Source organism: Hordeum vulgare, chromosome 5H (assembly GCF_904849725.1).
Source record: "Hordeum vulgare subsp. vulgare chromosome 5H, MorexV3_pseudomolecules_assembly, whole genome shotgun sequence".
Classification (NCBI taxonomy): domain Eukaryota; kingdom Viridiplantae; phylum Streptophyta; class Magnoliopsida; order Poales; family Poaceae; genus Hordeum; species Hordeum vulgare.
Window position 1 is genome coordinate 544,915,468 of NC_058522.1, and position 71,865 is coordinate 544,987,332.

At 47.1% G+C, this 71,865-nt stretch overlaps 3 protein-coding genes across 4 annotated transcripts; 2 read left to right on the forward strand and 1 right to left on the reverse strand.

Moving 5' to 3' along the window:
- Positions 1 to 13,592: 13,592 nt before the first annotated feature.
- On the reverse strand, positions 13,593 to 16,833 carry LOC123398782. Its single transcript, XM_045093241.1, has 2 exons — positions 16,593 to 16,833; positions 13,593 to 14,791 (listed from the first exon to the last, which is right to left on the reverse strand). Exons 1-2 carry the CDS (start codon positions 16,627 to 16,629, stop codon positions 13,998 to 14,000), a joined length of 831 nt encoding a protein of 276 aa, XP_044949176.1. The 5' UTR covers positions 16,630 to 16,833; the 3' UTR covers positions 13,593 to 13,997.
- A 50-nt stretch (positions 16,834 to 16,883) lies between these two features.
- Positions 16,884 to 18,364, forward strand: LOC123398783. Its single transcript, XM_045093242.1, has one exon. It carries the CDS (start codon positions 17,046 to 17,048, stop codon positions 18,195 to 18,197), a length of 1,152 nt encoding a protein of 383 aa, XP_044949177.1. The 5' UTR covers positions 16,884 to 17,045; the 3' UTR covers positions 18,198 to 18,364.
- A 12,949-nt stretch (positions 18,365 to 31,313) lies between these two features.
- On the forward strand, positions 31,314 to 44,008 carry LOC123452647 (casein kinase 1-like protein HD16). Of its 2 annotated transcripts, none has more exons than XM_045129345.1 (18): positions 31,314 to 31,776; positions 32,014 to 32,313; positions 32,397 to 32,501; positions 32,769 to 32,897; positions 33,049 to 33,122; positions 33,203 to 33,272; positions 33,362 to 33,417; positions 33,498 to 33,569; positions 33,663 to 33,757; positions 34,048 to 34,120; positions 34,192 to 34,321; positions 34,439 to 34,654; positions 34,748 to 34,878; positions 41,948 to 42,122; positions 42,207 to 42,297; positions 42,819 to 42,976; positions 43,396 to 43,584; positions 43,728 to 44,008. In XM_045129345.1, exons 1-18 carry the CDS (start codon positions 31,576 to 31,578, stop codon positions 43,785 to 43,787), a joined length of 2,325 nt encoding a protein of 774 aa, XP_044985280.1. In that variant the 5' UTR covers positions 31,314 to 31,575; the 3' UTR covers positions 43,788 to 44,008. The 2 variants fall into 2 exon arrangements, with proteins under 2 accessions (XP_044985280.1, XP_044985281.1); XM_045129346.1 differs by having other exon boundaries at positions 32,029 to 32,313.
- Positions 44,009 to 71,865: the final 27,857 nt, after the last annotated feature.

The window sequence follows — 71,865 nt, forward strand, 5'->3', positions numbered from 1 at the left end:
TTCACAAGGAGGATATTATTGTTCTGTTTTCAAGTATTTATTTATTTCTGGAAGTATGCCAGAGGGGATAAATGATAGTAGTATTGTTCTTATTCCTAAAATAAAGAATCCTCAACCTATAAAGAATTTTTGACCAATTAACCTTTGCAATGTCATATACAAAATTATATCTAACTGCCTTGTTAACACGCTGAGACCTCTCCTGGATGGTATGATTTATCTACCCAAAGTCCTTTTATCCCTGGAAGATTAATTTTCGATAATGCTCTTATCGCTTTTGAATGTATGCACTCGTTGAATAAGTTGAAAGATTCTCATGGTGAATATTGTGCATATAAGGCGGATCTCGCTAAGGCATATGACCGTGTGGACTGGAATTTCTTGGAAAGTATGCTTAGAGCGTATGGTTTTGCTCCTATTTGTATTAAGTGGATTGTGACATGTGTGTTTCAATGGCTAGCTGCTAGAGTTTTTTCATCCTTCGTGTGGGCTTAGGCAGGGGGGGTCTATTATCGCTTTACTTATTCCTCTTTGTGGTTGAAGCCCTTTCGTTGTTACTAAATGATGCATTGACAAGATGGGTTATCCAAGATATCCAGCTGAACAGACATGCTCCAGGTATCTCCCATTTATTATTTGATGATGATAGTCTCTTATTTTTTAAGGGTTATGTGGAGCATGTTTTAGCCCTTAAAGGTAGTTTGACGGCTTATTTTGACATCATTTATCTTAATTTTACTTCATCCTTGTTGTCTAATTGTATGGCTAGGGTTTTCAAAGTTAAGGGTATTACATTTGGGGATTGAATTGTTGCGATTTGACAATTTCTTTGGGTGATTCACATCTATTTGAATTATTTATCGACCACGCTTGAAGCCAGTAAGATAGAACGATGAATAAGCTTAACTTGGTAACCGTACGGATTAATCAATATGCTTTTATTTAGTGTTTTGATTATTACAATGTAAGCATTATTACACAATATGTTGTTTTGTTTATTTTGTATGCAATCAAGATCTATTGTCTTATGTTCCGTTGCTGATCATATTTGTTTTATTGGTTCGAGTTTCTTATGCTTTATTGTTCAATTTTACATGATCAACTAGTATTGCAAGTGTCCCCACATAAAAAACTAGTATTTCAAGTGAAACACTTAATTTTGGTTAAATTTCTTAGCGACTTGTCATTAGCTTTGACAACTCTTGTTATTAGCTTTCCATCAAGCTTGATTTTGGTAAAATCAGAGTTCATTTGCAGGAGTTATGGCAGATTTGGTCTTACATGTTTTCCTCATCCGGTTGTACCGCTCGTGGGCGAGGTTGTATCGGAATGGCTAGTAATTCCGGTGCAACCACTTCCCGATGGGTGATTCCCTCAGGTGAATAGTGCTCTAGGTAGTGGTAAAGTGGTCATACCGCTGTCTCTCTCGATGTTGTAACCGCCACGGGCCTTGCCACTACACGAGTACTAGGCGGTGGTTGTACTAGGCCAAGTATCACCCCAACCACCGGAGCTGGGTGACTTCGTTCTGATGGGTGGGTGGTGGTTGGCGGTGGTGGCTCGGTTGTTACAGATGGCATGTCCACACCGGTACAACGGGTGGTCCTGGAGCGGTTCTATCGCCCATGACTTAACCATCGTACGGGATTTGGCCCGACGGTTGTACCGGCCCTAGTACCAACACTTGTACCACTAGCGGGTGACACTGTTCGGGTACCAGTGCGTTACTTGACGATGATTGTCCGGTTATCGCAGCTGAGATTCACTCAGTGGTACTACCGTCAGCTTCTATGGTTGTACCGCCTGGTATCCTGCAACTCGGAAACTGCAGAAAGCGGTTGTACCGGTCATTGGACCAGTTGCACCGCTCCTGTGTAAATCTGCAACATAACAGGGAGATTCGTCGGGGCCTATAAAAGGGGGTCTTCTTCCCCATTGCCTCCAATGTTTTTTTGGCAAGTTTTTCCTCACCATTCTTGACCTCCTCGAGCTTGCTTTATCTCTATTCCTTCCATAATCTAGATATATATTTTCGCCAATCCATCTCTCCTATAAACGAGGGGACCCTTTTGATCTAGATCTTGGAGTTCTTTTATGTTGGCCTTGTTCTTCCTCTCATATTCCTCCATAGCTTTTGTTGCTTTGGTAGAATTTGAAAGTGAGGGACTTGACCACTTCATATGTTCTTGCAATTGCATTAGTTGCATCGGTTTGAGTTCTCCACGGTGATACATGGAAGTGGAAGGTTGAGAAGCTTATTACTTTTTGGTGTTTGAGCACCCTAGAGCTTCTACCTCTTGGGTGCTTGGACACCCTAGACGGTTGGTGGTGTCGCGAAGCTCAATTATTGTGGCGTAAAGCTCTGTACAAGTTTTGGGGTCTCCGATTAAGTTATGGATATTGCCCGAGAAATTTGTACGAGTTCAATGACCGCCCCAAGCATTGCCAATTGTAAGGGTTCGGTGACCGCCCCAAGGGTCACTGTTTGTATGGGTCAGGTGACCGCCCTCAAGGCCTAATGGAATCACGACACCTTGCATTATGTGAGGGAGTGAGGAGAATATGGTGATACTAGTGGTATTTTCGGAAGCATTGTGTCTCTCACCACTCTAATGGAGATTAGCATCAGCAAGGATATAAACTTTGCGATACATCGTCGTCTTCACGTGGCTCGGTTATCTTTTACCCGATCCCTTTACTTATGCACTTACTTTGTGATAACTATAGTGATTCATGGTACATATCTTGGCCGGGGACGAATACGAGATCATTGAATTTCTTGACACCTACCAAAAGATTAAAAACAATGCTTCACACTATCAGATCCGTCATGATCTTGTTGAGCATCAGTGGCAACTCTATGGAAGATAGACTCTCATTTTAATTTGAACAATTTGTTGTTGTATTTGTGTCATATTTGAACAATTTGTTATTGTATTTTTGTGAGATTCAAACAATTTGTTATTGTAATAACTATTTGAATTTCAACATTTGTTGTAATAAAGATGATTGTTCTATTGTGAATTGCCCTTCGGATCATTTCATTATTTTATATTGTGATTCTATTCGGTTTGTATCGTCGAAAATCAAGAATTTGCAAATCTCTGAAAAATTTGTAGTATTGCGAGGCCTTTGATAGGGAACAGATCCTTTAAACTCGCCCCGTAGAAAATTAGCGGTACAAGTATACACGACCTATTCCGCCGAAGGTCTCACGGTTCCGTGATTTTTTTATAGGTCTCTCGTAAATGACTTTTGTGAGACGTAGCGTAACCAGATCTGCTAGGATGTGTTCAATTGTCATTCGTGAAGTTGCATGCACTGCATGTGTTGGTGAGTTGGGCATGGCTGAGTGGAAACACGGTAAAACCAATATGTGCACCTCGATTTGTTGTCCGCATTGTGCATTAGGGGATAGGTTTTGGAACGGTGTTTGGTGTCATGCATTGTATCGGCACATGTAATTACACGGTGTTTGGTTGTATAGACGTGATATGATTAAGAGTTAATAGTTACACATAACAAACACTGTTACACAGTGCCATGGCGATTGCGACGGACGATGGTGGCGATGAAGCGGTTCGGTGGTGTTGGGTTTGCGCTCGGCTGCGGCTGCAAGGACCCAAGGCCATGACGGCCACGACAACAGGGGCGGCCTCCTCGTCCCCGCGCTCTGGCACAAATACGTCAACAGTGACCACGACCACGTCATGCAGGGCGGGGACTCACCGGTCGGCATCGACGTCCATGGGCACGCTCACCATGCCCTTCGCCCCCTCCTCCTTCCTATGGGAGGATGACGACACCAACGAGGCAGCTGCACCTTCTCGTCGGCGTCGTACCCGAGCACCAATGTGCGGCCCAGCGAGATGCACACCGCCATCAGCTCGAACCGGGAGCTCCCGCTCATGTGCATCAAGCAGGGGCTGAGTGGCACCGAGGCGCAGATCCGACTTGCCATCTTCACGACCAACAAGCTGAAGGAGAAGACAGAGAGTAAGTTGCTCAAGTCTCTTGGCTTCATGTGAAACCCGTTGGAGCCGCTCCAGAACACGGAGACCGAGGAGGATAAATCAAAGAACAAAGAGGATGAGAAGCGCTCGTTGACACCACATCTGAAGCATTTAGGGTCGAAGAAACTACGAATCGGTCGGAACCATAACATCGCTGTGCATCTTTTCGTCTAGAGTTTATTTTGAACTGAAACATCGTTGTGTAGATTAGGAGGGACAAGGAAGAAAGGGGTTAGGAAGGAGCTTAATGAAGGTAGAAGAAGATAGCACGTACAGACTCTATACTAGCTCCGCGGAAATTGTTGATTTAAGCGTTTCCAATAGGCCTGACTGGAAGTTGCTTTAATGTTCGTGTCATGCGGGCCAAATAGTGAACACTACCAAACAATTCATTTCCACCCCCTGGAGATTTTTTTAACACTGTCCCTTAGGTCCCGATTCATTAAAAAGATTGAGGAGAATTGTTTGGTTAACTATTGGAAAACCGAAAGAAAACCGTCACAACATGCCAGCAAAAACATGGCACAAAGGGCGACCTCGCAACCCACACAGAAACGCACACAAACCGCTATGGAGAAAAGATCATCAAGGCTGCAACCCGATGTCATCGTCATCACGCCTCCACGAGGGCGACTCTGACTCCACCATCGACGACCACCGAAGAAGCCCTCACCGCGGACAAGCGTCGAGGCCCGCGTCGGTCAAAGCCAAACAGTCAGCCACACGCGCCGGCGACTAGGCAGCTCCGACTCTTTCGATGAGCATTGTCGGGGAAAACCGTTGGGCTTGCGCCGAGCCAGCGCCAAAGCCGACCACCCGTATCGTATCATCTTCATTGCAAGGGACCCTCCTCAACAGCTCTGACTTCATGAAGACAAAAGCGAGGCACAGCGATCCCTCGAACATGCTGGAAGAGACCGACTACCAAGAACCATCAGCAAGCCAGCTCTGCCTGAAGCCAAAATTCTTGCCACACAAGAAGCCGCGCAGAACAAACACATCGCCGGACGAGCACCTGCCGACTGCAATGCCGCGAGTGTCCAGACCATGGAGCGTGCAAACGGGATCCGGAGCTCTTCAAGACGATGCAACATAACAGGGAGATTCGTCGGGGCCTATAAAAGGGGGTCTTCTTCCCCATTGCCTCCAATGTTTTTTTGGCAAGTTTTTCCTCACCATTCTTGACCTCCTCGAGCTTGCTTTCTCTCCATTCCTTCTATAATCTAGATATATATTTTCGCCAATCCATCTCTCCTATAAATGAGGGGACCCTTTTGATCTAGATCTTAGAGTTCTTTTATGTTGGCCTTGTTCTTCCTCTCATATACCTCCATAGCTTTTGTTGCTTTGGTGGAATTTGAAAGTGAGGGACTTGACCACTTCATATATTCTTGCAATTGCATTTGTTGCACCGATTTGAGTTCTCCACGGTGATAATGGAAGTGGAAGGTTGAGAAGCTTATTACTTTTTGGTGTTTGAGCACCCTAGAGCTTCTGCCTCTTGGGTGCTTGGACACCCTAGACGGTTGGTGGTGTCGCGAAGCTCAATTATTGTGGCGTAAAGCTCCGTACAAGTTTTCGGGTCTTCGATTAAGTTATGGATATTGCCCGAGAAATTTGTACAAGTTCAATGACCGCCCCAAGCATTGCCAATTGTAAGGGTTCGGTGACCGCCCCAAGGGTAACTGTTTGTATGGGTCAGGTGACCGCCCTCAAGGCCTAATGGAATCACGACACCTTGCATTATGTGAGGGAGTGAGGAGAATATGGTGATACTAGGGGTATTTTCGGAAGCATTGTGTCTCTCACCACTCTAATGGAGATTAGCATCAGCAAGGATATAAACTTTGCGATACATCGTCGTCTTCGCGTGGCTCGGTTATCTTTTACCCGATCCCTTTACTTATGCACTTACTTTGTGATAACTATAGTGATTCATGGTACATATCTTGGTCGGGGACGAATACGAGATCATTGAATTTCTTGACACCTACCAAAAGATTGAAAACAATGCTTCACACTATCAAATCCGTCATGATCTTGTTGAGCATCAGTGGCAACTCTATGGAAGATAGACTCTCATTTTAATTTGAACAATTTGTTGTTGTATTTGTGTGATATTTGAACAATTTGTTATTGTATTTTTGTGAGATTCAAACAATTTGTTATTGTAATAACTATTTGAATTTGAACATTTGCTGTAATAAAGATGATTGTTCTATTGTGAATTGCCCTTCGGATCATTTGATTATTTGATATTGTGATTCTATTCGGTTTATATCGTCGAAAATCAAGAATTTGCAAATCTCTGAAAAATTGTAGTATTGCGACGCCTCTGATAGGGAACAGATCCTTTAAACTCGCCCCGTAGAAAATTAGCGGTACAAGTATACACGACCTATTCCGGCGAAGGTCTCATGGTTCTGTGATTTTTTTATAGGTCTCTCGTAAATGACTTTTGTGAGATGTAGCGTAACCAGATCTGCTAGGATGTGTTCAATTGTCATTCGTGAAGTTGCATGCACTGCATGTGTTGGTGAGTTGGGCATGGCTGAGTGGAAACACGGTAAAACCAATATGTGCACCTCGATTTGTTGTTCGCATTGTGCATTAGGGGATAGGTTTTGGAACGGTGTTTGGTGTCATGCATTGTATCGGCACATGTAATTACACGGTGTTTGGTTGTATACACGTGATATGATTAAGAGTTAATAGTTACACATAACAAACACTGTTACACAGTGCCATGGCGATTGCGATGGACGATGGTGGCGATGAAGCGGTTCGGTGGTGTTGGGTTTGCGCTCGGCTGTGGCTGCAAGGACCCAAGGCCATGACGGCCACGACAACAAGGGCGGCCTCCTCGTCCCCGCGCTCTGGCACAAATACGTCAACAGTGACCACGACCACGTCATGCAGGGCGGGGACTCACCGGTCGGCATCGACGTCCATGGGCACGCTCACCATGCCCTTCGCCCCCTTCTCCTTCCTATGGGAGGATGACGACACCAACAAGGCAGCTGCACCTTCTCGTCGGCGTCGTACCCGAGCACCAATGTGCGGCCCAGCGAGATGCACACCGCCATCAGCTCGAACCGGGAGCTCCCGCTCATGTGCATCAAGCAGGGGCTGAGTGGCACCGAGGCGCAGATCCGACTTGCCATCTTCACGACCAACAAGCTGGAGGAGAAGACAGAGAGTAAGTTGCTCAAGTCCCTCGGCTTCATGTGAAACCCGTTGGAGCCGCTCCAGAACACGAAGACCGAGGAGGATAAATCAAAGAACAAAGAGGATGAGAAGCGCTCGTTGACACCACATCTGAAGCATTTAGGGTCGAAGAAACTACGAATCGGTCGGAACCATAACATCGATGTGCATCTTTTCGTCTAGAGTTTATTTCGAACTGAAACATCGTTGTGTAGATTAGGAGGGACAAGGAAGAAAGGGGTTAGGGAGGAGCTTAATGAAGGTAGAAGAAGATAGCACGTACAGACTCTATACTAGCTCCGCGGAAATTGTCGATTTAAGCGTTTCCAATAGGCCTGACTGGAAGTTGCTTTAATGTTCATGTCATGCGGGCCAAATAGTGAACACTACCAAACAATTCATTTCCACCCCCGTGGAAAAAATTTTAACACCGTCCCTTAGGTCCCGATTCATTAAAAAGATTGAGGAGAATTGTTTGGTTAACTATTGGAAAACCGAAAGAAAACCGTCACAACATGCCAGCAAAAACATGGCACAAAGGGCGACCTCGCAACCCACACAGAAGCGCACACACACCGGTATGGAGAAAAGATCATCAAGGCTGCAACCCGATGTCATCGTCATCACGCCTCCACGAGGGCGACTCTGACTCCACCATCGACGACCATCGAAGAAGCCCTCACCGCGGACAAGCGTCGAGGCCCGCGTCGGTCAAAGCCAAACAATCAGCCACACGCGCCGCCGACTAGGCAGCTCCGACTCTTTCGATGAGCATTGTCGGGGAAAACCGTTGGGCTTGCGCCGAGCCAGCGCCAAAGCCGACCACCCGTATCGTATCATCTTCATCGCAAGGGACCCTCCTCAACAGCTCTGACTTCATGAAGACAAAAGCGAGGCACAACGATCCCTCGAACATGCTGGAAGAGACCGACTACCAAGAACCATCAGCAAGCCAGCTCTGCCTGAAGCCAAAATTCTTGCCACACAAGAAGCCGCGCAGAACAAACACATCGCCAGACGAGCACCTGCCTACTGCAATGCCGCGAGTGTCCAGACCATGGAGCGTGCAAACGGGATCCGGAGCTCTTCAAGACGATGCCCCAAGGAGGGAAGCGACGATGTCGACACCGTCGCTCGACCCTGACGGGCCTTAGGCTTTCACCCGAAGACGAGATCCGAGGGTGTGGAGGATACGGGGCTCCACAATGATGCCTGCAAGAAGGTTATTCGACGCCCACAGACGCTGACGCCGTCGGCCCGAGACCGGGCAAGCTTTCGCTGGGAGCAATCCAACACCAGAGCCACCCCCACGCACAACACCTCCGCTGACCCACCCCCTCTCGCAGAGCCACTACGTCGGAAGCACTGGAGAGCCACCGAGCTACACCCATCCCCGTCGACCATACATCGACGAGCCAGATCCGGCCAGATCTGGAATCCCACCACCGCAAGGCCAACGGGAGCCAACAAGGCTAGCGCGCAACCGGCCCGCGCGAGGACACGCCCACGGAGCAGTGAGGGGGCGAACCCGCCTCTACATGCTGAAGAAGAGCGGTTGGCCAGAAGACCAGAGCCCGCCGACGAAGATGCCACAGCTGCCACCCTCGAGAGCCACTGCTCGGAGCCGTCGCGCCGTAGAAAAACAACTGGGAAAAGCCCAGCTGGCCCCCGACAAAGTAAATGCATCGCCTGGATCCGGCACGCCACAGAAGGGATCGAGCCTCCCCACCCCGAGCTCCCGCGGTCGGACGGGATGTTCTAAGGTGGTAAAAAACTTCTATACTCAAGGCAAAGACTTCAATGTTATCCCTAACATGGCATGTAGTAGTAGCAAACACTATCTAGGTGATCGTTGTCCTATGCTCTCAAAGCTAGGCATTCTGAATATCAAACATCGTAAAATCATATTTGTAAATTGTGTGCTTGAGATCGATGATGAACGCGCCTTTGGCGCAACCACTTTGTTAAAAGAAAAAAGTAGTAGTACACAGTGTTCAAGAATTGATTCGATTAATCAGTTAATTGGTCGGTAAATTATTATTTCAGAGGTGGGCCGAATCGAACAACACATATTCATCGTGTTAACTTGTCAAGCTGATTACATGGCATGTCACACCGATTAAATGGTTTCTTAGACTGATTAATCGGTTTTTAGTCTGATTAATCGATGTTGGCTCGCTAACTCATGGGCAAACAAAGATAGGTTATTTGTCCTATAAACCCTCTAAGCCCCACCTGCTTCTAAAGAGCTAGGATTTACCCCTCCACTCGCCCCTCCCGCTCCTCCCATCTTTTCCCGACCGAGGTGGCGGTTGTCAGGGTCCTCGTCGGCGCGTCGCTGCTTCTCCTTCTCCCCTGTGTGTCACTGCTTTCTCTTCTTCCTCTGCATGCTACTATTTTCGCTCCTGCTTAGCGACCTACCACCTCCAGCAACCGACCCCTTTTAGAGCCATAAGTTTTCATCGTCACCTTTTCTTTGTCTGCCGCTGTCGCGTGGCCCCATCTCTTGGAGTTGCGGGCTAGGTGGAAACTAGCACAAAAGTGTTATTGTATACATGTGTGTTGATGATTTTTATGCCCACATGGATGATTATTATTGTACACATTTTTGTCATCGATTGAGAAAAAAAAGTGTCAACTACTTCATATTTGCAATGTTGATTCTTTTACCATACAAAATTTGCTTCTATTGAGTTTTAAATTACACTAATTAATGATCAACCAATTAATCCAGTTAAATAGACCGACTTAAGATTAATCTCTACTTCCAATCCGAGCGAACATCTATGAGATAACGATTTCCTCAACAACATTGGTAGTACGTACAGGTATCTGATAGATCCTACAGATCGACTAGGGTAGATGGGTCACGGTAGATCACATGTAATTACCTTGTCCGGAGCCGGATGAGCCCGGACCGTTCTCCATCGGTGTGGTGGTGACGGCGGTGATGGAGAAAGGGGGTTAGGCATGGGTGGAGCTTCCCATGAGCACCGCGCTTAACCTAGATCGGATAGGTGTGTCGGTAGGGGTGTGACGGCGGCGAATCTCGTAGTTCGTGCCCCGGCACCCCACCGTCCTTTATATAGCGCGGGTCACAGGGGCCCACCAACCATAATGGGTTGGGCGCCCCCGATCAGGGCACATAGATCAAGGCCCGGTGGGCCGTTGGGCCCACGCGATGAGAGATCAACCTAACATTCTCCCCCTTGATCTCGACTTTTACTTTTGACTTTATACTTGTCATTTGTCCCATCACATATAAGCATGTAGAGCATGTCTCATCGTCACAACTCAATTGCTGATAGAATCATACAGCTACAACACACTTTTGTTTTAAAACAAATTCATTTACTTTTGGGCCTCTTTTAATCCAGGAATCATAGGCTTTCCAACAAACCCATGTCGGCTAAGTGTTCCTTGAACACACTGGGTGGTAAGCCTTTCGTTAGCGGATCCGCAAGCATATACCATGTACTTATATGCTCGAGACTTATAGTTTGATCCTGGATTTTATCTTTCACAATGTAATACTTTATATCTATCGTCTTGGAAGCATTACTAGACTTGTTGTTGTGAGCATAGAATACTACGGGCTGGTTGTCACAGTATATCTTTACTGGCTTGTGAATACAATCCACCACTTTCAAATCGGGTATGAATTTCTTTAACCATATCACCTGCCCGGTGGCTTCAAAACATGCTATGAACTCTGCTTGCATCGTGGACGATGCAACTATGGTCTGTTTGGAGCTTTTCCATGAAATAGCCCCCCCTGCGAGAGTGAACACGTACCCACACGTGGATTTTCTATCATCTCTATCTCCCGCAAAATCTGCGTCTGAGTACCCTTTTATCTCTAGGGACTCAGATCTCGTGTATGTTAGCATGATTTCTTTTGTGCCTTGCACATAACGCAGAGCTTTCTTTGCCATCTTCCAGTGCTCTTGGCCTGGATTTGCTTGATATCTACCGAGTACCCCGGTGATAAATGCCAAGTCAGGGCGTGTGCACACTTGTGCATACTGTAAACTTCCAACAGCCGAAGTATACGGTATTGTTTTCATTTCATCGAGCTGGTACTTATTCTTGGGACATTAGTGATTCCCAAAACTATCACCCTTGACTATTGGAGCAGGCGTGGCTTTACATTTGTGCATATTATACTTTTGGAGAACTTTCTCTAAATATGCTTTCTGTGAAAGTCCTAAGACTCCATTTTTCCTGTCTCGGTGAATTTCAATGCCCAAAACATATGATGCATCGCCAAGGTCTTTCATGTCAAAGTTCGAGGATAAAAACTTATTTGTCTCTTGTAGTAAACTAATACCATTGCTTGCAAGCAAGATATCATCCACATACAAGATTAGGAAAATATATTTCCCATGTTTAAACTTTGCATAAATGCAATTATCCTCAACATTTTCTTGAAATCCAAACCTTTTAATAGTATCATTAAACTTTATGTACCACTGTCTAGAGGCTTGTCTTAGCCCATAAATGGATTTCTTTAGGCGGCATCCCATGTTTTCCTTGCCTTCCATGATAAAACCCTTGGGTTGTTTAATGTAGACATCTTCTTCTAAATCTCCGTTTAGAAATGTCGTCTTTACATCCATTTGATGCAGCTCTAAATCAAAATGAGCAACTAGTGCCATTATGATTCTGAAGGAATCCTTACAAGAGACTGGAGAAAAAGTCTCATTGTAATCTATTCCTTCTCTTTGCGTGAATCCTTTTGCCACAAGTCGGGATTTATACTTATCAACATTCCCATTAGAGTCATACTTCGTTTTGTATACCCATTTGCAGCCTACTGTCTTTGCTCCTTTAGGAATGATCTCTAAGTCCCAAACATTATTGGAACTCATCGATTTCATTCTCTAAGTCCCAAACATTATTGGAACTCATCGATTTCATCTCATCTTCCATTGCCTCTAGCCATTTTGGTGAGTGAGGGCTTTTAATGGCTTCTTCGTATGTGGTGGGATCACCATCCATATGAACCATTTCCGTGTTATAGACTTTATAATCAGTAGAAATAGCAGGTCTTCTTGTTCTATCAGACCTTCTAAGTGCCTCATTGTCTGGCACACTTTTTACTTTTTCTTGCTGCAATTCCCTTGTATGATCAACAACGGGTTCGGTCGGCTCCTGAAGGACAGGTTCTGGGTCTTCTTCCATAGTTGTCATCGTTGGAGTCATAGCTGGTAGCGAGAAAAATGGCTCTTGAATCATCGGAATGGGTGCATGCACCCTTTTCTCCTCAAGATCAATTTTTCGAGCTACCATGCTCCCCCTCATCATTTGTCTTCTAAGAAGACAGCATGTCTCGTTTCTACAAACTTTGTGAATCTGTCTGGACAGTAGAAACGAAAACCTTTTGATCTATCAGGGTAGCCAATGAAATGGCAACTCACTGTCTTTGGATCTAACTTTCCAATGTTTGGATTAAACATTTTGGCCTCAGCTGGACATCCCCACACTCTGAAGTGTTGCAGGGATGCCACTCTTCCTGTCCACAGCTCGTGCGGTGTTTTGGGCACCGACTTGCTTGGTACTCTGTTGAGAATGTGAATGGCGGTTTTAAGCGCTTCCATCCACAATCCCAATGGCATGTCGGAGTAGCTCATCATGTCGCGCACCATATCCATGAGGGTACGGTTGCGCCTTTCAGCTACTCCATTTTGCTGAGGCTCGCCCGACATTGAATACTGGGTGACAATGCCAGTCTCCTGCAAGAACTTTGCAAAAGGTCCAGGGACTTGGCCATATGGTGTGTGTCGACCGTAGTACTCCCCCCACGGTTGGACCTCACAATCTTAATCTTTTTGTCAAGCTGATTTTCAACTTCAGCTTTGAATATCTTGAATTTATCCAATGCCTCATTTCTTTCTTTGATTGGATAAATGTAACCGAAGCGGGAGTAATCGTCTGTGAATGTTATGAATGAATCATAACCATCCACACTTTTCATAGGAAACGGTCCACAAATATCAGTGTGGATTATTTCCAGTGTTCCCGTGCTTCGGTTTGCACCTTTCTTTATCTGTTTTACATATTTTCCTTTAATGCAATCTACGCATTGCTCTAAGTCAGAGTACTCCAATTTTGGAAGAATTTCGCTTTTGATTAACCTTTCTATTCTCCCCCTGGAAATATGGCCCAATCGACAGTGCCATAGTTTTGAGGAGTTGTGAGTTCTCTTTCTTTTCTTTTGCTCGTTGTTCGACGAAGAACTTGGCACATTCACATTATTTGCATAATTCACTTTATCATGAATTGATAACAAATAAAGCTTATCATGAAGAAAGGCATTGCCTACATAATCATTATTGTATCACACGGTACATTTACCATGTCCAAAAACACATTGATAATTGTCTTTGTCTAAGCACGACACACTTATTAAGTTCCTATTACATGAAGGCACAAAAAGAACATCACTAAGCAGAAGCGTGAATCCTTCGGTTAGCTCCAAGGAGACGTCACCTACAGCTTCAACTTCTGCTTGGACACCATTCGCGACTTCAATACTTCTTTCGTTTTGGCACATGATCCTCGTCGAACTGAAACCCTGTAAAGAGTTTGCAACATGAACAGTTGCACCTGAGTGAATCCACTAAGTAGATTTTGAAAACTTTACATACAGAGATTCATTTACTAAGGAAACAATAAAGTTACTTCTCTTTGCCATGAAGACCTTTAGCCAGGCAGCACAGTCCTTCTTGTAGTGCCCGGTTTTCTTGTAGTACATACAAGTGTCCTTGTCTACTGTTATTGGCTTTGGCTGATAATAGACGGGAGCCTTGCCTTGGAGCTTGTTCTGTGGTTGGAGGGAGAATTCAGATTAGGTGGGAAAACCTTTTTCTTTTCCTTCACATAGTTAAGGGAGACACCATGTGAAGCCTTAATCCTCTCCTCCTCTTGTGAGCACATTGCGATGACCTTTTCAATATCCCAAGTCTCGGGCTGCATGTTGTAGTTGACTACAAAGGTCTCGAACTCCTTAGGCAACGAAGCCATGACCAGGTGGACGAGGAGAGTTGGCTTAATCTCCAAGTCCGCGTCCATCGGCTTAAGCTTGGCTGCGGTGTTGCTCATCCTGAGGATGTGCTCCCTTATGCCATGCCCACCTCCATTATAGCTCTCTGTCACCAGTTGTTTGATCAAGTGGGTGGCATAGGTCTTAGAAGAGCCACTAAACTGACTCTTTATCTTGTTGAGCATCTCCTTTGCGGTAGGGCACTCTGCTACCGAGCCCAAGATAGTGGTCTCAATAGTGTTCTTAATAAACGCCAAACATTTCTTGTTGGCATTTATCCATAACCTATTACGTATAGAGTAGGACATGTCCTCTTTGCCACAATCCCATTGCTTTTTCTCCCAGCTTTCATCATCCTCGTCAGCATCTCTGACTGGTTCTGTTGGTGCAACTGGTTGTGGTTCCTCCAGAACCCAGTCCACCTCAGTAATGCACAAAGCCATATCAACCTTCTTTCTCCACTCAGAGTAATTATTCCCTCTAAGCGTGGGAACATCCTTGAGGCAGCTCATCAGATGAAAACCACCTACAATCACCAAATGAACGAAATCAGTATGACAATTATATGCATTAAATAACGTTGGTTAAAATAATCATACAATTGTCCATGCAAATAAATCCACATTACCATTGGGCAAATGATAGAAATAAAAGCATCCTTTGGCAATATGCAACATGACCATGTCATTAATCAACGTCGGTCAGAATAATAGCATGACCATATTCCATATTGCATATAGCAGCGGAAAGCGTGAAATAAAAAATCATATGCCATTTTAACTTTGCAGAAAATTAATTCTGTTATTTAAAATAAAATTCGTGAACTTTATAACTCAGTTAATAAAGATCACTTATTTTTCCTTCTCTGAAAAACTATTTTATTCTCAGAAATCTTTTTTACTTTTCTTTTCAGAAAAATAAAATAACAATTCTGTCATAATTGACAGAAATTTGAACATTTTCTAATCATGTTTTCATAGGAAATTTTTTTCCTAGAAAAAACTTTTTAAATATGCCTAAAGACAGAACCTGAAAATCCTTTAAATAAAGGAAAATGGCCGAGGCCTCTTTCTCCCTTGGGCCGGCTTCGGCCTGGCGCCTCCTCCCGCCGGCCCGCTCGGTTCGGCCTGGGGCCACCTGCCGCGGCACGACGCTGCTCACTGTAGGCGGGCCGGCCTTCAGCCATGGCCTGGCAGGCCCAACTGGCCCGACACTGCCTAGGGTTAGCACAAGGGGGGATCCCAGCCGTCCAGATGGATCCGACGGTCCCCCGTGCTCCTCGCTATGAACAAAAGGGGTGAACCCGGCTAGAGGGAGAAACCCTAAGGCATTTCCCCCCAGCCCGCCGCTCTCCCTCTCGGATATCTCGTCCCCGTCGCCCTGGCCTACCGAGCACGTCGCCCACCCCGCTCGCGAGATGAGCCGCAGCTCCGGTCGCCGGTGTCGGCAACGAGAGCGGCCGCGCATCTCGCGCTCGCCCTTCTTGCCTGCTCGCCTCGGCCTCTTTCTCTCCTGCGGAATCTCGCCCCACGCGCTCTCTCCTCTGGCCGTGGCGGTTGCGAGGTGGAGGTGGCCGCCGGCCGTGGCGACCATGGGTCCCGTGCCGCGCGTGCTTTGCACTCCACCCCCTTCCCATGGCGGTTCCTTGAGTGACGTGGTGGCCGAGGCCTTTCTTTCTCCTGAGTCCGCCCCCTATTACTGCTTGCCGGGGTCGTGGCCTTCCCCTCGTCGGCTGCGCACACACCTTGCGATGGGTGCGCCGCCGTCGAGCGGTCCGCTGCGGCCCCTTCGTTTTCCTTTTCTTGTCTCAAGAGAGAGAGTGACGGCATGACCGGGGCGGAAAGCATCTTTATTGCCACCCCCCTCGCCTGTGGCGCATCCGCCTTGCGGCGGACGCGCCGCCGTCGAGGGATTTGGTGATGAAGTCCTATGCCCCCGTGGGAATCCTTGTTTTTCTTTGCATGTTCCTCTCTCCCTTTCTTTTTTCTTTTCTTTTTCGGATTCGATCCGATTTCCTTCTTTTCGATTTCGTGTTGGATTTTGATCCGAACTTTGCCTCCGAGGAGGTAGGTATTTCCCCACACCTCGGCTTGCTGATGCGTGTGGGGATCGAGAGGAACAGGCGCGGCCTTGCGGCGGCGCTTCTTTCCTGACGAGGCCCAATACCATCTTCGGTGCTTGCCCATCTAGGGTTCATGTGGGGAGGGAAATTTTCCTCTTTGGTTTCTTTCACCGAAACACATCTTAACCTAGTGGCTCAAGATACCATTGATAGATCCTACGGATCGACTACGGTAGATGGGTCACGGTAGATCACATGTAATTACCTTGTCCGGAGCCGGATGAGCCCGCACCGTTCTTCATCGGTCTGGTGGCGACGACGGTGATGGAGAAAGGAGGTTAGGCGTGGGTGAAGCTTCCCGTAAACACCGTGCTTAACCTAGATCGGATAGGTATGTCGGTAGGGGTGTGACGACGACGAATCTTGTAGTTCGTGCCCGACACCTCCACCGTCATTTATATAACGCGGGTCACAGAGGCCCACCAACCATAATGGGTTGGGCGCCTCCGATCAAGACGCATAGATCAAGGCCCGGTGGACCGTTGAGCCCAGAGATCAAACCTAACAGTATCGACCTGGGACGAAGAAAAGTAGACCAAACCAGAAACCACATCGCATACGAACACGACTCTAAACCACCCCATACCCAGCCCGAAGCTACGTTTCCGCGACAATAAACGGCGGCAGTCCATCGATTGCTGGACTACCGAACCGAACCATGATCCCATCCATGCGCCGCGCAAAGCGGCCGCGGCCCCTTGGCGATCTCCCACGAAACTGGGCGGACCTCGGGGACGGGCCGGCCGGCCTGATCGCCGAGCTCGCCCTCGCCAACGACGTGGCCGACTACGTCCGCTTCCGGGCCGTGTGCCGGCCGTGGCGCCGGTGCTCGCCGGACCCGTGCGCCGGCGGCCTGAACTATCGCTTCCTCCCCCGCCGGTGGATAATGATCGACAAGGCTGTTGCCGGGCCTCGCCGCCATCGCTTCCTCAACGTATCCACCGGCGAGCGCATCCATATGGACATATTGGAGTTTGCCCAGCACAAGCTGCTCGCGCTCACCCCGGAAGGCCTCCTGCTGCTGCTCCACGAGCCCACCCTGGCCGCCCGCCTGCTCAACCCGCTCACGCGCCAGCTCACCGATCTCCCGCCGGCGACCGCGCTCTTCACACCAGAGCAGCATCGACATAGGGCCTTAGGTTTCAAGACGGAGCTTGATGTGACCGGCGTTGGCCTTTTTGTGGCGGCGGCAACGGCAGACGCGTCCACGGTGTCGGTGGCGATCAGCTTCTGCCGTCCCAGGGTGATCGCCGTCGCCAAGCCCGGCGACGAGAGCTGGACCGTCGTCGAGTACGACGAGCACATGGATTCGGCCCTGCCTTTTGCGGGCCGCTTCTACTGCGCCACCTGGAAGGGCGTCATGGTGCTGGACATGGGCTCAGATGAGCAGCCGCCACGGCTCCAGATGGTCGCCGACAGGAGGGAGGCCTTCTTCTTCGTCCATATGTCGGAGAGCCTCCACCTGGTGGACAACGGCGGGGAGCTGATGCTGGTGCACCGGAGGATGCGGCGCAACCACTACGTTGAGTTTCACAGGCAGTACGATGCCTACAAGGTGGATCTGGAAGCCGGGGCCCTGGTCCGGGCCAAGGGCTTCAACGGGCGCGCCGTGTTCATCGGCATGCACCGCGCGATTTCCGTGTCAGCTCAGGCCACCTTTCTCTCTGTCAAAGCCGATACGGTTTACAAATGTGGCGTGCGGACGGAGGCGTACAATATCGCAGATGGAAGCAGATGCGGCCGGATCACGGATGCCGAGGTCAACTTTCTAGCCCACTGCATCCAGGGCGTCGGCAAGCAACTTGCCTGAGCAAAGTCAACTTTTCTTTTCTACCAGATGTGTGATGTCCTTTCATCATACATAATAAAGTAGCAAAATAGTATGTTCTGTAATACCCCTTCCGTCGAGTGCGGACGTTTGGAGCTCGGCCTCCATGGAGGCCGAAATTTTTAAATAATTCAAAATTCAAATTTTTTGGTTTCAAAAAAATCTGAAAAAAATATGGAAGTAAAGAAGGATGTTATGCGTATGTGTGCAAAAATTTAGGATGAAATACCTTGAAATACGATCTGCACAAAAAAGACAAATTCATGACCTGAAATGATGAATAGTGTCATGTGTAAAAAAGCCTCAGATTTGTCTTTTTTGCACAGCCCTCATTTCAATGTATTTTTTTCTGAAAATTTACACACATGTGTGTTACGCCTTCACTTATCCCTGTATTTTTTTTCATAATTTTTTGAAATGTAAAAATATGAATTTTCATGAAATTTGAATTTCAAATTTAAAGGCCACCATGGAGCTCGGCCACCAAAAGCAATTTCCGCCCTTCCGTCCCATAATATAAAAGAGCATACATAAAGTGAGTATACATGTATATAAATTTAAGTCAATTACATCGATGGTTATAGAACTTGGCCTAAACGATCACTTTAGTGCTAGAGGCTTTCGTATATATGGAACTGGTAGAAAAGCTTGATTTTGGGTATGCAAATACGGTACTAAGCACGTTTGTTCGCGTAAACGCGACGGTTTGCATAGAATTGTCATGCATTATGTCTTTTAGCAGAACGTGCTCATGGCCTAAAACAGACTTTAGTTAGTGTGGCCCATTTTCAACCTGTTAGCCTTTTCAAAATTTTATTAAACATTTGAGTTATGATTTCAAGTAATATACATATAAATAAAGTAAATACATTATTAAAACTTTCATATAATTACATAAAATGTTGAGGCGTGCTATGGGTCCACCGGCTAATGCTTTTAAAAGATCAACCGGGTCGCAAGCAGTCAATTCTGCCGCATCGAGCGGCCAGACAGGTTTTATTGCAGAATTCTTTCTGCAATACACGCCTTGTTGCGGAACTATTGGTTGCAATTTTTTCCAACTAAGAACTTGTTGCAGAAATAATCTCCAACAGAAATTTTGTTGAAAAATATAGATCCGCCATAGACCATTGCAACATCGCATATATTTCAGAAGCATAGCCTATGTGCGTAAACATTTCCAATAAAGGATGATGTGTGCGGCCTCACTTTGACGCATGTCATGCAAAAAAAGGTGACGGATGCGTCCGTCGCGATCCGCCGGACAATGATAAGCATTTTCCTAAAATGTTCACCTATTAAATTAATAAAATGCAGAAATATATAAATTATGAATTATAATTTTTATCTAATTTTTAAAGTGTTTTCATATTAATTAAAACTCTTAAATGCATTTCTATATGTAATGATATTTAAATGAATTATCATATGAGTTTTTTCATGTTTTCAATAAAATATTCTTCCCTTGGGATGGGTATAGCATATAAAAGCGTCCATGCTATAAAAATGTTAAGTTGGTTTTAAAGTGTTCATGTGTTCTTAATAATGTTTTCTGTGTTTTCTAAGAAATAAATATACATTGTTAAATAAATATAAACATATGTATGAAAAAACAAATATGGACATAATGTACCATAAGACTGGAGTTCCTCCAATGAATACACATTTAAAATTATATATGTATATTACGTATAGTTATAATTTATCATTTTACAAACTTAACAAAATGATAAAAAACTAACATGTTCAAAATGGGGCGCACTAACTGATGTCGTTTTAACCCACAAGAACATTCTGTTGTAGTGACAATCTATTGGCATTTCCTGTTTGGCGTCAGTTAATGTACACTTTTGTTAACTGGTGCCTGTGGCGTTCGTAAATGGGCCTGCCCATCTAGGCGCCGGTTAACGAATAGTTTTTGTAAATTCTATGAACTTTTCTAAATATCAATGAACTTTTTAAAAAATTTAACGTATATCTTTTAAGATTGATGAACTTTTCTCTGAAAATCGGTGAACCATTTCTATAATATTAAATTTTATGAACTCGTCTGATTATGTATGAATTGTTTTGAAATTTGATCAACCTCTTTTTGAAAATGGATGAATTTTTTATCAAAATTGAAGAACTTTTCTAATATTTACGAACTTTTTATAAAAATACATGAACTTTTTCTGAATTTCTATGAACTTTTTTCAGATTTAATGAGTATTTTAAAATTTTAATGAACTTTTTCCAACTTGATTGAACTTTTTTTAAAATTAATGAACCTTTTTAAAGATATGAACTTTTTTTCAAATGAATGAACCTTTTTTTTATAACTGTAAAGTTTTTTGATTTCATATTTTTATTTTCGTAACAAATAGAAATTCTGGACGTTTTTTCCTACTAGATCAACAGAAAAAAATAGACAAAAAAAACTGGACAGCATGCCTCGTTTGGAAAGGCAGGCCTGTTTACCTTATGTTGCTGGTTCTATCCCCGCGACTGCATCTCTTTTGTTGAATTCAATTATTAATTTATGTGTTTTACCCAACGGATCTAATGTCTATGTATCCATTTGTGACAAGTGGTGAAATTCGGATCAAGCTCGATGTCCCATGTTTCAGGCCCGAGAAGATTCTTTTTTTCTCAATTGAAATAAAAACAATCAAGGTTATTTTTCGTCGGCTTTTCTATGAAACAATTGTGTGAGTGCATTATTATAAGAATTCATGTTTTGAAAATTGGTTGGAAACATAAAAAATGGTCCTGCTTTAAAAAAAATAATTATTTTTTAGTACGGTCATGTTTAAAAAATTCTTATTCTTTTTTTGCACATTTAGAAAAAAATTCTGGAATTTCAAAAATTCTTCCAGTTTTCAAAACATGGTTTGAATGTTTTAAAAAAATTGTTCATAATATTTTTGTTCAAATTTATCAGAAGTTTTCTAATAATGACCAGGATTTCAAAAGTGTTCCTATTTTCAGAACTTTGTTCACAAATTCAAAAAAGTGTTCTTGTTTTCAAATTTTAGTTCATGTATTGAGAAATTATTCGTTTTTCAAATTTGTTTGGGATTTTCAGAATTCTTCTCCATTCCGAATATATTTTCTAATAATTCAAAATATGTTCTTTATTTTTAAACTTTGTTCACAAATTCAAAATCTATTCATGTTTATTTCTTTTCTAAAATTTACGTTTTAGATTTTGTTCTGAAAACAAGAACATGCTTATGTCTTTGCTTCTCCTTTTCTGTTTCTTTTTTACTTTTCATTTATATTTTTATTGTTTTTATTGTTCATTCTTCCAAAATTGTTCAGTAACTGAAAACATGTTCATCCTTTCAAAAATGTTAATTTTTAAGAAAATAGTCGTGATTCCAAAAATTTGTTCCTAAATTCAGATATGTTTGCCAGGCATTTCAAAAATGCTCTTATTTTTCAAAATTGTCCGGGATTTAAAAATATATTTCTACTCTCGAAAATTGTTCACAAATTTCAATAAAAGTTCTTTATTTCAAAACATTTACCATATTTTGATACGGCTTTCTTTTTTTACGTTTTCTCACAAATTCATAAAATGTTCGCATTTTTTAAAAATGTTTGAAAGTTTAGAAAAAAGTTTCTGTTTCAATATTTTGTTCACCTAAATAAAAATGCTCGTATTTCCAAAAAAAATCAGAATTTTCCAATTGTTCTGCATCTAAAACGTGTTCCTGTTTTCAAATTTTCTCATCAAATCAAAAAATATTCACGTTTTCAAAGCATATTCAGGAATTTTAAAAAATGTTCACGTTTTCAAAATGTGCTAAAATTTTAAAAAAATGTTTGACTTTTTAATACATTCCTCTATTGTCTGTTCTTTCGTGGTAACCACCTATCTGGCAGCTTCAGCTCAAGTGGCTAGTTGCATGTGGTTAGAAGCGTGAGGTCGTGTCTTGAGTCATCCTAGCGTTGTCATTTTCTCTGAATTTTTGTGTCGTAAAATTTCACACTCAACTTAATTCGGTTGTACTGGACCCGTCTAGTTGGGGACCCTCTCTGTGGCGCGCACTCCATTTGCCGCAATAAGCGGCGTATAGGAGCTCCCCACTCGCGCGTCCTCGGAGAGCCCAGCCTGGATGACTCGGTGTCGAAGATGGGATAGACGCTAGCCCATAAATTGGTCTCATGACCCAGCCAGGATCGCCTAAGGCCAACTCCAGCGCATGACCCCATCTGGACGTTTATTTTGTCCGGAGTCTGTTTGTTTTGGACGGACGATGGGGCCGTGTCTGGGGCATTTCTGGGATGCGGTGGCCGTGCACCAGGCAGCACTATGCTGTACTCCAAGTACGCAGGCGGCGAGTTCAAGGGCGCTGATGGCACCAAGTACATTGTGTTGAGAGTGTCAGATGTGATGGCTGAGCTCTCTTAAGCGTGGGGTTTGTTACTTTGTTTCAGTTTTAAGTTCACAATGGAGGCGATCATCAGGGGTGAGATTGCTGTGGTAATCACATGCTACTTAGAGATGGTTATAGAATTGCACGGGCAAACCACTTGTCCGGGTTAAAAATATTTACGAATTTGTTTACAAAAGAAGTTTGATGCCTGTTTTCCCCTACTTCTACATTATGTATGTACATTAGTGCTTAGCTGATTGCTTGATTGTTGTGGCATTACTACTTCTGTGAAAGGTTCCTACACGTATCTTCCATCTGTGAGTGGGCTAGCTAAACAGTAAGCAAACCTGGTGGATCTGGCTTATCAGAATGATTGCTCATTCTTCAATGTTGCTTCTTCGTACAGCGACAATGTAAACCTTATTTCCCTAAGCGAACCAAATCTAGGCTGCCGGTTGCTCAGGATGGCTGGAGAATTTACCGTATAGGACAATGTGGTGTTGCTCAGCTGATGTTTACCGGTGAGATGAGGCAAAATTGGACCGTTTTTCAGCAGCACAGGAATAGGGTGCTGACCTTTTGAAGCGGCAGAGTAAGTGGATGAAGGGGGTTAGTGGTGTAAGATCTGGAGGCCGAGCACCATTGCGGCCAGAGAATGCATGTTCTAAATTAAACTATTCATGGATAATTCCTGGTGTCTTCTATGCCTATGCTATAAGATTCAAATCCTTGGTGAACAGAGAAGCAAAAAACAATACACTAAAATGTGATTCTAATACATGTAATGAGTTATTCCTAAAGGAAGCCTTACTCCTTCTAAAAGAGTTGTGTGGCAGATCTGCTCCTTATAAAGAGGAGTTGTGCGGTAGACGGCCGCGTAAGTCATCCGTCCTTTGGTAGGTCAATGGCTAAGAATCCTTTGGTTACTAGTAAGCTTGCACGTGCAATGCAGTCTTAACTTCATCAGATAATTATGAAAATAGTTGTGTGGTTTTACATAGTTTTCATCTGCACATGTTCACTAAAAAATAGTACTCACTATGTTCACCTTTGTAAGTCGTTTTCAACAACTAAGATTAAGCTAATTTGCATGTTGTCTGAAGTTTCTACAACGCCTTATAATAATGAACAGAGGGAGTATTTGTATGGGTGGAAGAGAAAATAAATCGCATGGACAAAAAGATAGGATGTAAATAATATGCTCACCGCTTGTGGAAGAAGACCATACTTTAAAGGGCAGAGATAACATAATCTGAAAAATCAATTGTATGAATTACCTAGTTTTGTATCTTTGATTTTTATGTCACTGCTTCTGTTCATGTTCTCTTCTCCCCAATTTAATTTATTGAATGTTGTTCTTAAGAGATTTACTTTCTATTCATACTCTAAAGGGCATAGATTCTTTTTTGTTGTCGTGTACCTACATATTCTTAGATATTCTGAGAACACTAACATTGGTATTCATTTTCAGAAATTATATATACCCTATCAACCCAAACTTTATTTTTCTCAAGTAGAAGAAGAATGATAGTGATATGTCATCAAACAATTTGATCAAAGTTCCTATGGAGCAATCTTCATAACACACTCCACAAGTACCTCGAGTTAAACTCCAAACAAGCATAAGAAGGATTCTTCGAAAAATACCTTCATCCATGCAAAGAGAAAACAATACAAAGATAGGATAACCGACCTTTATGAAATAGATTCTACACCCTGATACTTGACATAAGAACTTGTCCATCATATTTAATAAAATGCACCTGATTTCTACAATGTCCTCTTTTGAGAAAATAATTAATGAAGTGACAACAACAAAAGTACAGGGAGGGTGGTGACCATTTACAAACAATCATGCTAACCGAAACACGTCTCATCCTAATAAAACTGGAACGAATAATTGGACGAAAAGAAGGAGCAAAATTTGGCCTTGAATTCATAGTCAAAGAAAGTTTTGCCTTAGCAGTTTTACCAAGTTCTTTGTGTACTAATATATCTCCTTGCGCGACTGCTAATGAACCTTCTCGCCACATGTGGGCATGAATGAATGATTGTGCGAGACTCTGTGCTTAGTATTGTGCCACCCCTTGTCTGATGTGTGGAAAGTCGAACCAATGTTGGGTATTCACAGAGGCAAGACATACCGTTCTCCTATGTAGGCCTTCCCTGTGCGGATATAAATTTCCATTATCAGCACCAGTGAACCTGAACTTGATTCTATACCAACCCAGTTAAGATACAGAGCAACCACAAACTATTTTTTGCAAGCATTTCATCTTCTCTGTGTTTAGCTGACTTTTCCCATAGTGAATTATAAAACCATGCTCCCAGAAATACAAGTTATACAAACCACATGGCTCTCCTAATGAATCAAATGGATGAAAAGCTCAAGAACATGGTCACCCAACTTGTCTGTGTACCCTGATTGTCTCTTCTCAAGTGCATAACCCTCTCCGGACATGGGGTCCTATCCGGTGGATGACTCTCCCTACCCCAGTCCTGCACAATCAGTGACATGTAGAACAATTTACTTCACATCCCACAATGTTTGTCTTGGAATATAAATATACTAACACAGGAAAACAAAAGCTAAGGCACTCTGCCTCATTGAGTCCCTTGTGTTTGCTTCGTGAATCCAGTTTATTGTTAAATGTTCACGTATCTAATCACCTAATCCTAGCCGATGATAAGCATATGCACAAATTTGAACCATTTACATGTCTCATATGTCCTCCGGAAACTCATGGTCGAGTGGGAAGCCGTCCAGGTCCATGCCGACCTGATCACACATGAAGGCCGTCTGATCTTGATCAAAGGTGGATGGCGTGAATGCCCCTCGTCCGTCCTGACTTTGTGTCTCATCGGGATCGTAGCCAGCGGGATCGTCAGCCGGCGCACCACCCTCGAAGATCAAGTTTTGCATGTAGCCCTCGTCCCCGGCGGCCGGCATTCCGCCGAACAGGTTGCATGCGCCCGACAGCACGTCGGCTGGCATCTGGCGCACGCATTTCTTCGCACCTCCGGATGACGAGCCACCGGCAACCGGTGTGGTATTGAGCTCGATGGGCGCTGGCGTGGGCGTGGAATGTGCCACCACGCTCACCTCCGGCGAGCACTTCCGAGAGAGGCCGGAGGCCTGCGGGTAGACTTAGAAGCCCGGCATCGGGTTGCAAGCCGACGCGTGGGGCGAGTCGGGCATGTTGGAGCATATATTGAGCATATATCTCCATATGTGGTTTTGGTACTTGATGACAATTCCTATGGACTAATGGTTGCCTTAAGTTACACTTATAGGATTTGTCCATAGGCACTTCTTGAAGTCCATCTGTTGGGTTCAAGGAGTTTATATGATGACCAAGATGGTATTCAAGGTATTATCCAAAAAATGGTCATAGAGACGCATGGTTGATCAAGATCTCAGACAAAGAGTAAATCAAGATGATCAACACACAAAGCCTACAAGATGTACCGAGAGGGATCAAGTGATCCCATGGTATGGATTTGTCCATAGACACTTCTTGAAGTCCATCTGTTGGGTTCAAGGAGTTTATATGATGACCAAGATGGTATCCAAGGTATTATCCAAAGAATGGTCATAGAGAGACATGGTTGATCAAGATCTCAGACAAAGAGTAAATCAAGATGATCAACACACAAAGCGTACAAGATGTACCGAGAGGGATCAAGTGATCCCATGGTATGGTAAGCATTGTCCATTACGTGTTTGTGTACTAACCCATGGTCTTCGTGAGAGTTCTATGTGGGGGTTAGGTGTGTTTCCATGAGCTTGCGTCAAAGGGAAGATCTCATACAACCCATGGAGTATGACGTCAAGTTGTGATCGTCATCAAGATTGCGACGTGCAAGTTCAAGTGGATCAGCACGAAGATAGCATGCTTGAAGCTTGCCGTCCATTATGGTGGCAATGGACTTGTGAAGATATGCTGAAGAGTGGCTCACCCATAGTGAGTATGGGGGAGCAATCAACTAGTATTCATCAAGCCAACACAATCAAGAAAGGTGGTCCATCTTGAGGAAGCCAAGATCATCATCATCTAGCTCAAGAGGATGAGGTGCAAGGTATAGGTTTGCCCTTGATAGGTCTTCTGGTTAGGATAGATTGTTGTTCTATCAAGGGGGGCTCTCAAGTGAGTAGCTTGATCGTATCGTTCGTTGAGAGTTCAAACCATTTGCATCCTTGCATCATACTTCTTGGTTCTTAGTTGGTGTTTCTCTTTGTGAGTTTTAGAGCTTATGGTCATCTTCATGAAAAGCTCGAGTTCATCGAAAACGGAGTCCATATGCATCTACTATGATGTTTTCGATGTTGGAGTTTTTGCCGGTTCTTCATTCATAGAGATCTCACATCTCTATATCTTTGGCATATTCATAACCGCATGGTCTTAAGATTTCCAGTCGCTGTTTGGATAGCCCTTGTCGTCCTGAATCCAACAAGCTTGGGTTTGCTCGATTCGGAGCTCGTATGCGAAAGTTATGGCTGTTTCAGTGGCGAGCGGTAGTACCGCTGGACCTAGCGGTAGTACCGCTCGACCTAGCGGTAGTACCGCTAGAGTTGGCGGTAGTACCGCTGGCTCGCGGTAGTACCGCCCCTGGTCAGCGGTAGTACCGCCCCAGGAGCTTAGTACCGCCTGCCTAGCGGTTGTTCGTGGACGGACCTTTTTGCGAAGACTTTCGTGGCGGTGGTAGTGCCTTTGCACTACCAGGGGCCCAGCGGTAGTACCGCTTGCGCCAGCGGTAGTACCGCTGGAGTGCCAGCGGTAGTACCGCTACAGCCATCGGTAGTACCGCTAGCTGGCGGTAGTACCGCTGGAGTGACAGCGGTAGTACCGCTGGGGTGCCAGCGGTAGTACCGCTGCAGCCAGCGGTAGTACCGCTGGAGCTCGGGCAGAGAGTGGGGGTAACGGTCTGATTCTTCCCCCCACTATATAAAGGGGGTCTTCTTCCCCCTTGCCTTATCTATCCGTTGAGCTCTTGTTCTATCTCCATTGTTGACATTCTTAGAGCTTGATTACTCTCAATCCCTCCAATGATTCTTGCTTGCTCTTGAGGGAAAAGAGAGAGGAGATCTAGATCCACATCTCCACCAATCACTTTCTCCTCTATGTGAGGGGAACCCCTTGGATCTTGATCTTGGAGTTCTTTGTGAGCTCCTTGTTCTTCCTCTCATATTTCTTCATAGCTTTTGTTGTTGTGGAGGGATTTGAGTGTGAGGGACTTGACCACTTCGTGTGTTCTTGCCATTGCATTAGTTGCATCGGTTTGAGTTCTCCACGGTGATACGTGGAAGTGAGAAGTTGAGAAGCTTACTACCTTCGGTACTTAGTACCCTTGATATTGTTCTTCGTGGATGCTTTGGCGTCCTAGAAGCTTGGTGGTGTCTCGGAGCTCAATCATTGTGGTGTGAAGCTCCGGGAAGCGTCGGGGTCTCCAATAAGGTTGTGGAGATTGCCCCGAGCAATTTGTACGGGTACCGGTAACCGCCCCCAAGGGTTGCCACGTGTACGGGTTCGGTGACCGCCCCCAAGGGTTGCCATTTGTACGGGTTCGGTGACCGCCCCCAAGGGTTGCCATTTGTACGGGTTCGGTGACCGCCCTCAAGGGTCCCTTAGTGGAATCACGGCATCTTGCATTGTGCGAGGGCGTGAGGAGATTACGGTGGCCTTAGTGGCATCTTGGGGAGCATTGTGCCTCCACACCGCTCTAACGGAGATTAGCATCCGCAAGGGTGTGAACTTCGGGATACATCATCGTCTCCCCGTGCCTCGGTTATCTCTTACCCGAACCCTTTACTTATGCACTTTACTTTGTGATAGACATATTGTTTATTGTAATATATCTTGCTATCACTTAGTTGTTTATCTTGCTTAGCATAAGTTGTTGGTGCACATAGGTGAGCCTAGTTGTTTGTAGGTTTTGTGCTTGACATATTAAACGTTAGTTTTATTCCGCAGTTGTTCAAGCCTAAACCTTAACTATTTTAAAGCGCCTATTCACCCCCCCCCCTCTAGGCGACATCCACGTCCTTTTCAGGGCAGCACCATCCGAGGGAACGCGGATGAGCCCGTGTTGGTCGCGGCCACGGCGGCGTTGACGAGGCCGTGCTGGTTAGGGTTTAACTCTAGGATATAGAGCGCCTCCCTCGTTGCTGCCGCGACACGGGCGTTCGTGACCTCCTGTTGCGCGGCGGCGGCTACGGCGGCTGTCGCGATGGCTTCATCCCTCGCGCCCGCCGCGTGCCTGCGGCCCTTCCTCTTGGCCGACTCCCTTGCGCGCTGCTCGGGCGTCAGCGTCTTCTTCGGCTTGGGCGTGGCGGCGGTCTTGCGCTTGCCTTTGCCGGAGGGGGCGGTCGTCATGCCGGACGAGGCGAGGAAGGCGGCAGCGTCGAGGTCGTCGTCCATGACGGGGGTGGGACGGGAGCGCTCGGGTGGGAGGGTTTTTGGGGGAAATGGTGGAGGCTGCCACCAACCAGCGAGCCCGAGGAGAGGAAAAGGCGCGCGTCCGTCTCGTGTACGCGCCGACGACAAATCCGGTTTAAAAATGAACCGGGAATGGGTCGGCAGGCGGACGCCAAGCGGACGCGCGTCCGTTTGGGTTAGTAATATAGAGCCTATGTACATTCACAAATCCGGTTCAAAAATGGACCGAAAATGGGTCGGCAGGCGGACGTCAAACGGACGTGCGTTGGATCGATTTTTATGTCCACGGCGATCCAAACGGATGTGAGCGAACGAAATGGGTTGGCTCGTTGGAGTTGCTCTTAGAGGTTGACTGCTAATTGATACGTATGCACGTATTTCTTTTCCCAGCTTAATTCCTTATTTGAACTGATTTGTCCCAGTGTGCCGAATGAATTACTTCCTCCGTTCAAAAATACTTGTCCTAGAAATAGATGTATTAGACTTATTTTAATTATAGATACATCCATTTTATATATTTTTAGGACAAGTATTTTCGGACGGAGGGAGTATTTTGGGATCATGAGGCAGGAAACTACCTTTAAGGCTTTACCTGGCTACACCTACGCCCGTAGCCATGATAGCACTACAAGATAGTCTTTTTGACTTTTGGTCATGTACTGTAGCTATCAAGAAGCAACCGCTGCTGCTGGAAACAACGCCGGCAGAAGGAAGTACAGCAGACGTTGTCCGGTCGTGCTTCACAAGGTCATGTTTGTCGTACGATTTTTTTTAGTTTTAACTAAAAAGTCTCTAATACCTATGTATTTGATTCTAAAGATTAAACATATACTAAAAATTATTAAATGACATGCTAAAAGATTATGTTACCTCTACAAAATGGATTAAAAATAGAGGCACTGTTGAAAAAAGTCATAAAAAGTCACAAAAAGACTCTCATTTAGAGACTTCTTTATTTAGTTCCAAATGCTCACTTTTAGTTTCTAAAAGTCCCTCATGTTTGATTTAGATGGGACTAATTTTTTTTTTTTAGTTTCTACACCAAAAAATTCTTGTAAACAAACACCCCCAATAGAATTCTTCCAATTTGTGCGTTTCCAAGCTTTTTAAGACAATGCACGCATCCAAATTTTAAGTACTAGCAGATCTATAAACACTTAGAGCATCTACAATAACATCCCTCAAACTATTCTCAAATGTCCCGATAGGCCGTCCGGTCATTGATCGGTCACGGAAAAAAGATCCAAACGGACCCTTTAAACTGGCCTCAAACGTCTGGGCTAAACGACACCTCTCATTTCCAGCCCAAATATGGAGCAGATATGGAGAGCCCGGGAGGCTGAGTCACACTTTTCGTCGCTCCGTAGGATGCACAAGTGCAGGTGACGCAACCGCGCCGTGATGGACGTCAGCTCCTCCCGGGGAGGATCCATCATTGACTGGCACCGACCGGGTTACGGGCTCCAACGAGGAAGAGTGGGAGCATGGGAGACGGCGGGAGCTCGACTCCCGTGACCCGGCTAGTGTTCCATGTCCTACTCTACCTCGCCGACGAACGGACCGACATTGTGAGGGGCGCAACCAGCCGCCGGATATGAGCACGGTGGAGCCGAACGAGCTCCACTTAGTATTAGATTTATGTTGCATGTAATAATATGGATTTAAGATATCCGTCGTCGGATGAGGAATCGTGGGAGTCACACAGAACATTATGAAAAAAGAACTCGTCAGCGTAGTCCATTTGTACCTTAAGGCAAAATGTCGAACAACTTGCGGGCGTGGACGACCAAGCTGACCGGCGATGACGGATTGGGGTCGGAGAAGCTGCGGTGCACCGACGGTGATGCGACTGGCGGCGTGGGTAGGCGTTCGGGAGGTACGGGAGGAGGCCGTCGGAGCCGGGCGGCGTCGGCGAGGGGGCTGGGGGCGAGGCGAGGCGAGGGCTTGCTGTCGGCGCTGTCGGTAGGGGTGGAGAACGACCAACGTATCACCGACTGGCGGGTCAGGGAATGAAGGAAGCGTGCGTCGTCCGCGTCCGCTTTGTGTCCTTGCTGAGCCAAATCAGGCTCAAAATTGACCCGAAAATGGGTCGACAGACGAACGAAAAGCATACAAGTGTCCGTTTGAATCGGCGCGTTGGGTTTTTTTTTCTGTCTACGTGGATTGAAACGAAGGACCGCGAACGAAATGGATCACTACGTTGAGGTTGTTCTAGGATTTGTTTTGTTTTCGAGCATCTGTAAGGGAGGAAGAGCCGTGGAGTACAAAGGTCCGTGGGCCCATGGGCCATGGTTTTGCTCACGCACACGGCAGCAGATCCAAGCCTTGTCTCCACTCCACCCGACGCCATTGCTTCGTCCACAACTTCCGAGGCGCGCCGGTCATGTCACCCCCCTCTTTTGCCCCCTCGCCGCCGCCTGCTGCAGCTCCTGCTCCCTCCCCTCCTCCATCAATGCCGCCCTTCCACCGCCCACCACCCAGCAGCACCTGCTGCTATATCCCACCCTTCAGGCACGCATCATCCTCCGCCTCCCCGCTCATCAAACCCTCTCTGCTGCCATGGCGGAGGCGACCGCCATTCTTCTGTCCATGCGCGACCCTGGAGACGGCGACCGCGCCGCGCCGCCTCGCTCGGTTTCCGCCCGGCCCGACCTAGATTTGAACAAGCCAGCTGGTGACGACGAGGGCGGCGGCGGGGCTGCCGACGGAACTGCACAGGCTGCACATGGTGATGCCGCCACGACGCCGCTGCCTGAAAGGGTACGGACAGTTTCCCCTTTGTTGATCCCCCCCCCCGTCCCCCCCCCCCCCCCGTCCCCCCCCCCCCCCGTCAGCGACATTTGCAAGCTTCTCTTGCTGTTCATCGACGCTGCTGCTGCTGCAATGGCGTGAGCACAGTTGTTAGATGTGTTCGGTCGGTGCTACTCTCACTAATACAGTAGTACAGTACTTATTAAGTTCCCTCCTGGCATCCGATTGTTTACTTGGGTTTCTTAGCTATTGGACAATCAGATTGGCAATGCGGCTCCACGAGGGAGGGGTGGAAGGCGTGGTGCTGCTGCGGCGGCTCCACGGGGGAGACGTGGTGGCGCTGCCCAAGGAAGAGGAAGGCCAGCTTCCCATCATAGAGACAAGAGGTTCAGGGCTACTGATGATCTGCACACCGACCAGCCTCAACAGGACCTCCCTGAAGCTGTCGCTGGACAGACTACCGGTGCAGGCGACCATGGTTTGAACGGAGGTGCTGATATATTTGCAATTGCAAGTGAAGGCATGATAACGCCACTGCCTGAGAGAGTATGCTTGGTTTTCTTCTCCTTCCTGCATCTCCTTTTTTTTCACACTGATTGATCAACTAGAGTATTTGTTTCTATTTCTAGGCTGCTGCTTGTTGTGGTGCCAGTTTTACCGACGGCAGTCAAAGCCTGGCTTCGACTCCTAGAGGAAATGACCAAGCCAAGACGATGCCGCCAGTGCCAGACAGGGTATGCTTTCCTAATCTTCCTGTGGACCTACCTAGTTGTGTACAAATTTGATTGGAAACTGAATATGCAAGGAGTTTTGTACTCTCTTATGTGTGTCACCAAATCAGTTCTATGCTGCTCTTCCACATGTACTAGGATCGATCCCCTGTGATATTTTGTCAGAATACCCCCTGTTTTATTAATGTGTGAAATGGAGGAAGTAAAGTTTTACTGCCATGAATTGAGCTCCTAAATGAATTCTAAATCTTGTTTAACTATTGGATGCAGGTTGAAGTACGTAACTCCCCAGAATATATAACTGGTAGGAAGTTAAGTAAAGGTAACTCTGGCAAGGTCTATGTTGGCAGACGGATAGGTATGCCCAGTGGAGGATACAAGGGTCGAAATGCAATCGAGGTTTCATCTCTTATCTACTTGCCTTAGATGGACACCAAATCTGTTCTTGATTCATCAAAATCTTATCTGTATTTCACTTCAATATACATTGCTTTGTGCACGAGATCCTCCTTTATCTAAAAAAATTCTTACCTGCATCAATATCGTGTAGGTTGCGCTGAAATTTGTGCATCGGACAAGTAGAGAAGGTAGCTATGACCCCCCATATGAGTGGCAAGTCTATCAGTAAGAACTATACACAATCATCCATTTTTTTCATTTATATATTCTTGGTGGAGCATGGCATTTTATCCCTTTGTTAGCAGGGCTCTCAATGGTTGTCATGGCATACCATCGATACACTACAAGGGTTGCCAAGGAGACTACTACATTCTTGTGAGTTAACTTTCCAGGGAAAAATGCACTCAGAAAGACTTCTTAACTCTTTATAATCTTTTCACTGAATCATGATTCCGTAATTTCAGGTAATGGATCTGCTTGGTCCTAACCTCTGTGATGCTTGGCATTCACCAGGACAGGAGTAAGTATATCTTATCTATCTTCACTCCCTCTGCTTTTGTTCTCCTTACTCCTTGCTGAAAGTATCAATACCCGTAACAGGATGTCAATTCTAAAGGTTGCTTGTATTGCCGTTGACGCCATGTCAATACTTGCAAAGATTCACTCCAAAGGGTAGTTTAAAGACATTTGATATTTTTGAGATGCATTTCCCGTATTTTTTTATTCCTCGTTGTTAACATTTGCTGCTCCTCCTATTATTGCCAGCTTTATACATGGTGATGTAAAACCTGAAAACTTTTTGCTTGGTCAGCCTGGATCCGCTCAAGAAAAGAAGCTTTTTCTCATTAATTTTGGTTTAGGTATGCCATTACACATGGTAGTTTCATCTGTACATGAAGATATTCAATCTGATGATCACATCGCACTATGCCCTTAGCTCCGAGGAATTGATTACTTAATACTCTCTCCGTCCCGAATTACTTGTCTTAGATTTGTCTAGATACGGGTGTATCTAGACACGTTTTAGTGTTATACAATCTAAATGGAAATCTAAGACAAGTAATTTGGGATGGAGCTAATAGAATGTTGATTCATTTTATGCCTCACTAACCTTTTTTCACATGGTTCTTTTGATACTAATTTTTTTCAGCATCTAACTGGAAATGGAAAAGAGGATCATCCAGTATGCATGTTCAGTATGATCAGAGGCCAGACATATTTAGGTTTGTTCTTACCACTTTTCTGTACAAAATTACGGCACAAATTTAACTTTTTTACTTTTGACATTTCCCAGGGGAACAATTAGATATGCTAGCGTCCATGCTCATTTAGGTCGTACAGGCAGTAGGAGGGATGATTTGGAGTCACTAGCATATACCCTTATATTTTTATTACGAGGAAGCTTGCCATGGCAAGGCTGTCAGGTAGTCTTCAATGTTCTCGACAAGTCGACAGGGCTTTACTAATATTTTCTACTCGTTTTCTTAAACATACTTTTTTTTACGGGAACCTACTTTTGTGTTGATGGCTTATTGCTGCAGGGAGATAACAAGAGCTTTCTTGTTTGTAAGAAGAAAATGGAGACTTCTCCAGAGGTCCTGTGTAGCTTCTGTCCAGCCCCATTCAAACATTTTCTTGAGTTAGTTACTACTATGAAATTTGATGAAGAGCCAAAGTACCAAAAACTTGTCTCTCTCTTTGATGATTTGATTGTCGGACCTGCTTCAAGACCCATCAGGATCGCTGGAGATCTAGAGGTTTGTACTGCTTTATCCACAACATTTATCTATGCTCTGTACTTTAATTCGGTTGTATTATATTTCGCCATGCCTCTGCCGTGCAAATTATAGGCTGGACATAAACGTGGAGGAATTTCTGTAAATCTTAAAGACGATGAACAGCCCATGGAAAAAGTTCGGTTGGGGACCCCAGCAACTCAATGGATTTCAATTTATAGTGCTAGGCAGAACATGAAGCAGCGGTAATTGTTTTTAAACATGAAAATAGTGCAACAGCATTCATTTTTTATTTGTTTGTGTGCTCAGGCATATTCTTCATACCCGACATCAAGCATTAGATAGCTCGGAATAGCTAGATTATGTGAGTATATGATCTAGAGAAGCAGCACTGTAGAAATCTAATGTACGAGAGCTCTAGGATGGCTCCACTCCCCTCCCTCCCGTGCCCCTAGCCTGACCCAGCCCTCCACCAGCCTCGCCGCCGTCGAATCCACGCCGGTGGCCCTCCTCCCGAGCCCCCCCCCACCCTCCGCCGTGCGCCATGTCCAGGGACCGCGTCTCCTTCGGTGACGGCCGCTGGTCTGGCTCCGACAGCGACTCCTCTGCGCGCTCCTACAGCGAGGTAGCCCGCACGCCGCCAGCCAGCCGGTGCGCCGCCCCCGCGTCTACCTCCCGGAGCACCGCCCCCGCGCCCCCTGCCCCTGGCCCAGTGGTGGTGGCGCCGCGGCTTCCGGCTAAGGCCCGCATTGGCCCCCGCTTCGAGGTACACCGCGTTGCTGGTGGCGACGTGGTGGATGCTGACGGCTTCCAGCAGCCCCGCCGCAAGAACCGTCCCCGCCCCCGCCGTGCGCCCGAGCCGGAGCCCGCGCTGCAACGCCCGCGCAGCCCCTCCCCCGAGGCAATCGCTGGCCTCTGCTTCCGCTGCCTAGATCATCGCCACCGGGTCCGGGACTGCAAGAGCGACATCCGCTGTCGGAAGTGCCTCATCTCCGGCCATGACTCCCGCGGCTGCGAGAGCTTCCATCGGCGTATGGGTCGCGCTCCCCCAAGCTCTCGCAGTCAGGACGTCTCCGCGGCCGGCCCTGCCCCCGCCACCCCCCGCCACCGCCTCTGCTCCTAGCCTCGGCCGCCCAGGCGCCTGCCGCTGCCCCAGCGCGGGTCATCCTCGCGTGCACCGTTGAGATGGAAGAGGCAGAGGAAGTGCTGGCCAGGGCCATGGTGATCACCATCACGGGCACCAGGCCGAAAGTGTCCGCCGACGAGGTCGCCGACCTGCTCCACCGCACCTTCAGCTTCGAGGTCGGGGACTTCACCATCCACGCGCACCAGCCCGAGGACTTCATCGTCATCTTCGGCTCTAGAGCCTGCAAGGACCGCATGAACGGCGATCACCTCGTCTATGGCCCAAGGTTCACCCTGTCGTTGCGCCCGTGGTGCAAGCTCGTGCATGCCAGCTCGGGTGGGTTCGAACACCGTGTCGAGCTCGAGCTCCGCGGCATCCCTGCCCATGCCTGGAATGTTGCCACAGCTGAGCACATCCTCGGCACGACGGTTTGGATCGAGCGGCTCCATCATCGCACTCGGTCCCGTGCCGACCTCGACGTGTTCCGACTTGCTGGACGCACGCATGATCCTGATGCCATCCGGCGCGCCGCTACTCTGGAGGTCGTCGAGCTGCTCCCCGGCGCTGGCTCCTCCGCCCCGACCGTCCGCATCCTGTCGTACCCCATTACCATCTCCCTCGCGCGCTCTGAGATTGACCGCGCCCATGCCCGTGCTGCGATCGCCGCCAGGCGCGACAGGGATGGCAACGACACCGCCCCGGACGCCGGCCAAGACCCTGGCCGCTCCCGCCGCCGCGGCCGCAAGCGCCGTCGCGCCGACGCGCCACCCCCGGGCCGTGCCGATGGCACTGCCATCGATTCCCTAGGATGGCAGGCCAAGGATCGACCTTCGTGTGTGGATGGTGTCGCCATGGCTCCCTGGGGCTCCTGCACGGAGGCGGCGCCGCCGGTCGGCCGTTGTCCCCTCGTGTGCATGCTGCCATGGCCTGGCCGGGATGGGGCCCGCCACTTCTGCTGGGATGCCAAAAGAGGAAAGGCAAAAAGGAAAGTAAAGCAAGCTCCTGTAGACGGTCCTCCCCCCACGACTGCTGCGAACGGGGACGTAGGGCCAACAAGTACAAATTCGCCAGGATGCGGGCCAGCTGGCCGGACGGCATTGGCGGCGAGCGGAACGGAAGCCACCCCGAATTTGAATTCGGTGTCGCCTTCCGCCCGGGATGACGGCGCTGGAGGGCCCAACTCTGACCCATGCAGCCCCAGGCCTCGTCGGGATCTGGCCCCTGTCGGCTCGAACAGCGAGGTGCCAGACTCTCAGCTGGTGGGTCCATCCTCACCGGCCAACAGCACAGCCCGGTCGGGACAAAGTGGTGCTTTGGCCGCGTCACCGCCTGCCGCAGTTTTGGAGCCTTCTGAGGGTCGGTCCCCGGGGACCGCGACGACCAAGGAGGGGGAGGGCGCGCGAAGCGTTTCTCCCGCCGTTATTTTGCCGCCTCCCCAAGCCATGCAAGATTCTCCTCCCCACGTGTCGGCCCTGCAGCCCGCCACTTCACCGCCAAGGCCCATGCAAGCTACTGGACCGGTGCAAGACCAAATTCTGTCTTCACCCTCGTCGCCCCCTCCCCAGCTCACTGCTAGGGGGCCCATCGAGGACTGCGTTGCCATGCGCTCGGCCCCCAACCGCTTCGCCTCGCCGCCGGTTACCTTTCGTCGCCCCAGGGAACGTAATTCTGCCGACATGCACTGGACCCTCGGGGACTTCCTTGCTGCCGCCACGAAACAGATTGCTGCCTCCCTCCCCACGCCGGGGAAGAGGCACCCCCGACATCCACTGAGCTTCTTCCCTCGCCGCGGCCGCTCTGCCTCCACTGCCAAATCCCCTGGAGTGGCGCCGCCCACTGCCGAAAGGAGGGCACAGGTGCAGGTCTTGCGCACACTCGGGATCATTGGCATCGACCAGTGGATCACTTCCGCGGAGATGCGTGCATATGATGGCATCTTCGCCGTGCCCATTCCGCTCGACGTACTCGCGGCTATGGCCGCGCTGATTGATCGAAAGCTACCGGAGGGACTTTGCCGTCTGACGAGCACCCCTGCGACCGCTGCCGGCGCCGGTGGGACTTAGCCCCCGCGCTGCAATCTCCGACCGTCGATCCCGTTGTTTATCGATCATGGCCCTAAGATTGTAGTTTGGAACGTCCGCGGCTTAAACTCTCGCGTTCGACGTTACGCTGTTAGATCGCTGATCGAGACTACGGGCGCGACCATTGCCTGCTTCCAGGAAACAAAAATGGATTTGATCTGCTCGTTGGTGCTTCTCGATACGCTGGGGTCTGAGTTTGACGATTACGTATACCTGCCGGCATTAGGTACGCGCGGAGGCATCCTCCTCGCTTGGAAGAGCCGGTCTGTGAGCATCACAGACCCAACGTTCTCTACGAACGCGCTCACCGCTAAGGTTGCTCTCGGCACGGCCACGCCCTGGTGGTTGACGGTCGTATGTGGCCCGCAGGATGAGGCGGCAAAGGTCGCGTCGGCTGCCCTGGGCCATGGATGCTTTGCGGTGACTTTAATCTGATCTACCGCGACGAGGACAAAAATAACGGCAATCTCCATCGGCGCATGATGGGCAGATTCCGACGGGTGATCAATGAGCTCGCGCTGAAGGAAGTATATCTCAACGGGCGCCGCTACACTTGGTCGAATGAGCAGTCCCCCCCACCCTCGTGCACCTCGACAGAGTCTTATGCACCTCGGACTGGGAGGAAGCACATGCTGCGTGTCACCTTCGTTGCCTGGCTTCGGTCGTTTCCGATCACAGCCCGCTGTTGCTGGACTGTTCCCCCATGCCAGCCGCTCAACATCGCTTCTGCTTCGAGGATCTCTGGCTGCGGCTCGATGGCTTCAACGACACGGTCGACGTAGCCTGGAATTCGGTCACCCATGCTGACCCATTCCACCGTCTGATGCTGCGGCTCCAGGCAACGGCGCGGTCGCTGACTAGTTGGAGCTCTAGATCTGTCGGGAACATCAGAAGCAAGCTCGCCATCTCTCGTGAGCTCATCTCACGGTTCGACAAGGCGCAAGAGGATAGGCGGCTATCACACCATGAGGAGTGGCTCCGCAAGCAGCTCAAAATCTCCTACCTCGGACTCGCCTCTATGGAGCGCACGTTAGCACGCCAGCGTGCCCGTTTGGCATACCTGAAGGACGGCGATGCCAATACCGCCTTCTTCCACCGACAGTGCTCTTATCGCCGGCAGAAGTCCAGGATCCTTGGGCTCGCCGTGGAGGGCCACCTGATCACCGAGCAGGAAGGTCTCGCCCAGGCAGCCTACGAGCACTACGACGCCCTCCTGGGCACCGCCCTCGACCGCGAACACACGTTGGAACTGTCGGAGCTGATCGTGCCCACGGACCTGGAGGACCTAGACCTGCCTTTCAGCGCCGACGAGATCTGGGCGGCGATTAAGCGCCTGCCTGCGCATAAGGCGCCAGGGCCGGATGGCTTCACCGCAGAGTTCCTGCGGGCCTGTTGGAGCACGGTTAGACATGACTTCTTCGACGTCTTCCAGCAGTTGTATGAGCTACGAGGCAGGGGCTTTGCTAGCCTGAACCAAGCGCTGCTCTCCCGGCTGCCCAAGCGAGCCGGCGCCAACACGCTCAATGATTTCCGGCCCATTAGCCTGATCCATCTTGTGGCCAAGATCTTCGCCAAGGTCCTCTCGCTGCGCCTCGCCCCAAAACTTGATGGACTGGTCAGCAAGAGTCAGAATGCTTTCACCACTGGTCGAAGCCTCCACGACAATTTCATCCTGGTCAAGCATTCTGCGAGGCTGCTACACCAGCTCGGAGCCCCAAGGATCCTGCTCAAGCTGGACCTGGCGCGCGCGTTCGACTCCCTGTCCTGGCCCTTCCTATTCGAGGTCCTGCGGGGATACGACTTTGGCAGCAGATTCTTGGAGTGGATAGCCATCCTCCTCTCATCAGCAAGCACGCGAGTCCTGATGGACGGTGAGCCCGGCCCCCCTATACGGCACCGTCGAGGGCTCCGTCAAGGAGACCCCCTCTCTCCGTACCTGTTCGTGCTCGCCGTAGACACACTCGGACGACTAATCCGGAGGGCCATCGAAGTTGGTGTTCTGGCACGGCTGCACCCTGCGAGGTCAATCCCCGCGGTGTCGCTATATGCCGACGACGTTGTGCTCTTCTGCCACTGTTCCGCACACGACACAAGGGCTGTGCGTGAGATCCTGAAGCTGTTCGGATCAGCTTCTGGCCTGATGGTGAACTACACCAAAAGCATGGCAACTCTGCCGCACTGCGACGACGACACAGCCACTGCCGCCATCGCCAACCTGGGTTGCCCCATCACCCAGCTCCCGCTCACCTACCTCGGGATCCCCCTCACAATAAGGCGTCCCTCGGCCGCCCAGCTTCAGCCCCTGGTGGATAGGATCGCCGATCGCCTGCCAACTTGGAAGGCGGGGCTGATGAACAAGCCTGCCTTGCCCTGGTCAAATCCGTCCTGGGAGCCATCCCCGTGCACCAGCTCCTAGCGTACGCGCCGCCGCATAAGACGCTTCGTCAGATCGAAAAAATCGAGCGCGGATTTTTGTGGGCTGGTCGACGTGCAGCCAATGGCGGCCAATGCCACGTTAACTGGCGCCGCGTCTGCCGGCCCTTGCAGCACGGTGGCCTTGGCGTGCAAGACCTGGAACGCGCCGGCCTTGCCCTTCGCCTCCGCTGGCTCTGGTTCTCCCGCACAGACCCGGAGCGTGCCTGGCATGGTCTGGACTTGCAGTCCTCCTCCGAGGAACGCGCGCTCTTCTTCGCCTCTACCTTCATGACCGTCGGCAATGGCAACACTACCCGCTTCTGGGAGGACCGATGGCTTAATGGCAGATCCGTCTGGGAACTAATGCCCCAGCTGTACGCATGCATTCCGAAAAGACGGCGCAAGATCAGGACAGTGGCTGAGGGTCTCCTTGGCAACTCCTGGGCCCGAGACATTCTCGGAGTCCTAGGCGTCCACGAGATAGGCCAATACTTGCAGCTCTGGCAACTTGCCCAGCAAGTCACGCTCTCAACCGACCCCGACAGGCTTACTTGGAAGTGGACGTCCAACGCCATCTACACCGCGCATTCTGCCTACCTAGCAACATTCCAGGGCTCCACAACGTGCTCCTCTTGGAAGCTTATATGGAAGAATGGGGCTCCCCCAAAGGTCAAATTCTTCCATTGGCTGGCTTGCCAGGACAGATGCTGGACAGCGGAGCGCCTCGCGCGCCACGGAATGCAGCACCACCCCCGATGCCTGCTCTGCGATCAAGCCCCAGAAACGATGCGCCACCTGATGCTAGAATGCCCATTTGCTCGCCAAACTTGGCATGAGATCCTTGCCTGGCTCAGGACGACTGCCACCCCACCAGACCATGAAGCCTCACTCATGGACTGGTGGCTGCAGGCCAGGCAGAATACGCCGAAGTCGCTACACAAGGGCCTCGCGTCCACCACCCTCCTCGTGCCATGGATGATCTGGAAACACCTCAACGCTTGCGCCTTTGAAGGGGCCCAGCCTTCCTCGCTGCAGCTGCTCAATAACATCAAGGAGGAGGCCACTGCCTGGGCCAACGCGGGTGCCCGTGGACTTAGAGTAGTTCTCCCACAGACCTGGGATGTCCACTAAGTTCTATCGTTTTTGCTTTGTAACTGGTGCCTCCTAGGACGATATGTAACCCAAACTCTGCCTTTTCAATGATAAAAACGCAAATGTCATTTGCACTTTCTCGAAAAAAAAAGTATATGATCTATACCTCTATTTTTAAAAAAATATATGGAGTTCCAGTTAATGTCTTGCAGTGAATGTGGTGAAACAAAAAACTACATTGAGGTGATTGATGCTGCAAACTTGTGATATATCTTTTTTCGAAAAGGAGGATACCCCAATTAATTGGATTTGGTATCCCTGTAAGAGTAGCTGTCTAAAACTATACTATTATGCTTTTCTATAACCAAGCCACTCATGCTAGTTTTTTGTGTTGAAAGGGTTTAGTTTTGCTTATTATGTTTTAAGCTTAACTAGTTCCTATTTGCCTGGCTACACTCGCTTGTTCTCGAGTTCGAGAGATTTGAGATCTTCCTAGTGCCTATTTCAACAGTTATTGATCAATCTCTTATCTCCTTCGTAAATCAAATATGGTACTAGTAACTAATGTAACTGTAAACATATTTCTTCTGCCTTTGATAGATACCACTCTAATGTACCTGATTCAAGGCTGCATCAGCACATACAAAATGGCAATGAAGATGGCTTGTTCATTAGTTGTATAGCTTCTTCAAAAAATGTGTGGGCTATCATTATGGATGCTGGGACCGGCTTTTCTTCTCAAGTTTTCAATCTTTCACAAAATTTCCTACAGAAGGTGTGGTACCTTCTATGCCCTCTCTAGTTGGAATTTTGATAATCTGGAATCTTGACAATATCTTGTTTCTAACTTTTTATGTAGGATTGGATTGTGGAGCAGTGGGAGAAGAATTTCTACGTAACAGCAATAGCTGGAGCAACCAATGGAACCTCATTGGTTGTCATGTCCAAAGGTTTGTAAATTGCCTGCTCTCTGTCGACAATTATTCATTTGTTCAAACTGCTCCCTTTTATGAAGATTAAACGTTTGAAAAGGATACTGCTATACGTATGACACAAAGTAGTATGCTTTCATACGATGCATCACATAAATGTTTGATCACACAACTTTTGTGGTGTTAGAGCAAGAGAGACTACCACATTAGATTGCATTGATTTGAGGTGTAAATGTTCTTCTGGATGTTATTTCTTTAGTGTTTATTTTTTCCAGCGGAGTTTGTCGTATCAATTTCATATTTCCAGATCTGAAAAAAGGTATAAATATCCGGACTGTTGGGTTCTACTGGTTGTTCATGGAACTTAACAGTTGCCAGTTTTCTATTTTTTAATATTTATAAATGAAGTGTTATGCTAATTAAACAAATTGTCAGCATCTGTCTACTTACTGTCTAATCTTTGATGTTTCGTATAGTCCACTGGTCCTTTTGTATTTCCATAATATATACATCGATTCTGATCTTTAATACCATTACAGGGACTCCATACAGACAGCAGTCATACAAAGTCAGTGAATCTTTTCCTTATAAATGGATTAATAAAAAGTGGAAAGAAGGTTTTCGTGTAACATGTATGGGTACTTCCGGGAATCGTTGGGGTGTGGTCGCGTCGACGAACGCGGGCTACTCCTACCAGGTCAAAACATGTGCCTGCACTTCTTTGCAATAAATCATTTGGAAATAATCCTTTTCATGAATTTGATGATTCCTCATATGTTATAATTTCTTCTGTGGTGAACATTCATTAAATGACTGCATATGTCGTCGACGATAGAAAGTAAAAAACAATATGCGCACTAAAATTATTTAGTTCTGAGCCCGGGAAGCCAAACTCGTTTGAGCAACTAACAATTTGAGTGCTGCATGTCTAATATCTGCTTGCAAACATATGCTGCTTCAAGAATGGCTTCAGTTACCCTTAGAGAACCGGTGCTCTGCCCAGCTTCCCTTTATACCAAAATATCAGTAATTGTGTAGAGGGTTGTGCGAAGTCTGAATGTTCGTATTCAGCCTGATGTGATCATGTGAAACTGAAATCTGCGTTGCATCCTGCAGGTTGTTGAGTTAGATTTTCTGTATCCAAGTGAAGGAATCCATCAGCGATATGGCGCCGGTTACAGAATAACCTCATGTGCAGCCACGCCTGACCAAGCCGCCTTTATCATGAGCATAGCCAAGGAGTCCAAGACGAAACCAGTGGACGAAACTTTTCTAACTTGTGATTTCCCCAGCAAGGCTACAAAGGTATACTACTACTACCCCGGCATGCTTTGCTGACCGGATGAATCTCAAAATCTGGTGCAACATTCATAGTTATGCTATATGCTGTGTCTTGCTGGTTTACATGTGTGAACCTAACCTCGGCAGTCGGAACACCAAAATTTCAGGAACAATGGGCGAAGGACCTGTACATCACCTCGATCTGCCATGGCCGAACTGCGTGTTGAGTGTTGACGGCTGCGTTGAGCCTCCAAGGTGAATTCGCTAGAGTTTTAACTTTGGCCTTGGTGGGATTCTTTTTGGTATTTTGAGCTGCAAAATGGCCTCCTCTTATTGTAAAGAAAAAGAACCATGGTTTATCTTTCCCTATCAGAAGTTAACCTTGCCAAAAATGTGTATTCCACAAAAAAAGGAATGTATGCTGCCAGGAGGCAAGAGCTTCACCGTATCGGCTTCGGATGATGGAAACGAGGCCGAAGCATACCGTATCCGAATACGACTCTCCGTATGCACCCGTCCATATGAAGAGCTATATATACGTAGAAAAGCACCACACCATCGCTCAAAGACTCGGATGGCGGCCTCCCCAGCCGAGTTCCCGTGCCCAAGCCGCGCTCCGCGTCTCCTTGGGGCGCGTTTGGTTACTTTCTTTGCAGGGCCTGACCGACGGCAAAAAAAAAAAAAAAAAAAAAAAAAAAAAAAACGAGCAGGCTAAGCAGGACTGGCTAAACGAGGCAAAAAACGAAGTTATAAGTAGTTTGGTTGCCTGCATGCATGTGATGTCTTGTTATCGTGAAGTAATTTTTACCTAGTGTTCGATTGCATAAATACATATAATTAGCAGTTAACAACGACTAGGTTAGGCTTGACGTCGATGACCTTCATTTCCTGAAACACGTTGAGTGCTGCGTTGTCGAATTGGACGGCTGTAAAAGCAGCTGTCCTCGCCAACCTTCCTCCCATTGCCATAGACGTTGTGGCCATGCCCGCGCCCGAAGTAATTTAGGTTACATGAATTGCCACCCCTTTCCCACTTTGAGGGTTGCCAGTCACTTGCGTGCAGTAGATGTACTTGTTCACTTCTGCTTTAATGACCCCATCGATGTTGAAGAGATGCCACATTATGGTTGGTGACGATAGGATGCGGCTTCAAGTATTGCTTTTGTTCATGATATTCCTTTCAAATCTTCTCTTGATACTTGTTCCCCTTTTGCTTCGTGCCGCATATTGGATCCACTGTTATGGCCTATTAAGATTTGACTAACAAGATATTTTTAAAATTTGAGAATGTCAGACCTCTCGCCTTTGTCGTCTTTGGCTTCCTCTTCTTGCTTAGATTGGGATTTGAAGTTGTCTCAACTTCAAATGAAGGGCAAGTCGGATACCCAATTCGTAGTTCATTTGGGTTGGAGCTTGATTATCGTTTCCAAAATGAACCAACAATTTATTGAAAACATTAAACATGGCATATGCAAAGTTGCTTGAGTAGGAGCAACGAGAACATACCAAGTATTGTTTGCTGTGAAACGTTGCATGGGAAAACAAAAAATTTCCTCCGCTCACCAAGATCGATCTAGGAGATGCACATCTATGAGGGGAGAGATTGAATCTACATACCCTTGTAGATCGCTAAGCATAAGCGTTCAAGAACGCAGTTGATGTAGTGGTACATCTTCGCGATCGGATCACGATCCGTCGCACGAACTCCCGACCAAGCGCCGAACAGACGACACCTCCGTGTTCAACACATGTACAGCTTGGTGACGCCTTCACCTCCTCGATCCAGCGAGCGATGGTGAAGTAGCAGCCCGACTCCTCCGACAGCACGACGGCGTGGTGAGGTGATGGAGGTGATAGCTCAGCAGGGCTTCGCCGCGCGATGTTTAGAGATGAAGAATTACGAGGGGGAGGAGGAGCAACGTCGCGGCAAGATTATGTGTGGCTGCCCTCTCTCTACCTCTCTATATATAGGGGGCAGCGGCTAGGGTTGGGGTGGCCCCTCCCACTTGGGTGCCTTACCACCTAAGTTGGGCTGGTCGGCGCCCTAGGGAGAGGCATCCCTCCCTTCGGCCGAAGTGGGCAGGGGTGAGGGGCTGCGCCCAGTCCTCTAGTGGGATGCGCTGCCCTCTCTCCTTAGCCCATGAGCCCCCCAACAATTGTCGAGGCCTCCCGAAACTCCTTTCGGTATTCCATCACTTCCTCGGTGTGCCCCTGAACACTTTCGGACTCCGATGACCTTCATCCTATATATCAATCTTCACCTACGGACTATTTCAGAGTTCCTCGTCACGTCCGGGGATCTCATCCAGGACTCTGAACAACCTTCTATCACCAACACAATGACTCAATTATGCTTATATCATCACCGAACCTTTGTATAGACCCTGCGGGTTCGAGAACTATGCAGACATGACCGAGACACTCTCCGGTCAATAACCAATAGCGGGACTTGGATGACCATATTGGTTCCTAGGTATTCTACGAAGATCTATATCGGTCGAACCTCGATGTCATGGATTCAATCAACCCCGTATACAATTTCCTTTGTCCATCGGTATGTTACTTGCCCAAGATTCAATCGTCGGTATCTCCATACCTAGTTCAATCTCGTTACCGACAAGTCTCTTTACTCGTTACGTAATACAAGATCCCGTGCCTAACTCTTTAGTCACATTGCTTGCAAGCTCATTGTGATGTTGTATTACCGAGTGAGCCCTCAGATACCTCTCCGTCATACGGAGTGAAAAATCCCAGTCTTGATCCATGTCAACTCAATAGTCACCCTCGGATATACCTGTAGAGCACCTTTATAGTCACCCAGTTACGTTGCGACGTTTGATACACACAAGGTAATCCTCCGATGTCAATGAGTTGCACGATCTCATGGTCATACTAATAGATAACATGTAGAAAACAGTAGCAATAAACTGACACAATCATATGTTACGTTCATAGTTTGGGCCTTTTCCATCGCATCATTCTCCTAATGTTGCGATCCCGTTATTAAATGACAACTCATGTCTATGTCCAGGAAACCTTGACCATCTTTGACCAACGATCTAGTCCATTAGAGGCTCACTAGGGAGAGTGTGTTATTTATGTATCCACACATGTATTTGAGTATCCACACATATAATAATAACCACTTTATTATTGCCTCTATGGCATATTTCCAACAGTCTCCCACTTGCACTAGAGTCAATAATCTAGCTCACATCACTATGTGATTTACATTATAATGAATCTGACACCCATACAGTTCTGGTGTTGATCATGCTTCGCTCATGGAAGAGGCTTAGTCAATGGGTCTCCCACATTTAGATCTGTGTGCACTTTGCAAATATTTATGCTCTCCTCCTTCATATAATTGCGGATGGAATTGAAGCGTTGTTTTATGTGTCTGGTCCTCTTGTGAAATCATGGTTCCTTGGCTAGATCAATGGCACTAGTGTTGTCACAAAACAGAGTCATTGGATCCAGTGCACGGGGCACAACTCCAAGATATGTCATGAACTACTTCATCCAGACACCTTCTTTAGCTTCCTCCGACGCAACTATGTACTCCGCTTCGCATGTAGAATCAGCTACCACGCTTTGCTAGGAACTGCACCAGCTTACTGCACCCCCATTGAGAATATTTATGTATCCGGTCTGTGACTTAGAGTCATCCGGATCAGTGTCAAAGCTTGCATCGACGTAACCCTTTACGACGAGCTCTTGATCACCTCCATAAACGAGAAACATTTCCTTTGTCCTTTTCAAGTACTTCGGGATATTCTTGACCGTTGTCTAGTGTTACATTCCTGAATCACTTTGAAACCTTCCCACTATACTTATGGCAAGGCTGACATCAGGTCTTGTGCACAGCATTGCATACATGATAGTGTTGGAATTATGCCCTAGAGGCAATAATAAATATAGTTATTATTATAATTCCTGTATCAAGATAATAGTTTATTATCCATGCTATAATTGTATTGAATGAAGACTCATTTACATGTGTGGATACATAGACAAAACACCGTCCCTAGCATGCCTCTAGTTGGCTAGCCAGTTGATCGATGATAGTCAGTGTCTTCTGATTATGAACAAGATGTTGTTGCTTGATAACTGGATCACGTCATTGGGAGAATCACGTGATGGACTAGACCCAAACTAATAGACGTAGCATGTTGATCGTGTCATTTTGTTGCTACTGTTTTCTGCGTGTCAAGTATTTATTCCTATGACCATGAGATCATATAACTCACTGACACCGGAGGAATGCTTTGTGTGTATCAAACGTCGCAACGTAACTGGGTGACTATAAAGATGCTCTACAGGTATCTCCGAAGGTGTTAGTTGAGTTAGTATGGATCAAGACTGGGATTTGTCACTCCGTGTGACGGAGAGGTATCTCGGGGCCCACTCGGTAATACAACATCACACACAAGCCTTGCAAGCAATGTAACTTAGTGTAAGTTGCGGGATCTTGTATTACGGAACGAGTAAAGAGACTTGCCGGTAAACGAGATTGAAATAGGTATGCGGATACTGACGATTGAATCTCGGGCAAGTAACATACCGAAGGACAAAGGGAATGACATACGGGATTATACGAATCCTTGTCACTGAGGTTCAAACGATAAGATCTTCGTAGAATATGTAGGATCCAATATGGGCATCCAGGTCCCGCTATTGGATATTGACCGAGGAGTCTCTCGGGTCATGTCTACATAGTTCTCGAACCCGCAGGGTCTGCACACTTAAGGTTCGACGTTGTTTTATGCGTATTTGAGTTATATGGTTGGTTACCGAATGTTGTTCGGAGTCCCGGATGAGATCAAGGACGTCACGAGGGTTTCCGGAATGGTCCGGAAACGAAGATTGATATATAGGATGATCTCATTTGATTACCGGAAGGTTTTCGGAGTTACCGGGAATGTACCGGGAATGACGAATGGGTTCCGGGAGTTCACCGGAGGGGGGGGGGGGCAACCCACCCCGGGGAAGCCCATAGGCCATAAGGGTGGCGCACCAGCCCTTAGTGGGCTGGTGGGACAGCCCAAAAGGGTCCTATGCGCCAAGGATAAGAAATCAAAGGAAAAAGGAAAAAAAAAGGAGGAGGTGGGAAGGGAGGGGGACTCCCTCCCACCAAACCTAGTCCAACTCGGTTTGGGGGGGGGGAGAGTCCTCCCCCTTGGCTCGGCCGACCCCTTGAGGGTCCTTGGACCCCAAGGCAAGGCCCCCCTCCCTCCCACCTATATATACGGAGGTTTTAGGGCTGATTTGAGACGACTTTTCCACGGCAGCCCGACCACATACCTCCACGGTTTTTCCTCTAGATCGCGTTTCTGCGGAGCTCGGGCGGAGCCCTGCTGAGACAAGGTCATCACCAACCTCCGGAGCGCCGTCACGCTGCCGGAGAACTCTTCTACCTCTCCGTCTTTCTTGCTGGATCAAGAAGGCCGAGATCATCGTCGAGCTGTACGTGTGCTGAACGCGGAGGTGCCGTCCGTTCGGTACTAGATCGTGGGACTGATCGCGGGATTGTTCGCGGGGCGGATCGAGGGACGTGAGGACGTTCCACTACATCAACCGCGTTCTCTAACGCTTCTGCTCTACGGTCTACAAGGGTACGTAGATCACCCATCCCCTCTCGTAGATGGACATCACCATGATAGGTCTTCGTGCGCGTAGGAAATTTTTTGTTTCCCATGTGACGTTCCCCAACAGTGGCATCATGAGCTAGGTTCATGCGTAGATGTCTTCTCGAGTAGAACACAAAAGTTTTTGTGGGCGGTGATGTGCGTGTTGCTGCCCTCCTTAGTCTTTTCTTGATTCCGCGGTATTGTTGGATTGAAGCGGCTTGGACCGACATTACTCGTACGCTTACGAGAGACTGGTTTCATCGTTACGAGTAACCCCCTTTGCTCAAAGATGACTGGCAAGTGACGGTTTCTCCAACTTTAGTTGAATCGGATTTGACCGAGGAGGTCCTTGGATGAGGTTAAATAGCAACTCATATATCTCTGTTGTGGTGTTTGCGTAAGTAAGATGCGATCCTACTAGATACCCTTGGTCACCACGTAAAACATGCAACAACAAAATTAGAGGACGTCTAACTTGTTTTTGCAGGGTATGATTGTGATGTGATATGGCCAAACGATGTGATGTGATATATTGGATGTATGAGATGATCATGTTGTAATAGAAATATCGACTTGCACGTCGATGGTACGACAACCGGCAGGAGCCATAGGGTTGTCTTTATACTAACGTTTGTGCTTGCAGATGCGTTTACTATTTTGCTAGTATGTAGCTTTAGTAGTAATAGCATAAGTAGCACGACAACCCCGATGGCAACACGTTGATGGATGATCATGGTGTGGCGCCGGTGACAAGAAGATCGTGCCCGTGCTTTGGTGATGGAGATCAAGAAGCACGTGATGATGGCCATATCATGTCACTTATGAATTGCATGTGATGTTAATCCTTTTATGCACCTTATTTTGCTTAGAACGACGGTAGCATTATGAGGTGATCTCTCACTAAAATTTCAAGACGAAACTGTGTTCACCCCGACTGTGCACCGTTGCTATAGTTCGTCGTTTCGAGACACCACGTGATGATCGGGTGTGATAGACTCAACGTTCACATACAACGGGTGCAAAACAGTTGCGCACGTGGAACACTCGGGTTAAGCTTGACGAGCCTAGCATGTGCAGACATGGCCTCGGAACACATGAGACCGAAAGGTTGATCATGAATCATATAGTTGATATGATTAGCATAGGGATGCTTACCACTGAAACTACTCTCGACTCACGTGATGATCGGACTTGGGATAGTGTAAGTGGATCATGAACCACTCAAATGACTAGAGAGATGTACTTTTTGAGTGGGAGTTTAGCATATAATTTGATTAAGTTGAACTCTAGTTATCTTGAACATAGTCTAAGTCCACTTTGAATATATTTGTGTTGTAGATCATGGCTCACGCAACAGTCATCCTGAATTTTAATACGTTCCTAGAGAAAGCTAAGTTGAAAGATGATGGAAGCAACTTTGTAGACTGGGCTCGTAATCTTAAGCTAATCTTACAAGCTGGGAAGAAGGATTATGTCCTTAATGCTGCGCTAGGAGATGAACCACCCGCTACGGCTGATCAGGATGTTAAGAACGCTTGGTTAGCACGTAAGGAGGACTACTCAATAGTTCAATGTGCAGTCTTGTATGGCTTAGAACCGGGACTTCAACGTCGCTTTGAGCATCATGGAGCATTTGGGATGTTCCATGAGTTGGAGTTTATCTTTCAGAAGAACGCCCGGATCGAGAGGTATGAGACCTCCGATAAATTCTATGCTTGCAAGATGGAGGAAAACTCGTCTGTCAGTGAACATGTGCTCAAAATGTGTGGGTACTCAAACCGTCTAGCTGAACTGGGGATTGAACTCCCGCAAGAAGCTATCACTGACAGAATCCTTCAATCACTGCCACCAAGCTATAAAGGCTTTGTGTTGAACTACAACATGCAAGGGATGAACAAGTCTCCCGGCGAGTTGTTTGCGATGCTGAAAGTCGCAGAGTCTGAACTCCGTAAAGAGCATCAAGTGTTGATGGTGAGCAAGACCACTAGTTTCAAGAGAAACGGCAAAGGCAAGAAGGGCAATTCGAAGAAGAGCGGCAAGCCTGTTGCCAATCCGCCGAAGAAACCCAAGGCTGGACCTAAGCCTGAAACAGAGTGCTTCTATTGCAAGGGTATGGGTCACTGGAAGCGCAATTGCCCCAAGTATCTGGCAGATAAGAAGGCGGGCAAAGAAAAATCAGGTATATTTGATATACATGTTATTGATGTGTACTTAACCGGCTCTCGTAGTAGTGCCTGGGTATTCGATACCGGTTCTGTTGCTCACATTTGCAACTCGAAACAGGAACTGCGGAATAGACGAAGGCTGGCGAAAGACGAAGTAACGATGCGCGTAGGAAATGGTTCCAAGGTTGATGCAATCGCCGTCGGCACAGTGTCACTTCAGCTACCATCAGGATTAGTGATGAACTTAAATCATTGTTATTTAGTGCCTGCGTTGAGCATGAACATTATATCTGGATCTTGTTTATTGCGAGACGGTTACTCTTTTAAGTGTGAGAATAATGGTTGTTCTATTTCTATGAGTAACATCTTTTATGGTCATGCACCGAATGTGAGAGGATTGTTCATATTGAATCTTGATAGCGATACGCATATACATAACATTGAGACCAAAAGAGTTAGAGTAAACAATGATAGCGCCATATTTTTGTGGCACTGTCGCTTGGGTCATATTGGTGTAAAGCGCATGAAGAAACTCCATGCTGATGGACTTTTGGAGTCACTTGACTTTGATTCACTTGACACGTGCGAACCATGCCTCATGGGCAAGATGACTAAGACTCCGTTCTCCGGAACAATGGAGCGTGCAAGTGACTTGTTGGAAATCATACATACCGATGTGTGTGGTCCAATGAGCGTAGAGGCACGCGGCGGATATCGTTATTTTCTCACCTTCACTGACGATTTAAGTAGATATGGTTATGTCTACTTGATGAAGCACAAGTCTGAAACATTTGAAAAGTTCAAGCAATTTCAGAGTGAAGTGGAAAATCATCGTAACAAGAAGATCAAGTTCCTACAGTCTGATCGTGGGGGTGAATATCTGAGTTTCGAGTTTGGTGCTCACTTAAGACAATGTGGAATTGTTTCGCAGTTAACACCGCCTGGAACACCACAGCGTAATGGTGTGTCCGAACGTCGTAATCGTACTTTATTAGAGATGGTGCGATCTATGATGTCTCTTACTGATTTGCCGTTATCATTTTGGGGTTATGCATTAGAAACAGCTGCATTCACTTTAAATAGGGCACCATCTAAATCCGTTGAGACGACACCATACGAACTGTGGTATGGCAAGAGGCCAAAGTTGTCGTTTCTTAAAGTTTGGGGATGTGATGCTTATGTCAAAAAGCTTCAGCCTGAAAAGCTGGAACCCAAAGCGGAAAAGTGCGTCTTCATAGGTTACCCAAAAGAGACAGTTGGGTACACCTTCTATCTCAAATCCGAGGGCAAAGTGTTTGTTGCTAAAAACGGAGCTTTTCTCGAGAAGGAGTTTCTCTCGAGAGAATTGAGTGGGAGGAAGATAGAACTTGACGAGGTTGTCGAACCTCTCATCCCTCTGGATGGTGGCGCAGGGCAAGGGGAAACCTCTGTCATTGCAACGCCGGTTGAGGAGGAAGTTAATGATGATGATCATGAAACTCCAGTTCAAGTTTCTGTTGAACCACGCAGGTCGACGAGATCACGCGCTGCTCCAGAGTGGTACGGTAATCCCGTCTTATCAATCATGTTGTTAGAATGACATACGGGATTATACGAATCCTTGGCACTGAGGTTCAAATGATAAAGATCTTCGTAGAATATGTAGGATCCAATATGGGCATCCAGGTCCCGCTATTGGATATTGACCGAGGAGTCTCTCGGGTCATGTCTACATAGTTCTCGAACCCGCAGGGTCTGCACACTTAAGGTTCGACGTTGTTTTATGCGTATTTGAGTTATATGGTTGGTTACCGAATGTTGTTCGGAGTCCCGGATGAGATCACGGACGTCACGAGGGTTTCCGGAATGGTCCGGAAACGAAGATTGATATATAGGATGACCTCATTTGATTACCGGAAGGTTTTCGGAGTTACCGGGAATGACGAATGGGTTCCGGGAGTTCACGGGGGGGGGGGGGGGGGGCAACCCACCCCGGGGAAGCCCATAGGCCATAAGGGTGGGGCACCAGCCCTTAGTGGGCTGGTGGGACAGCCCAAAAGGGTCCTATGCGCCAAGGATAAGAAATCAAAGGAAAAAGGAAAAAAAAGGAGGAGGTGGGAAGGGAGGGGGACTCCCTCCCACCAAACCTAGTCCAACTCGGTTTGGGGGGGGGGGAGAGTCCTCCCCCTTGGCTCGGCCGACCCCTTGAGGGTCCTTGGACCCCAAGGCAAGGCCCCCCTCCCTCCCACCTATATATACGGAGGTTTTAGGGCTGATTTGAGACGACTTTTCCACGGCAGCCCGACCACATACCTCCACGGTTTTTCCTCTAGATCGCGTTTCTGCGGAGCTCGGGCGGAGCCCTGCTGAGACAAGGTCATCACCAACCTCCGGAGCGCCGTCACGCTGCCGGAGAACTCTTCTACCTCTCCGTCTCTCTTGCTGGATCAAGAAGGCCGAGATCATCGTCGAGCTGTACGTGTGCTGAACGCGGAGGTGCCGTCCGTTCGGTACTAGATCGTTGGACTGATCGCGGGATTGTTCGCGGGGCGGATCGAGGGACGTGAGGACGTTCCACTACATCAACCACGTTCTCTAACGCTTCTGCTGTACGGTCTACAAGGGTACGTAGATCACTCATCCCCTCTCGTAGATGGACATCACCATGATAGGTCTTCGTGCGCGTAGGAAATTTTTTGTTTCCCATGCGACGTTCCCCAACACATAGAGCCTATGGCAGAAGCATAGGGGACGACACTCATCTTTTCTCTATCTTATGAAGTCACTGGGCATTGAGTCTTACTCAACTTCACTCCTTGCAACACAGGAAGGAACCCTTTCTTGGCCTGATCCATTTTGAATTTCTTCAAAACATTGTCAAGGTATGTGCTATGTGAAAGTCCTATTAAGCATCTTGATCTATCTCTAGAGAACTTGATGCCTAATATGTAAGCAGCTTCTCCTAGGTTCTTGATTGAAAAACTCTTATTCAAATAACCATTTATGCTTCCCAAAAATTCTATATTGTTTCCAATCAGAAATATGTCACCCACATATAATATTAGAAATGTTATAGAGCTCCCATTCACTTTCTTGTAAATACATGCTTCTCCATAAACTTGTATAAACCCAAACGCGTTGATCAACTCATCAAAGCGTTGATTCCAACTCCGAGATGCTTGCACCAATCCATAAATGGATCGCTGGAGCTTGCATACTTTGTTAACATTCTCTGGATCGAACAAAACCTTCCGGTTGCATCATATACAACTCTTCCTTAAGGAAACCGTTAAGGAACGCTGTTTTGAAATCCATGTGCCAAATTTCATAATAAAAAAATGCAGCTATTGCTAACATTATTCTGACGGACTTAAGCATCGCTACGGGTGAGAAAGTCTCATCATACTCAACTCCTTGAACTTGTGAAAGACACTTTGCCACAAGTCGAGCTTTATAGACGGTGACATTACCGTCCGCGTCCGTCTTCTTCTTAAAGATTAATTTATTTTGAATGGCCTTTCGCCCTTCAGGTAATACTTCCAAAGTCCATATTTTGTTTTCATATATGGATCCTATCTCATATTTCATGGACTCTAACCATCTGTTGGAATCCAGGCCCACCATCGCTTCTCCATAGCTTGTAGGTTTAGGTTTGTCCAACAATATGACTGTTAAGACAAGGTTACCGTACCACTCGGGAGCGGTGCATGCCCTCGTCGACCTACGATCTCGAGGGGATGACCCTCGGGGACCCGAAAGATGGCGAGTCGGACGGGGTGCCTACCCGCCCAGTCCGGCTACTCCGATTCCTACCCATGGCCGGCTATTTCGACCAGCCGGTTGTGCCAGGCAGCCGGGTGTTGGGTAACGTAGCATAAATTCAAAAAAAATCCTACGCATATTCAGATCTTCCTATGGAGAGACCAGCAACGAGAGAGGGGTAAGAAAATCTTCATACCTTTGAAGATCGCTAAGACGAAGCGTTACTAGAACGAGGTTGATGGAGTCGTACTCGCGGCGATTCAGATCGCGGTGTGATTCCGATCTAGTGCCGAACTACGGCACCTCCACGTTCAACACACGTGCAGCCCGGTGACGTCTCCCACACCTTGATCCAGCAAGGAGGAGGGAGAGGTTGGGGAAGAACTCCAGCAACACGACGGCGTGGTGTCGATGGAGAGACGAGGTCTCCCGGTAGAGCTTCGCCAAGCACCGACAGAGAGGAGGAGAAAGAAGGGCAGGACTGCGCCGAGGGAGAGGCCAAAGTCTGATTCCCAATGGCCAAAAGTGCCCACTATATATAGGGGGAGGGAGGGGCTACGCCCCCTTGAGGGTTTCCCTCTCCTGGGGGGGGGGGGCAGCCCTAGATGGGAGCTGGTGCGGCGGACAAGGGGGGGAGGAGGGGTGGCGCACCCCTCTGGTGGGCCTTAGGCCCACCTGCGCTAGGGTTTCCCCCCTCTCCCCTCTTCCCGCGCCATGGGCTGAGTGGGGGGGGGGGGGGGGCGCACCAGCCCACCTAGGGGCTGCTTCCCTTCCCCCACTTGTCCCATCTAGCCTCCCGGGGTCGTTGCCCCCCTTCGGTGTACCCCCGGGGCCACCTTCGGTGGTCCCGGTACGTTACCGATGATGCCCGAAACACTTTCGGTGTCCGAAACCATCCGTCCTATATATCAATCTTTACCTCCGGACCATTTCGGAGCTCCTCGTGACGTCCGAGATCTCATCGAGGACTCCGAACAACTTTCGATAACCTCGTATAACAATTCCCTATAACCCTAGCGTCATCGAACCTTAAGTGTGTAGACCCTACGGGTTCGGGAGACAGGCAGACATGACCGAGACACCTCTCTGGCCAATAACCATCATTGGGGTCTGGATACCCATGGTGGCTCCCACTAGCTCCACGATGATCTCATCGCATGAACCACGATGTCAAGGATTCAATCAATCCCGTATACAATTCCTGTAGTGCCCCAGATGTAAACCTTGCCTTATTTGGAACCTGTTGCATGTGGGTCCACCTTGTCAGTGAGTTGATGTATCCAATTGTGCCATGACCTCATGTGGTGTCTCTTGTATTTTCCTTCCTTCCCATGCATGCATGCATAGCATATCATTGCATGCCCTTGTCTTGTGTTGTGCCATATGAACTTAGCATTTCTTGTGGTGGTGGTGAACTTGTGGTTGCACCTTGTGATGCCTTGTGATGATGTGCATGTGGTGTATAGTTATTGTGGGGTGTACATGTGCTAGTATAAACTTGGGATTCAAAACCATCTCCACCCCTCCTCTCTAATTCTCCTATGTCAAGATTCTCTTCTCCCTTCCCTCTTTTAAAGATGCCCATGATTTAGTGTATTTTGTGGAGGATGCCAAGATGTGATTTGCTGTTTTGATTCTTGCTTTTAAAGGGTGCCAATAAATCGATAACAGTAAATAAATTGTTTTTTTGTATTTAATAAAATTGCTCCAAATATTTCTTTTCTATTTATTTCAAATAGGTCATAAATCCTTATGACCAGGGGCATTTTTGTTTTGATTTTTACCCCAACAGAATTGCCACTTGTTTTAAAACCTTTGTTGTGTTTATTTAAAAGAACAAAACCCCTCTCAGGCCCCCTCCTCTATCTGTCGCCAGTGGCAAAGCCACCAGCGCGGCCCAGCCCAACTCCTCGCTAGCTCATGCGCGCGGTGCATCGTCCTCCTCCCTTTCCAGCGAGGCAGGAGGCACCACCTGTCATCCTCTCTATCCCTCCCCTCTGCTCCACCGAGAGGAACGACAGCACATGGCCGACGGCACGCCCTCGCGTTCCTCCTCTCCAGCTATTTAACCCCTTGGCATCCGTGCAGTCGTGTTAGGGTTCCTCCCTGCCGCCTCAACGTCCAGATCCCGATCCCCCTCTCTCTCTCGTCGCAGCAAGGTGAGGAGCGCTCGGGTCCGCCATGGCCGACGGGTAGGAGTTCGTCACCGCCGTCGATCTACTTCCCCTACCTCCTCTACGATGACTCCAGCAGCTCGAGGACGCCTCCAGGAGCCCGTTCCCGGCGCGAGATCGACCTCCCCCGCTCTGCGTCCACTGCTTCCCGGCGGTGCATCCCCTCCGACGAGGAGCTTCCCCGACGGCCTTCCTCCACTACTTCCTCTATGAGCCGTTCCTCTCCTCGACTCGTACGCGAGGTAGTGCTCCTCCTACCCCCTCCTTGTCTTAGATCGGGTGCAGTAGCAGTAGGTTTGATGCGCGCATGCTCTCTGTCGCCGGTGCCGCCGCTCGCCGTCACTGCGCCGTAGTAGAGCCCCTCGGGTGCAGTTAGCACATGCAATGAGCCCATGCGTGTGTGGGATTACTCCCCTCCACGAGCCGTTGCTCGATTTGCACCATGTCGCCGGCGAGGGCCTTCCCCTGTTTCGGTCTGCCGCCGGTAGTAGATCAGCACAGGGACCTCCTTCACTTCGTTTGTTCCGCGTGTTAGATCAGACTCCGTAGCGTAGCCTAGTGGTATGTGTCCTGTTGTGCCTGATGCGAGGTGCTGGGTTCCATCCCCCCCTCGGCACCTTTTGTTTCTTTGATTTTTCGGCACAGTTAACTGCAGGGTAGCCTTACCTTGCCTGAACCCTCTGTGCTGTCGATAAGTTGACACTAGCAGAGTGGTAGGGGGAAGTTTGTTGCACCAGTGGGTGTTGGGTTCGAATCCCAGGAAGCCCCCCGTTTTGTTTTTCTCTTTTGCTGCATTTTCACTTCCTTCTTTGTTGTTGCTGTTCTTGTGACAAAGGCATAGGTGGCCATGGCATTGTGTTTTATTTTTCCTTTGCAGTTATAATGGTGCTAGGTGGTATAGTGTGTGTGGATGTGCTGGTAAGAAGTGCATGTGTGTGTGTGGGCATACACATGAGTGTAGTTGCACTAGATTGTGTGTATGTGGTTCTGTTGATAGTTGTTCCTAGGGATATGATAGCATGTAGTTGAAGCATGTGTAGGTTCTTCATTGTTGTAGGTGCTAGCACTTAATGTTGCACTAGGTTGTGTGTGTATAAATAAAGTTGACCTTGTTCTAGTTGGTTGCTATGATAACATGTGTAAGTGTGTGGTGTTGATCTTGAGCATGATGTGCTTGTGGGTGATGTGGACTAGGTGTGTGTGTGAGTAGCATCCCACCTTGGCAAACAAGCCTTGCACTTTCACATGTCCATATGTGAGAGGGCATGGCATGATATTTGTGTGGGAAGCTTAATAGTAGGGGTTGTGAAGTTGATGTGAATGACACAAACATGGGGTTCAAACCCCCATGTCACTTTGTCATTGTGCACATGAGCTCAACCTTTGTAGTTGTTGTTATGGTGGAACTACATGAGATGATGCCCCATTCACTAGGCATGATTTGTAGTGGTTTCTTCTTCCCTAATATGTTGTCAATTGTTCCAAGTAAGTGCCCACATATTATATATGAATTTGGGATAGAATCTCCCAAGGAATCCAGTGGTGAAGTTAGTTTTGCCATGGAGATACTTTATGGAGTTGACATATTCAGATTTGTTGCAAGTTTGCTCTTTGTTTCCATGGAATAGGTGGAGCCCAAGGGCATGTGTTTTTGTGTGATAGTAGTAGGAGTTTTGCCTTACACCATAGTGGTGTCATTTATCACTTGGTCTTATTTGTGTGCAAACTATGTCTAGACAAAGTGGGCATGTGGCTGAAAAAGTCCAGCTTAGTGAAATCTGGAATTTCACTAAGTGTGAGAATCTGGAAACATTTTCTTCTCCTGTAGATGAGGATGTGCTGGTCATTATGTTGTGAACTAGCCTTAGCTCAGTGCTAGGATTTTGTACCTGATATGTTTGTGAAGCTCCCTGTCAAATTTCATCTCATTTGGAGTCCAGTAGGTTGTGTTTTGATTGCTGTCAAAAAGCTTCATAACTAAGACAGAAAGTCAGGTGCAGGAATTTTCACTAAGTCCCTGAGATCTGATGGTTTTGGGAAAGTTTGTGGCCTTGTATCTTCTAGAGTTTAATTCCTTTTTCTGTGATTCTTGCTGTTGCTTGTAGTGTTCTTGGTAGGCTACATACACATATATTATTTGTCATATTTGGAGGGCTGTAGCTATGTTGCATGCAGCTCACAAAGAGCTAAGATGGAGATTATGGCAGATTGAGTAATATAGTCATTTTGATCATTGTGTGTGCTTAGTTGATGTTGTGGTGCTCTTCCTTGCTCCATTCCATTCATGTTGGGTTGTTATATGTCTTGGCAACCTGGGAATACCAGATTTGTGCCAATTGTGGGTGTGATGTTGATTCTTACACGTAGGGCTTCATATCTTGTTTCGTTGATTCCCGTTGATCCGTAGCTCCGAATGTGATGTTCTTTATATGGTTTTGCATCGTTTTCACGAGACGCATCTGTTCATGCCATTCTCATGCATGTCAAAATAGCCCAGTGTACAGTTCTGTCCAGAAGCTTGTAGTAGTTTCTTTTGCTTGTGCTAGTGATAGAAATAGTGATGCATGCTCATTTTCCATCTCATTCATCATGTGCTTGTTGCATCTTGTGGTGTTGCTGTTCATTGGTTGTTATTCTTATACTGGGTAGCACCGGGATCGGAGAACGAATATGTGGAGTCAGGAAAGTACATGCAGGATGAACCAGAACCATTCCAAGCTGAGGATATCACAGGCAAGATGACATGACCTTGATTCCATCTCTAGACTTGTTATGCTAGTTTCGTTTCCATGTCATATTGCTCACTGCCTACCACTGAATTAAATTTCCTCTTGTTATGCCATGAACCCAAACACTGATCCTTCCTAGCAAAACTTGTATGGCTAAGTAGGCTTTGCTCAGCTACTAATGTTAGCGTTGCTAGATGCAGGTGCTTGACTCATGTGATAACATGAGCTTGATATCATTATTTTAAATTTTGTTATTTAATTAATGCACCTATATACTTGGTAAATGAAGGGAGGCCTAGCCTTTTGTTGGGTGCTTTGTTCCGTTATTGCCGCCTTAGTTACCGGTTACGAGTGTTTGATTCCATAATGATCGCTCCTAACACGTTCGGGGTTGTTATGGGGACCCCCTTGAAAATCGCGTAGTGCTAAGGCTTGTCCGGCTGGACCAAACGTTGGTGTTAATTTGCTAATCACTTAATAATAAACTGCATAGGGAATAGCTACCCCTGAGAATTTTAATCAACAACCTGGGCCAGTGCTCCTCATGAGTGTTGGTCCAAACTAGAGCACCGTGCGGGGCCATCCCGGGGCAACTCGGGAGATTTATCTGGCCACCGTACGCTTCGCTTATCCGACGTGTCCTGAGACTGAGATACGCGGTTCTTATCAGGGTCGTCGACACGTCGGGAGGTCCTGCTAGCCTTGTCTTACCTTAGCGGTATATCTTGCGTATAGGAATCCTAGTGAAGCTTTGGTTTGCCCCAGAGTTGAGGTTTTCCTCTAAGAAATCCGACGAGATCACGAGAGTCGTGATAGAGGATGCCTTTGCGGCCTGTGTTCGTTTGTGATGGACTAGTTGGAGCACCCCCCCAGGGTTTAATCTTTCGGAAAGCCGTGCCCGCGGTTATGTGGCAACTTGGAATATTTTGTTAACATCCGGTAGTAGAGAACTTTAACATAAGCTAATAAAATTGTCAACTGTGTGCGTAACCGTGACTGTCCCCTCGAAGATCTCTCTTCGATCGGGAACACGGTGGGGTTATGAATGACGTAGGTAGGTGATCGGGATCACTTAGAGATCAAGTATTCGCGACCGCTAGAGTAGACCACCCTCATAATTGCTTTACGTAAGTTAGCCACTAAATCAAGCTTAGGATGCTGCAGCTGTTGGGGAGCGTCGCATGGGAAACAAAAATTTTCCTACGCGCACGAAGACCTATCATGGTGATGTCCATCTACGAGAGGGGATGAGTGATCTACGTACCCTTGTAGATCGTACAGCAGAAGCGTTAGTGAACGCGGTTGATGTAGTGGAACGTCCTCACGTTCCTCGATCTGCCCCGCGAACAATCCCGCGATCAGTCCCACGATCTAGTACCGAACGGACGGCACCTCCGCGTTCAGCACACGTACAACTCGACGATGATCTCGGCCTTCTTGATCCAGCAAGAGAGACGGAGAGGTAGAAGAGTTCTCCGGCAGCGTGACGGCGCTCCGGAGGTTGGTGATGACCTTGTCTCAGTAGGGCTCCGCCCGAGCTCCGCAGAAACGTGATCTAGAGGAAAAACCGTGGAGGTATGTGGTCGGGCTGCCGTGGAAAAGTCGTCTCAAATCAGCCCTAAAACCTCCGTATATATAGGTGGGAGGGAGGGGACCTTGCCTTGGGGCTCAAGGAGCCCCAAGGGGGTCGGCCGAGTCCAAGGGGGGAGGACTCCCCCCCCCCCCCAAACCGAGTTGGACTTGGTTTGGTGGGAGGGAGTCCCCCTTCCTTCCCACCTCCTCCCTTTTTTTTCTTTTCTCTTGATTTTTCCTTCTTGGCGCATAGGGCCCTTTTGGGCTGTCCCACCAGCCCACTAAGGGCTGGTGTGACACCCTCAAGGCCTATGGGCTTCCCCGGGGTGGGTGGGCCCCCCCGGTGAACTCCCGGAACCCATTCGTCATTCCCGGTACATTCCCGGTAACTCCGAAAACCTTCCGGTAATCAAATGAGGTCATCCTATATATCAATCTTCGTTTCCGGACCATTCCGGAAACCCTAGTGACGTCCGTGATCTCATCCGGGACTCCGAACAACATTCGGTAACCAACCATATAACTCAAATACGCATAAAACAACGTCGAACCTTAAGTGTGCAGACCCTGCGGGTTCGAGAACTATGTAGACATGACCCGAGAGACTCCTCGGTCAATATCCAATAGCGGGACCTAGATGCCCATATTGGATCCTACATATTCTACGAAGATCTTTATCGTTTGAACCTCAGTGCCAAGGATTCATATAATCCCGTATGTCATTCCCTTTGTCCTTCGGTATGTTACTTGCCCGAGATTTGATCGTCAGTATCCACATACCTATTTCAATCTCCTTTACCGGCAAGTCTCTTTACTCGTTCCGTAATACAAGATCCCGCAACTTACACTAAGTTACATTGCTTGCAAGGCTTGTGTGTGATGTTGTATTACCGAGTGGGCCCCGAGATACCTCTCCGTCACACGGAGTGACAAATCCCAGTCTCGATCCATACTAACTCAACGAACACCTTCGGAGATACCTGTAGAGCATCTTTATAGTCACCCAGTTACGTTGCGACGTTTGATACACACAAAGCATTCCTCCGGTGTCCGTGAGTTATATGATCTCATGGTCATAGGAACAAATACTTGACACGCAGAAAACAGTAGCAACAAAATGACACGATCAACATGCTACGTCTATTAGTTTGGGTCTAGTCCATCACATGATTCTCCTAATGATGTGATCCCATTATCAAGTGACAACACTTGCCTATGGCCAGGAAACCTTGACCATCTTTGATCAACGAGCTAGTCAACTAGAGGCTTACTAGGGATAGTGTTTTGTCTATGTATCCACACAAGTATTGTGTTTCCAATCAATACAATTATAGCATGGATAATAAACGATTATCATGAACTAAGAAATATAATAATAACTAATTTATTATTGCCTCTAGGGCATATTTCCAACAGTCTCCCACTTGCACTAGAGTCAATAATCTAGTTCACATCACCATGTGATTCCAACGAATCCAACACCCATATAGTTATGGGGTCTGATCACGTCTTGCTCGTGAGAGAGGTTTTAGTCAACGGTTCTGAAACTTTTAGATCCGTGCGTTCTTTACAAATCTTTATGTCATCTTATAGATGCTGCTACTACGTGCTATTCGGAAATGCTCCAAATATCTACTCTACTATATGAATCCGTTTCACTACTCATAGTTATTCGGATTAGTGTCAAAGCTTGCATCGACGTAACCCTTTACGACGAACTCTTTAACCACCTCCATAATCGAGAAAAATTCCTTAGTCCATTTGTTACTAAGGATAAATTTTGACCGCTGCTAGTGATTCAATCATGGATCCCTCTCTGTACCTCTCAACAGACTTTGAGTCAAGGCACACATCAGGTGCGGTACACAGCATGGCATACTTTACATTCTACGGCTAAGGCATAGAAGACGACCTTCGTCTATTCTCTTTATTCTGCCGTGGTCAGGTTTTGAGTCTTACTCAAATTCACACCTTACAACGCAACCAAGAACTCCTTCTTTACTGATCTATTTTGAACTCCTTCAAAAACTTGTCAAGGCATGCATCTTGTTGAAACTTCTATTAAGCGCTTTCGATCTATCTCCATAGATCTTTGATGCTCAACGTTCAAGTAGCGCAATCTTGGTATTCCTTTGAAAAACTCCTTTCAAACAACCTTGTATGCTTTACAGAAATTCTACATTACTTCTGATCCACAATATGTCAACCACATATACTTATCAGAAATTCTATAGTGCTCCCACTCACTTCTTTGGAAATACAAGTTTCTCATAAACCTTGTACAAACCCAAAATCTTTGATCATCTCATCAAAGTATATATATTCCAACTCCGAGATGCTTGCACCAGTCCATTGAAGGATCGCTGGAGCTTGCATACCTGCTAGTATCTTTAGGATCGACAGAACCTCCTGGTTGTATCACATACAATGTTTGCTCAAGGAAACCGTCGAGGAAACAATGTTTTGACATCCTACGTGCAATATTTCATAAATAATGCATCAACAACTAACATAATTCTAACAGACCTTTAGCATCGCTACGAGTGAGAAAGTCTCATCATAGTCAACTGTTTGAACTTGTCGAAAACATCTTTGCGACAAGTCGAGCTTTTCTTAATAGTGACTTATCACCATCATCGTCTGTTTTCCTTTAAAGATCCATTTTTACTCAATAGTCCTATGACCATCAAGTAGTTCTACCAAAGTCTACACTTTGTTTTCACACATGGATCCTCTCTCGGATTTCATGGCTTCCAGCCATTTGTTGGAATCTGGGCCCACCATCGCTTTCTCCATAACTCATAGGTTCACTGTTGCTCAACAACATGACCTCCAAGACAGGGTTACCGTACTACTCTGCAGCAGTACGCGACCTTGTCGACCTACGAGGTTTGTAGTAACTTGATTCGAAGCTCAATGATCATCATCATCAGCTTCCACTTCAATTGGTGTAGGCGCCACATGAACAACTTCCTGTGCCCTGCTACACACTGGTTGAAGTGATGGTTCAATAACCTCATCAAGTTCTACTACCCTCCCACTCAATTCTTTCGAGAGAAACCTTTCCTCGAGAAAGGATCCGTTTCTAGAAACAAACACTTTGCTTTCGGATCTGAGATAGGAGATGTACCCAACTGCTTTGGATATCCTATGAAGATGCATTTATCCGCTTTGGGTTCGAGCTTATCAGACTGAAACTTTTTCACATAAGTGTCGAAATCCCCAAACTTTCAAGAAACGACAGTTTAGATTTCTCTAAACCTCAGTCTATACTGTGTCATCTCAACGGAAATACGCGGTGCCCTATTTAAAGTGAGTGCGGTTGTCTCTAATGCATAACCCATAAACGATAGTGGTAATTCGATAAGAGATATCATAGTATGCACCATACCAAATAGTGCGTGGCTATGACGTTCAGACACATCATCACACTATGATGTTCCAGGTGGCATGAACTGCGAAACAATTTCCACTTTCGTCTCAACTGTGTACCAAAACTCGTATCTCAGATATTCATTTCCATGATCATATCGTAGACAGTTTATCCTCTTGTTATGACGAACTTCACCCTGAAACGGAATTGAACTTTTCAACATTTCAGACTTGTGATTCATTAAGTAAATACTCTTGTATCTACTCAAATTGTCAGTGAAGTAAGAACATAATGATATCCACTGCGTGCCTCAGCACCCATTGGACTGCATACATCAAAATGTATCACTTCCAACAAGTTACTATCTTATTTCATCTCAATGAAAAACAAGGCCTTGCTCATGTGGTATGATTTGCATGTCACTAGTGATTCGAAATCAGGTGAGTACAAAGATCCATCAGCATGGAGCCTCTTCATGCAATTTATACTAACATGACTCAAGCGGCAGTGCCACAAGTAAGTGGTACTATCATCATCAACTCGTATCTTTTGGCACCAATATCATGAACATGTGTAACACTACGATCGAGATTCAATAAACCATTGAAGGTGATTATTCAAGAAAATAGAGTAACCATTATTCTCTTTAAATGAATAATCGTATTGCAATAAACACGATCCAATCATGTTCATGCTTAACGCAAGCACCAAATAACAATTATTTAGGTTTAACACCAATCCCGATGGTAGAGGGAGCGTGCGACGTTTGATCATATCAACCTTGGAAACACTTCCAACACATATCGTCACCTCGCTTTTAGCTAGTCTACATTTATTCCGTAGCTTACATTTCGTGTTACTAATCACTTAGCAACCGAACCGGTATCCAATACCCACATGCTACTAGGAGTACTAGTAAAGTACACATCAACATCATGTATATCAAATACACTTCTTTCGACTTTTGCCAGCCTTCTTATCTACCAAGTATCTAGAGTTGCTCCGCCTCAGTGACTGTTCCCCTCATTACAGAAGCACTTAGTCTCGGGTTTGGGTTTAATCTTGGGTCTCTTCATTAGTGCAACAACTGTTTTGCCGTTTCACGAAGTATCCCTTCTAGCCCTTGCCCTTCTTGAAACTTAGTGGTTTTACAAACCATCAACTATTGATGCTCCTTCTTGATTTCTACTTTCGCAGTGTCAAACATCGCGAATCGCTCAAGGATCATTGTATGTATCCTTGATATGTTATAGTTCATCACGAAGCTCTCATAGCTTGGTGGCAGTGACTTTGGAGAACTATCACTATCTCATCTAGAAGATTAACTCCCACTTGATTCAAGCGATTGTCGTACTCAGACAATCTGAGCACATGCTCAACGATTGAGCCTTTCTCCTTTACTTTGTGGACAAATAATCTTGTCGAATGTCTCGTACCTCTTAACAAGGGCACAAGCATGAAATCACAATTTCATCTCTTTAGAACATCACTTATGTTCCGTGACATTTTACAACGTTTTCGGCGCCTTGCTTCTAAGCCATTAAGTATTTTTGTACTGAACTATCGTGTAGTCATCAGAAACGTGAATGTCGGATATTCACAGCATCCACAGACGACGCTCGAGGTGCAGCACACCGAGTGGTGCATTAAGGACATAAGCCTTCTGTGCAGCAATGAGGACAATCCTCGGTTTTACAGACTCAGTCTGCAAAGTTTGCTACTATCAACTTTCAACTAAATTTTCTCTAGGAACATATAAAAACAGTAGAGCTATAGTGCAAGCTACATCGTAATTCGCAAAGACCATTAGACTATGTTCATGACAATTAGTTCAATTAATCATATTACTTAAGAACTCCCACTCAAAAAGTACATATCTCTGGTCACTTGAGTGGTACATGATCCAAATCCACTATCTCAAGTCCGATCATCACGTGAGTCGAGAATAGTTTTAGTGGTAAGCATCTCTATGCTAATCATATCAACTATACGATTCATGCTCGACATTTCGGTCTCATGTGTTCCGAGGCCATGTCTGCACATGCTAGGCTCGTCAAGCTTAACCCGAGTGTTCCGCGTGCGCAACTGTTTTGCACCCGTTGTATGTGAACGTTGAGTCTATCACACCCGATCATCACGTGGTGTCTCGAAACGACGAACTGTAGCAACGGTGCACAGTCGGGGAGAACACAATTTCGTCTTGAAATTTTAGTGAGAGATCACCTCATAATGCTACCGTCGTTCTAAGCAAAATAAGGTGCATAAAAGGATTAACATCACATGCAATTCATAAGTGACATGATATGGCCATCATCACGTGCTTCTTGATCTCCATCACCAAAGCACCAGCACGATCTTCTTGTCACCGGCGTCACACCATGATCTCCATCATCATGATCTCCATCAACGTGTCGCCATCGGGGTTGTCGTGCTACTCATGCTATTACTACTAAAGCTACGTCCTAGCAAAATAGTAAACGCATCTGCAAGCACAAACGTTAGTTATAAAGACAACCCTATGGCTCCTGCCGGTTGCCGTACCATCGACGTGCAAGTCGATATTATCTATTACAACATGATCATCTCATACATCCAATATATCACATCACATCGTTGGCCATATCACATCACAAGCATACCCTGCAAAAACAAGTTAGACGTCCTCTAATTTTGTTGTTGCATGTTTTACATGGTGACCATGGGTATCTAGTAGGATCGCATCTTACTTACGCAAACACCACAACGGAGATATATGAATTGCTATTTAACCTCATCCAAGGACCTCCTCGGTCAAATCCGATTCAACTAAAGTTGGAGAAACTGACACTTGCCAGTCATCTTTGAGCAACGGGGTTACTCGTAGCGATGAAACCAGTCTCTCGTAAGCGTACGAGTAATGTCGGTCCAAGCCGCTTCAATCCAACAATACCGCGGAATCAAGAAAAGACTAAGGAGGGCAGCAAAACGCACATCACCGCCCACAAAAACTTTTGTGTTCTACTCGAGAAGACATCTACGCATGAACCTAGCTCATGATGCCACTGTTGGGGAACGTCACATGGGAAACAAAAAATTTCCTACGCGCACGAAGACCTATCATGGTGATGTCCATCTACGAGAGGGGATGAGTGATCTATGTACCCTTGTAGATCGTACAACAGAAGCGTTAGTGAACGCGGTTGATGTAGTGGAACGTCCTCACATCCCTCGATCCGCCCCGCGAACAATCCCGCGATCAGTCCCACGATCTAGTACCGAACGGACGGCACCTCCGCGTTCAGCACACGTACAACTCGACGATGATCTCGGCCTTCTTGATCCAGCAAGAGAGACGGAGAGGTAGAAGAGTTCTCCGGAAGCGTGACGGCGCTCCGGAGGTTGGTGATGACCTTGTCTCAATAGGGCTCCGCCCGAGCTCCGCAGAAACGCGATCTAGAGGAAAAACCGTGGAGGTATGTGGTCGGGCTGCCGTGGAAAAGTCGTCTTAAATCAGCCCTAAAACCTCCGTATATATAGGTGGGAGGGAGGGGACCTTGCCTTGGGGCTCAAGGAGCCCCAAGGGGGTCGGCCGAGTCCAAGGGGGGAGGACTCCCCCCCCCCCAAACCGAGTTGGACTTGGTTTGGTGGGAGGGAGTCCCCCTTCCTTCCCACCTCCTCCCTTTTTTTCTTTTCTCTTGATTTTTCCTTCTTGGCGCATAAGGCCCTTTTGGGCTGTCCCACCAGCCCACTAAGGGCTGGTGTGACACCCTCAAGGCCTATGGGCTTCCCCGGGGTGGGTGGGCCCCCCCGGTGAACTCCCGGAACCCATTCGTCATTCCCGGTACATTCCCGGTAACTCCGAAAACCTTCCGGTAATCAAATGAGGTCATCCTATATATCAATCTTCGTTTCCGGACCATTCCGGAAACCCTCGTGACGTCCATGATCTCATCCGGGACTCCGAACAACATTCGGTAACCAACCATATAACTCAAATACGCATAAAACAACGTCGAACCTTAAGTGTGCACACCCTGCGGGTTCGAGAACTATGTAGACATGACCCGAGAGACTCCTCGGTCAATATCCAATAGCGGGACCTGGATGCCCATATTAGATCCTACATATTCTACGAAGATCTTTATCGTTTGAACCTCAGTGCCAAGGATTCATATAATCCCGTATGTCATTCCCTTTGTCCTTCGGTATGTTACTTGCCCGAGATTTGATCGTCAGTATCCACATACCTATTTCAATCTCGTTTACCGGCAAGTCTCTTTACTCGTTCCATAATACAAGATCCCGCAACTTACACTAAGTTACATTGCTTGCAAGGCTTGTGTGTGATGTTGTATTACCGAGTGGGCCCCGAGATACCTCTCCGTCACACGGAGTGACAAATCCCAGTCTCGATCCATACTAACTCAACGAACACCTTCGGAGATACCTGTAGAGCATCTTTATAGTCACCCAGTTACGTTGCGACGTTTGATACACACAAAGCATTCCTCCGGTGTCCGTGAGTTATATGATCTCATGGTCATAGGAACAAATACTTGACACGCAGAAAACAGTAGCAACAAAATGACACGATCAACATGCTACGTCTATTAGTTTGGGTCTAGTCCATCACATGATTCTCCTAATGATGTGATCCCATTATCAAGTGACAACACTTGCCTATGGCCAGGAAACCTTGACCATCTTTGATCAACGAGCTAGTCAACTAGAGGCTTACTAGGGACAGTGTTTTGTCTATGTATCCACACAAGTATTGTGTTTCCAATCAATACAATTATAGCATGGATAATAAACGATTATCATGAACTAAGAAATATAATAATAACTAATTTACTATTGCCTCTAGGGCATATTTCCAACAGCAGCCTTATACACTTCACCCTTACCCTACCTATAAACATGACTAGTTCTGGCAGCAAGGTCTTAGATTGCTGAGTCCCCCGTGGCTCACGGATTCCTCCGAAACTCCCAACAGGTACAGGTACCCCAGAGGGAGATGATCCAGACGGCACCCAGCTGGCGTGGCAGTACGACGAGGAGACAGACCGCCTCTACGTGAACTATCCAGAGGACTGAGGCGTGGTCGTGGTCGTGGGCCTGCAGGCAGGGTAGCATAGCATTTCCATGTTTTGTAGTCCGTAGCGGAACTACCTTGATTGTATCTGTGATGTACTCTGAGTTATTAATGAGAAGACAGTTGAATCCTGAATTGTCTACTTTTATTATTATTTGTGCTATGTTACTTGCTTGTGAAACGCTTAGATGCTCTTCTTTCCTATTCGGGGGCCTCGACCCCCAGATCGGAAAGGACCGCATCTTGGTCATTACAAGTTGGTAATCAGAGCCTTACGACCGTAGGAGCCTTTGTGTGATCGTACTTGGCCGAGTCGAGTCTAGGAAATGTTTTGAGTCTTAGTTATATCGGAGAGTAGGATTCTTTTTTCTCCTCTTCTATGCTCTGGTGAGGTTCCCGTCTTAGGAAATCTTTAACTCTACTCCTTTTCTCGCTCATTTTTTTAGGATCACGCGGGTATTTGTGAAATCTATATGATTTCGATGTGACGGAATCCTGTCCTGGTGCCTTCTATCTGCTCTAAGTATCAGGGGAGTTGAGCTCCAGGGATTATCGCGCACATCGCCATCATTCAGATTTCTGAGTATCTAAGAACGGAGGGTGTTCGTTATTGCTTCAATACTGGTAGTGGTGAGATAACCCCGATGTCCCCAGTACTGGTGTAGATTGTTCGGGGGTACTACCACACTTGGTATCATTGTGATCACGAGGATCAGTTGTAGATGAAGGTCCGAGATGTTGGTTGTGTGTTGAAGGATGTGATACAGGTGACGGGTTAGTTTAGGAGTTGTGTGAAATACTCCTTGTATCCGTGTACCTGATTGCATGACCAGTTATTTCGGGAATTCATAGGTGGGATATCTAGTAGTATCTTATAGGGCTATCTTCCTACAAACGCTTGATTGAGGTTTGGGAAATCTCGGTCATATGTCTGTTCCGAGCAGTTCTAGCTCACACTTGTTTGCAGTGGTCCTTATCGGAATTTTGTCGTCTGTTACTTTGAGGATGCACTCTTGCTATGTTGTTCGAGTGCAATGCTAAATTCTGTTCAGATATTCTGTCTTTTGATTCAGCAACATCTTCAACTATTCTGTGGACTAATATGTTGTCCGTCTTCAGGATGGCTCCACCGACTCATCAGACCCCAACGCGTGAGGATATGCCGCCTCCACCACCTCCTCCTCCTCCGCCGCCGCCGCCTCCTCGTGCAGAGGCCTCGCAGGCGATGATGGCAGCTACTAATGCAAACACTCAGATGCTGTTGCAGTTGATCCAGGAGAGAGCCAATCATCAGCACGGAAATTTCCAGCAGGGTGGCAATCACTTCGCCAATCTGAGTCAGTTCCTGTCAAACCAGCCTAAGACGTTCACTTCTTGCGACCAGCTGTTTGATGCGGAAGATTGGATCCGTGATATGAACAAGCATTTCGAGTGTAGCAATGTGCGTCTGGAGGACTATGTCAAGTTTGCAACGTTTCAGTTGAAGGGACAGGCTTCTATATGGTGGCAGCAGCTCAAGGATTCCAGAGGTGACAGGGTGATGTGTTGGGACGAGTTTTGTCGTGACTTCAGGTCCCACTACATCCCTTCCAGTTTTGTGGAGGAGATGAGCGAGAAGTTTAGGCGTTTGAAGCAGGGCAGCAATTCTGTGTACAAGTACAATGTCCAGTTCCACGAGCTGGCCCGTTACGCGCTGCAGGATGTCCCGGATCAGAAGAGCAAGATCTACCAGTTCAGGGGTGGCTCGAAGGAAGACTTGCAGTTGGCTCTTGCATTGCACGATCCTGAGGAGTTTGACAAGTTTTACAACTTAGCTCTCAGAGCAGAGGCAGCCTTGCTCAGGGTGG

Excerpts from the sequence above, each read along its gene's own strand:
- LOC123398782 (XM_045093241.1), bottom strand. The coding sequence starts at position 16,629 with ATGAAGAACGGTGCGGGCTCATCCGGCTCCGGACAAG. Across the intron at positions 14,792-16,592 it reads CTCATCCGGCTCCGGACAAG|GTGGTTTTCATCTGATGAGC; the intron begins GTAATTACATGT and ends TGGTGATTGTAG.
- LOC123398783 (XM_045093242.1), top strand. The coding sequence starts at position 17,046 with ATGATCCCATCCATGCGCCGCGCAAAGCGGCCGCGGCCCCTTGGCGAT.
- LOC123452647 (XM_045129345.1), top strand. The coding sequence starts at position 31,576 with ATGGCGGAGGCGACCGCCATTCTTCTGTCCATGCGCGACCCTGGAGAC. Across the intron at positions 32,502-32,768 it reads TGCCGCCAGTGCCAGACAGG|GTTGAAGTACGTAACTCCCC; the intron begins GTATGCTTTCCT and ends TATTGGATGCAG. Across the intron at positions 34,322-34,438 it reads TGCCATGGCAAGGCTGTCAG|GGAGATAACAAGAGCTTTCT; the intron begins GTAGTCTTCAAT and ends TTATTGCTGCAG.